Raw genomic sequence first — 66,022 nt, 5'->3', positions numbered from 1 at the left:
AAGCTTGGTCGCAGCAATGTACTGGGCCATTCGCACTACCCTCTGTAGAGCCTTACCGAGCAGTTGCCATACCAGGCGGTGATGCAACAGGTCAGGATGCTCTCGATGGTGCAGCTGTAGAACCTTTTTAGGATCCGGGGGCCCTTGCCAAATCTTTTCAGTCTCCTGAGGGGGAAAATGTTTTGTCGTGCCCTCTTCACGACTGTCTTGGTATGTTTGGACCATGATAGTTTGTTGGTGATATGGACACCAAGGAACTTGAAACTCTCGACCCGCTCCACTACAGCCCCGTCGATGTTAATGGGGGCCTTTTCGACCCTTCTTTTCCTGTAATCCACGATCAGCTCCTTTGTCTTGCTCACATTGAGGAAGAAGTTTTTGTGCTGGCACCACACTGCCAGTTCTCTGACTTCCTCCCTATAGGCCGTCTCATCGTTGTGTCGTCAGCAAACTTAATGATGGTGTTGGAGTCGTGTTTGGCCAGGCAGTCGTGGGAATACAGAAGGTGAAAGATTAGTGGAATCTGTGTGGGTAGCTGGACAGGTAGGATGACTGACAGTGAAGGTGAACAGGTGGTCACGTGTCAGGTGACAGAGGAATGGATGAGACTGAGGCAGGAATTGCTTTAACCATAAAGTGGTATATTTACTGAGTAGTCTGTGCTGCATAACAAAGGAAACAAAATAACATGTATCCAATCAAATCATAACAATCATTCATTATGAACATAATTAGGGAATTCAACAATCCAGTTCATTAAGAAGTCAATAGTAATCACCCGTGAGTCATTTAGGCTCGTAACTATTTATCATGAAAGAATACAAACAGTGAATGATCATTCAATCTATAATCCCCTTTAGTTTGATATCAAAGTCGATCAGTTAGCAAATAATGTTTCTCATTTCACCCTTTCAATTGTCTTCATGTGTACATGTAATTAATTTAATTACATATTAACCATATCGATTGCATAATTGGCCTATGGGGATCCGTAGGGCCGCGATCATTGACAATTCACATTACACCATATGTTTGAAGAGTGTGCTCCAAGCCGCGCTCCGCGGTAATAACTATAAACAATAACTGATGGCCCACTCTCCCGATCGCAACAGATAGTTCAGATGAAAGGTAACAGAGTCGGTGGACTTTTGTGTGGATTCATGGACGTACAGAACTTCTGGAGCAGACGGAGTTAAGGAAGAGAAAGCAGCGAGATCAGGTGATGGCGTTTTCCTCCTTTTATGTGGATGAGATCTGTCGGTCATTGCCACCTGACCTAATTAAAGTGCCCCTGGCCCAGCTGAGTAAGTGGCCATGAATTAAAGGATTATTCCACCAACTCCATGGGCCTTTTCTACAGCCACGCTGGAAATGTGTTAAATTCCACACTCCTCAAAAAGGCTCATTGCTCCCTGTCCTCCGTCATCTCATGGAGAGGAATTAGTCGAGCAACTGGCCGGATATATGTCCGGTTCTTTACCTGGATCTCCACTGATCTAATGCGACCATCGGTCCCAGGCATGGTCTTAGTGATACGTCCCACTGGCCAGGATGCTCGAGGCAGCTGAGGGTCCACCATCATTACTACTTGGCCAGTTTCCAGGCTGGCTATTTCTCTCCGCCATTTCCCTCTGTGCTGTAGGCTTGGTAGGTAATCCCGAATGAATCGGGCACAGAAATGGTCAGCCAAGATCTGGCTGTCGCCACCGGCGTCTGCCAACGAGGTTGGTATCAGCATACATGGCTTGAGGAAGTGATGCATCTCGGCGTCCCATCAAGAGCATATTCGGTGTAACCGGATTGGGGTCAGCGATGTCTGCAGAGAGATATCCCAAGGGTTTGGAGTTCAATATCCCTTCCACCTCTATCAGGACGGTCCGCAAGACAGTTTCAGTGACAGTTTGGTCCCCCTGGACGACTCGTAAGGCCGTCATTAGAGATTTGATCTCTCGCTCCCATGTTCCTCCAAAATGAGGAGCTCCTGGAGGGTTACATTTTAATAAGATTTGTTGGTCCATCAGCTGATCCTGGAGGCTGGGTTCCATGGCTTGGAAGGCTTCCTCCAACTTGGCTTCTCCTGCCTTGAAGTTTGTGCCTCTGTCAGCCAGGATCTCGTAGGGTTTCCCCCGTCGGGAGATAAACCGCCGTAGGGCCATAAGGAAGGCTTCAGTATCCAAACTCTCCAGTAGGTCCAGGTGGACACACCTAGTCGTCAAACACTTGAATAGAATGCCCCAGCGCTTTTCCACTCGACGACCTAGCTTGATCGTCAAGGGACCAAAGCAATCTACTCCTGTTGACCAGAAGGGTGGTTTGACGAGTCGCAAGCGAGCAGGGGGTAAATCTGCCACTTTGGGCACAGGTGGATATAGAAGTAACCTCATCTGAGGTCTGGTTTGTGGCGGCGATCAGATCTGGCAGTGTTTAGGATTGTGCTAGGTCAGGGAGAGCTGTTGTTGGTTCCGTAGAGATGCTGTAGCATTGGGCGGCCTTCCTTAACTCATGAGCTTCAGTTGGTTGCGGAGAGGCCGCATGCCTGGGGGCTGTCGGCCACTCGTTCTCTGGTTGGGACAAGAATGGTGGTCCCAAGCTCCACGATGGGGTTGAGCCAGTTCCTTAAGGGTTTTACCGCGAGTAACGTCATCAGCAGGATTGTTTATGCAATCAACATACCTCCAGTCCTGGACTTCTGTTAGGTCTTGGATTTCCGCAATGTGAGTTCCGACGAACACCTTATACCTGCAGGACTCCGATGTGAGCCAGGTCAATACAGTGGTCGAATCACTCCAGTAGATGACCCTTTGGATTGGCAAGGTGAGCTCGGCTCGCAAGGTAGAGGCCAACTGGGCTCCGGAAAGGGCAGCACTGAGTTCCAGCCTAGGCATTGACAACTGCTTCTTGGGTGCGACCCTGGACCTGGCCATGACAAAGGAGACATGGGTGTGTCCTGCCTTATCCTCCACTCTTAGATAGGAAACCGCCCCATAAGCTCACTCGGAAGCGTCACAGAACACATGCAGTTCCAGGCATGATCCCAGTTGGTCAGCACAGGGTGGTACATAACATCTTGGCATTTGGACTTCAGAGAGCTCTGATAACTCTGTTTCCCAACAGATCCATTGTTCCACTAGATCAGCCGGGTGGATCGGTTCATCCCAGTCCCTCTTGGTCTGCCACAGGTCCTGGACTAAGACTTTGGCCCGGGTTGTGTATGGCAGGATATACCCAAGGGGATCGTATTGACTGGCCAGGATCCGATAGATGTTGCGCAGAGTGGGGGTTTCGGTACTCAGGGCTGAGCGTTGCTTGTACCCAAGGGTATCCGGTATGCAGCTCCATCTCAGTCCTAGAGTGGGCTCTTGTGGGTTAGCGCCAGACTGCGATAGCCATAGTTCACTGCTACTGGACCTGGCTTGTGGCGGGAGGTGCTGGATAACCTCCGCTCTGTTACTCGCCCACTGTCGGACCTCAAATCCCCCTTTGGACAGGAGATTCCGTACTTTATCAAGGAGTGCTTTCGCTTCAGCCGTGGATGGGATGCTCTGTAAGCAGTTATCCACATAGAAGGCATTTTCCACTGAATCCCATACTTCTGGGTCACTGTCTGGGTGCTCCCGTGCGTGTATCTGCAGAGCGTATATGGCACAGCAAGGACTGCAGGTGGTGCCAAATGGGAGTACTTGCCATTCATAGATGGTGGGCTCTGCGTCTCGTTCCATATCTCGCCATATGAACCGGATCAGTGTGGTGTCGGAAGGCAGTAGACAAATCTGATGAAACATGGGTTTGATGTCTCCACTGAGGGCTGTAGAGTGCTGCCGGAACCGGAGAAGGACACCGACCAAGGAAGGACCTAAGGTTGGTCCGGGGAGTAGACAGTCATTCAGGCTTTGACCAGCAGCTTGGAATGAACAGTTGAAGACAAGTCGATACTTCCCACCGTGTTGCTGGATAACATGGGGAGGGAGATACCAGGATTCGCTGAGTGGGTTTCCCTCTTCATGAGCGGTCACTTTTGTGACATAGCCTGCCTTCAAGGTTATGAATCTCCCGGTAATGAACTTCAGCAAGCTCAGGATTCTTCACCAGGCGTCGCTCCGTTCCACACAGTAGTGGGAGTACAGCCCGTGTTGTGGTTGCCAGAGGAGGATGGTTGGGCACCCGTAGCAGTGGGGTCGTGTACCTCTGAACGCCATCCAGTTCAGCGGTGGTGGTGCGCTTCTCCAGGAGGTCTAATGCATAGGAGTCATGTTTCGAGCGGGTGACCTCCTGTAGCTTCCGGTTGGAGAAGGTGTCCATCTTCCAGAGCATCTCTACATTCCGAAGGAGGTCAGTGGCTGCACAGGGGGATGGAGCTGGATTGCTTCTGGTGAAGAGGACTTGCTGTGACTGTACAGTTTGGGTGGAGAGAAGTAGATGGGCTGGACCTTGCACAGCCCAACCCAACCCAAGGATTTATGGACAGCAATGGGCCCTCCTTCTGGTCCAGCTCGTATAGGCTCAGTCAGGGTGACGAGATGTGGGTGGTCTGACCCAATCAGGATAAGTGGCTCTGGCCAGGTGAGGAAGAGGCAATCCTCGTAGATGAGGATATTGTTTCTGTAGAACACTTACCGGGCAGGAGTGCTCTGTGAGATTCAAGCCATCTGCCGTGGAGGCATTAGTGATGTTTTAGGCCACGTCCCTGTTTCCTGAAGGTGAAATGCTAAAGGTCACAGCAGAGCCTTTCATTTGGATAACATCATGTCGCAACGTTCTGAGATTAAGTGTCTCGGGGGTCCCCTCCAGGTTTAGCTGACGGGTGGCCGCCGTGAAAATGATTGTTCTTTCTGACCCATCATCTAGAACGGCGAATGTATCAATGCTTCTCCCTTCATTTTGCAACACTCCTCGGTTCCTCCCCGGCTTCATTATTTAAGGACATGGTAGTGGGATTTTGCCTTTTCTGTCCCTCCTGGCATTCAAACTCCTTCCTTCCCCCGGTGGCTATGGCTGAGATTGTGGCCTGGTGAGCGATGCTCTTCGCCTTTGCCTTCACCTCCAACCATGCGGCCAGGTCTCTGGGAGCATAGGTGCTTCTCGAGCCCTCTTTCAGGATGCCCTTGTTCAAATAAAGTTCAATGAAACCTTCTCTGAGGTACACTGGAAGCTTGCTAAGAAGCCTGTCCACGTGGGAGCCACATTTCAGCTCGTTCCCGCCTTCTCCTTCAGCGGATTGGAGCATCGAGGTCAGGGATTGAACAGCCAGGGAGAACTCTTGGAAGGCAGCATGGTCTCCCATTTTAATTGGAGACGTGTTCAGGATGGTTAGTTAATTCTGGACTAGCTGGCGTGGCTCACCATATCTCGCCTTCAGGGCCTGGAGAGCGGCAGTGTATGGTGTTGCGGAGTGCATAAAGGATTGGGCCAGCCTGTATGCACTGGGAAACCGCAAATGATCCATTAGTACTTGGTATTTGTAGCGTTCTGACAGATGACTGTGAATACCCAGTAGGCTCTCCAATGCCATTTCCAAAAGGACACATTCACTCTCCTTTCCGCTCTCAAAGTATGGCAGTTTGGGTCTGGGAATTCCATAGGCTGAGGCTACTAGAAGTTTCATAATATTGGCTCCATCATCTGGTTGCGTGAAGGATAAACCCGGGACTTCTGATGAGCCCACTGTGGCCTCATTGGGCCGGTTGCCTGCTGTCCCAGACCCGCCATTGGTGGCAGCTGGAATTGGGTGAGAGCCCTCCCACCTGATGTTTGAGGACTGGCCTGGCCCTGGACGAGAGGAACGATTTGCCGTGGTTGGTAATTGGCGGAAAGGCCGGGGTCAACAGCCAACACGGAGCACGGGGGACAGGCCGCTCCACCAACGCCCTCTATGCCAGTGACAAGTTAGCATTCCTCCATCTGGACAAAGCATCACTCCTTCGCCTTTCCGCCAACTAAGTACACACCCCTGAGGGGCCCCAGTGTTAAGGATCAGCGTGGCAGACGTGTTGTTGTCTACTCTTACCACCTGGGGGCGGCCCGTCAGGAAGTCCAGGATCCAGTTGCAGAGGGAGGTGTTTAGTCCCAAAGTCCTTAGCTTAGTAGTGAGCTTGAGATTGCGTCATCTGTGGATCTGTTGGGGCGAAATGCGAATTGGAATGGGTCTAGGGTGTCCGAGAGGATGCTGTTGATGTGAGCTGTATGAACTGTAACTCAGGACAATCTTTGACATTGTTGCATTTTTATATATTTTTTCAGTATCGATAAAGATCCTTATGTTGTACCCCAGCAAAAGGTGCACTTTCCACATTTCATTTCCTTGAGTTTACATCAGTCATCACCTATTCACATTGTGCACTCAGGGGTTTGGAACTCAAAATATCTAGCACTTCCAGATTTCAAAGGAGATGACATGCCACAGATAAAGAAAGTTCTACAATGTAGTGTTCCCAAGTGCATTAGCATAGCTTGGTTTGAAATAGTACAAATGACAGTATCCTAGACTTTAAAGCAAAAATATGAATGGAATTTATATTTTTCAGAATCAATTAATTCAGCATTGAAAGAAAGTGATCCAAGACAGGTTCAAGTGGGTAGGTCAATTTTAGATGTGTGCGTTGGAGATTACTGCACTGTTGGAGCTAGAAGCACAAGCATTTCTCTACAGCGGCAATAACATCTGCTAAATATGTGTATGCGACCAATAACATTTGATGTAGGCAGTCGCTGAAGGCACATATTTGATATAACATAAATGCAGCCAACTCTTGCTCTGCTGGCAGGGGGAACATGTGTGAAATAATTATTAATGTATAATGAATGTACTACTTAACTATAATTCATGCACATCATGTTTGTTTGACAGTCTGATAATATCAATCTTGGCCATAGTCTTAAAAATCAGTTGTGGTGAGCGAGTGTCTATCCACAGGAGTACTGATTGTCCCCCACGTAATTCACACCAATGGCCTCTTATATTACATCCTCATTGCCAGGACAGTAGATATCTATTTAATAGCAGACAATCAAAACAAATCAAAATGCTGAGCTAAATTTGCATTGCATAATGGCTTCATGATTTGTTTACTGCATACTTTGCCAGATTCAGATTGCTTTAAAATACCAATTTTAATCAGTCAAATCTGAATGGTCGATGAATGGTCGACGTTAACTTGGAACAAAGGATTAAATATATTCAATTAATTCATATTTTGCAGATGTATGCCTGATAGGGCATTTGTGAACTGGCCAAATATGCATGGCTTGGGGGACCTCTACGCCTTGCAGTGTGGAATGCCCATGCAACAATATCCAAAACTTGATCCATGTGTTTGTCAGCGTATTTGGATACAAAGCATGAGGGAATTCTTTGTCAAAGCCATGCTTGGTCTTAAAAGGGTTAATTGAGAGCAACATCTTGAAGAACCGGAAATGCACAAATCTAAGTGAACATACAGGCAGCCCATATTGTTTCCATTTACAGTTCTGTTATTTAGAAATCGTTGGCCTTGAGGTCATTCTATTTCTAAAAGCTTCTAGTGATTATTTCACTCTGTGTCGCTCAGACAGCCAAAGATGTGGATAGAGAATAGAGGGTTCAGTGATATAAGAAAACAGGGCAGTGGGTTTAAGTGCTCAGACTGGTCTGGGGATTAAGGTAATCAATATATTAGCCCTGCGACCTCCACCAATTACCATCTTATGTGTCCCAGGCTTGGCTGAACAGCCTATTGCACAGGGGCAGCTAGTTTATTAGCTGTGATTGGATTTAATTTTAGAGTGCAACCCCCCCCCCCCCCCCCCCCCAAAAGAAAAACACGCTGATGCACATTTAACCACACAGCTTAACATGAGTGAGCTGAGGACCAGAGGCTTTGTAAAACTGAAGAGATGGACACTGCCTCCTAGTGGGAGTGAGATGACCGTAACATTTAATTGCTCTTTCAGACTTAACCCTACTGCCTGATGATGTTTAAGTATTATGTCATAAAGGAACTCCCGACTGAACATTTGCAAGAAAATAATTTATTCCTTGTAAACCTCAGTGTTCAAGCCTAGCCGAGGTCAGACTTGGGGAGAAACAGAGCAATGACTGGGCATAATTTAAAAAAATAAAATAAACACTTTTTATACGTTCAACATCAGTTGAAGGACCAATTGACTAAACTAATCTGTACAAAAAGTTTCCATATACAGTAGGTCATAACACACAAATTACCATTTTCAGATGACAGCAAACCACATCAGGCTCAAGCTATTCCTCCCTGCAGGGAATGAAAATGAGGTTAAATAAAAAATAAATACCAAAGAGTAGTGAAGAAATTGTTGACTGTTCTTAACGCCTATGTCCCAGGCAGTAGCCAATACTGTAACATTTACAAAACTTTAAACTACGTAAACAGTCTACTTACAAACAGGTGAGCAGTTTCCCCACCTGCTTGACATACTTCAGACAAGTCAGAGGAGAATGTTTGTCAAACGCGTCAACCAATGTCTTTGCAGTATATTCCTAGAAAACCATTAATCCTTTCTTGGCAAATGGGCTGAAGTTGAGTTTTCAGCAAATAAAAAGGAGAAAGATTTATCATGCAGAATTCTGTGGGAAAAAAATGTAACGTTGATCATTTCCAGAGCCTCATTTCTTGTATAACTTACACACACAGGTCAGAGACACACACACACAGGTCAGAGACACACACATACAGGTCAGAGACACACAAAATCCATCAGCGGTTTTTCCTTCCAAACAGATTTTTTTTTTTTTTACCGTGCAATTAAGTCAAAACAATAACATAAGTAGGGACAATAGTTAAACGAACAGGAGTTTCCAGTAGAGAGATGTGTTATAGTTGGATGCAGTAGACTCCCATGCTGGGAGCCTGTTTGGAATAGACTTCGTAGTAAGGTTACCATATTAGACCATGCTAGACCAGACAAAAGTGGCCATATTGTCCGAACTGTTGAGAAAGTAGATAGGTTCAGAAAAGATAGCCTATGGTTAGGGTCCAGGTTATAATTGTATGTGGTTGGAAAGCCCTGTACTTCAGTCCTTTCTAGCATAGCAGGCTACTAACTCCAACAACTGAGGCCCTGTCTCAAGGCACTGTGATCATGACAATTTGCAAAAGACTATTCTGAGCTTAAAGAGAAGGCATATCATATATTAACTTCTCTAAAATACTGCCTTTGCTTAACACTTTTGGAAAGTATTGTAGAAATTAGGGTGCTTTTATAGAAATGTAATTTTGCAGATGATACTCAACATTTGGGGTTGTTGAGGATGGTTTACATTGACAGTAGTTTATCCCTTGTTATTCTAACATAACATCTTGGTACAGCTCTGTTCTCATCCCAGTGATTTTTTTCTTCAACTTTGTGGTAAGATCAACAAGTAAATAGGAGATCACACAATCCACGTTCAAACATAATAGAACCAATACCACAAAACCCCATGAACACCCAATGGAACGTTCAATTTGGTCTGATATTCACAACTGAAAAATACCATTGACAAAACAGGGCTAGAGTCCATACCAACGTACAGATTGTAACGTCCTACCATAAAAAAAAATGGGTATCCGCACTCAGCGATCAGAATTTCCAACATGGAAATAAGGGTGAGCGCTCCTAGCAGAGATCCACATCCCAGATTTTAAATGAATAAAACCAACACCAGAATTAACCAAGACCAGAGACCAACTAACAGGTGGAGTAGAAGGGGGAACTGAAACATCCTACATAAGTCCAATTCTGTAAGGTTTCACTAGAGATTTACCAAAAGAAAAAATAACTGGTTTACATGTGATGTCCCCTAGTCTTTAAAAAAAAACTACAATAAATAGTCCCAATTCAACATCCTTTGGACCTGGCAAGGAAAAACAAAACAAGTCACAGACCTTCCAAGCAGATCTGGAGGTCAGCTTTAAAAAAAATAAAAAAGAGAATGACTTGTTGGAGGGAGCGTTCACTTTTTGAGTGGCTGGTAGATGGAGGCATTTGGGTCCAGGCCGGAGGGACTTGTGTCCATGAACTTGGAGGAGTAGTGGGGGGCCACGGGAGTCATGTTGCTGCTGTCAGCTGTGTAGGAGATGCTGGGCATGACAGCCATCACCTCAGCTATTTTCTGCTTCAGGTCCTTGATCTCCTGGTCCTTCTGCGGGATCTGACCTGAGACAGACACACACAAAATGTCAGACAAGACATTCATGTCATGCAACCTATTCTACATCAATCACATACAGTAGGAAATAGGTGTGACTGAGGCAGTACTACAGAGGGGCTAGACCTAAGCTAGACACTGACCTTGTGCGATCTCCAGCTGTCTCTTGGCATCACCCAGTGCTGAGAACAGGTCCAGTTTGATGCGGGTCTCTGCAGACAGGCTGTTCTCCAGGTGCTGGGTCTTTTCCTGCATGGCCGACAGCGCTGACATCAGCACTTCTGTGTCCTTCTCATTCTCCTTGTACTTCTGGAGCTCCTGAGAGAGGAGAAGAACACGTCACTATAAGTGACATTGTCTGTGTGCCAGTGTACAGCAGGTGTGAATGAGTCATTTTACAGAGTTACAGTTCATAGAAGGAAATCAGGCATTTTAAATAAATTAGGCCGCAATATATGGATTTCACATGACTGGGCAGGGACGCAGCCATGGGTGGGCATAGGTCCACCCACTTGGGAGCCAGGTCCACCCAAATCAGAATGAGTTTTCCCCCATAAAAAGGGCTTTATTGCAGACAAATTCTCCTCAGTATTTCTGGACCAGGACATGTCACACAATGTCAATATGGAATGCCCTTAGTCTTCTTAAATAATTAGGGCTAATATTGGGCTGTATATAGAGTCAACATTTTAGCTACCTTAACCAAACATGTTCTTGACGTACTGTTTTCAACAAAACATACCCATCTTAACTGAACCTCACCTGCACGGTCATCTCCAGCTCTCTGAGCTGGTCTTCTTTGAGCTTGATGTCCATGGTTAGTTTCTTACACTCTGTCTCCAGCTCCGTGATCCGCCTCCTCATTGTATCTGTGCACTCCCCCCTGAGGAACAGACAGAGAGAACTCAACTAAACACAGATGTATTTATGAAATAGTTGTGGATATCTCTGGAGCCTATACCTGGATGCTGCTGCTAGAGCGACGGCTCTGGCTGCGGTGGCATCCTCCAGCTTCTTGCGTTTCTTCTCATCTGCAAGCTGTTTCTCTGCGTTGGCGTGGGCCTCCTGCTCAACTTTCAGCCTCTTTTCCAGCTGGCCCATGGTCTGCTTGTCCTTCTGCTTGGCCTGGATAGTGTTATGGAGTCTGCACACACACAGGAGCCACAGACCATGCAGCACCATGCTAGCCAGCAGCCAGTGAGATTCCATTCCACCCCCAGTGTGTGCACGCGTACTCTATCAGTACTAAAAGGTAGTCATTTTCATCATGTAAGTTAACAGTGTGGAGATGGTGAGAGGGCAGGATGACAGTTTGGTAATCAAGTAAACTTTTCAATAATTTCTTTGCACTAATCCTTAGCCTAGCATCATTTGCCTAGCTTTGAGCATAGCCAACAGAGTTATGTGCACCAGTCTCCACCAACAGACCGAACGAGTGAAACAGGCTCTCTTGAGCGGCAATAGGAATTAGCTGGTCATTAGGGGCAGGCTGGGAGGGCCTACATGTCACCTTTAATTGCATCAGATAATTAACTACCCATAACCACCGAGTTTGTGTCTGTATGTAAATGCTAACTACCATATTAGGGTGGTCTTAAATAATGCTCCTTACCAAGGACACCCAGGAGTCCCCAGCTGGTCAGTGATTACTTAATTGGCCAATTAAAGCAGCCAGATGCATAAGTGCTCTCTCTGCTGCCGTGATATGAAGCCTGCACTGAGAGGAGAAGCAGACAGGATCCCATCTGTAAACTTCACTATTATGACCAGTTCTCACGCCAGAATGTTTTAACCCAGAGTTATTTGTATTTCAGACTAGCTCTTGTCCCTAGACAAGCATTTTGACATGGACATTCCAAGCTCAGTCCTGGGTTTTCAAGCAGTGATAACCTTTAGGTCTGAACTAGGTCCCCTGAGTTTTTCCTGACTGCATTACCCTGACTAGGAAAAACCTCACGTGCTATCGGAAGTTCGGAGTGGGAAATTTCACATCAATGACCAAGTTACCCGAGTTGCGACATTTCCCATTTAACCAGAAGATGACATTTTTTGTCAATTACAAACTTATCAATGTGGATAATGTAGAAGGTTTGACCATATTGTCAAAATTAAGCAAGCTACCTAACTTTATTAGCAACGCTAGCCCCACTGGTCCCAGCAGGTGATCAGATCCAGTGGTCAATTCCTGACCTTAAACCTGCCCACTCACTTGTTCTGCAGCAGCTCGTTCTCCTGGCGCAGCTGGCCCAGTTCAGAGCGGATGGAGCGCTCAGCGCTGCCAAGGGAGCCGATCTGACTGCGCAGGTCCTGCTCCACCTGTCTGCTGGCCTGAAGGTCTGCCTTCAGCTTCTTCACATCCTGCTCCAGCCTGCAGTGGTAGAGGGGGAAAGGAAAGAAAATGAGGAAGGGATGAATAGAGAAGGATGAGAGAGACAATTTGATGAAGATTTGGTGTATGCGTTATGCAGAAACCGTAGGTTTTGGATCATCCACAATTCCTTTCTCCAGGCTTTGGTAAAGGTTTATATTGGTTTCATCTGATCATAAGACTGTTTCAGTAGAGCCATCTTTGTACTCAACTCTTTTCTGTGGAGTACTGCTGCGTAGTGGTTTGTATTTGGCCTAAGTATTACTGCTGTCAAAGCCTCCTGCTGATAACAGATTCTCCTTCAGCCCTCCATTCTGGCTGTTGGCCTGTCCCTGACAGTTGTTTTAGCGTTTGTCTGTCGTCAGTTGTTTTCCTTAGCCAATCAGGTCAATGCCGATTTGATATAGTCAGTGTTTTGATATTCCAAATTGTTGATTAAACTGTAATCATTTAACTATGTGTCGTTCTGAAATTTGATGAAATGTCTCCTTTGCGCTTTAAAATTACTTACTTTTCTTTCATACTAGACACAGCTTTTGTCTTTACAAGTGTACAATCAATTCAACACTAACCAGTAAGAAACACCCTTCAGCCAAAAGTGTATACAGCAAAAAACACATTTGGACTAAGCCTATAGGCTACTGTCTAGGGTTGGGACGATACCAGTATGGCGATAATTGTTTCCTTGCCACGATACTAACAAAACAAAGCTGATTTAACTTTTAGGAAAACGGCCCTAATGTTGGAAACAAACATGTTATCCAGTCATATTTATTTTACAAGCTATAGAAGACAATATTTTATATACACAGCAGGTTATTGAAGGACCGAAGTGTTAGGTCTGCTTTGCGGTTCCCTTTTTGCCATGGAAAAAATATTGCAATACTGGTATCGTCACAGCCCTACTACTGTCCAAATAATGTAGGTAGGGAAGCCCCAAGTTTGAGGTTGGCAAAAGCAGGGCACATGTTCCCATGACAACTTGCCACAAACACCATCATTCACTTGCCTTTCTGCTGATTTCACCAACAACCTTACACCCCCACACCAATATGTCTGTACAGCACCATCACACAGCCAGTTGTACAACTAAAAAGTCAAAAGGGTCAGACAAACAACTCAAAGTTCTCATTTTCAGCCAGCATAATTGTGGCAAACCATAGATTGTAACAGTCCAACTTTCTCACACCCCAGTCCAATGATATCACAGCTGAAACAGCTCAACTTAACGCCTATCTATGTGCAGCATGGTCCGTTTGAGGTCAGGGACTGTGGTATCTGATAAGGGAAGCACTCATCATGCACCAGCAAGTTACTGATACTTTGGCCTGAAAATATGAGAACTGTGACATCCAGGCATCCAGGACCTACTTCTGTTAATACATTAGTGTTGTCACAATACCAGTATTGCAATACTAGGAAGTAAGGAAGCAAAGGAAACAAATACATTTAGCAATTTCATGAGGAAAATGTTGGGGGGAAAACATCCGTGTCACCCAGAATCACATTTGTTTATTTTGCAAGCTATAGCTCACAATATTTTAGAAAAGTATGTTTTAAAAGGACCAGAGTTTACGCTTCGTATTTCCTTTTTTGCCAAGAGTTTAGGATAAAAAGAAACAGAATAAGGCTAAGCACAGGCAACATCCTAAAAGAAAACCTGGTTCAGTCTGCTTTCCAGACACTGGGAGGCACATTCACCTTTCAGCAGAACAATAACCTAAAAAACAAAGAAAAATAGAGTGGTACTTAGTAATGTGGTGTATTTGCCCCAAACATAACACTTTGTATTCAGAACAAAAGGTTTAATTGCTTTGCCACATTTTTGCAGTATTACTTTAATGCCTTGTTGCAAACAGGATGCATGTTTTGGAGAAGGAAAACAATTCTGTAAAGGTTTCCTTCTTTTCACTGTCAATTGGGTTAGTATTGTGGAGTAACTCAAATTTTGAGCCAACCTTAGTTTCCTCCCATCACAGCCATTAAACTCGAACTGTTTTTAAAGTCACCGTTGGCTTCATGGTGAAATACCTGAACAGTTTCCTTCCTCTCCGGAAAATGAGTTAGGAAATCTTAATGACTGGGTGTATTGTTACGCCATCCAAAGTGTAATGACTAACTACACCATGTTCAAAGGGATATTCAAGGTCTGCATTTTTACCCATCTACCAATAGATTCCCTTCTTTGCAAGGCATTGGAAAACCTCCCTGATCTTTGTAGTTGAATCACACTGTTTGAAATGTACTGCTCGACTGAGGAACCTGACAGACAATTGTATGAGTGGGGTACAGAACTTAGGTAGTCATTCAAAAATCATGGTAAACACTATTACAGAGTCCGTGCAACTTATTGTGTGACCTGTTAAGCAAATGTTTACTACTGAACCCATTTAGGCTTGCCATAACAAATGGGTTGAATACATTGTCTTAAAACATCTGCTTTCATTTTTAATTAATTGGTCAAAACTTTAAAAAAACATCATGTCACTGACATTATGGGGTATTGGGTATAGGCCAGTGACAAAACAATCTCAATTTAATCCATTTTAAATTCAGGCTAACACCAATGTGGAAAGGGGTGTGAATAGTTTCGGAAGGCACTGTAACTGATTAATATATGATAACGACAACTTATACTGGCATAAATGCAAGGACAGAAATAATGTTTTATGTCACACGATTTTGGACAAATCCGTCAAGACACCAACCATGAGAATGGGTTAAACACAGGCTTTAAATCAACTGGTGAATTTTATTGAATATAGCTATGATCCCCCATTATATCTTAATGTAGTGAAAAAAAAAAAAAAAGGTAGATCAATGACTTAACAGCTGTAACAATTTGTCCAGTGTAGGAAATCCTCAATGGTACCCTAGTTTATAGAAAGACCATCTTACCGTACGAGCGCCTCAGGTTTGCTTAGCTGATTGTTAGGGATGCAGTTGTCTGTTGGGTCCCTGTGGGAGCCTACTGCTGGGCCCTTCCCCGCTGCACACTTCTGCTTCTTCCCCCAGGAAAAGGAGGAAGGGGCTGATGGGACGCTGCCGTTGGTGGCGCAGTGTCCGCAGGGCAAGGAGTTGACTGCCGCGTTTCCGCTGGAGTTCTTGTAGTTTTTTGAGGAGGTGTTCTCGTCCTTCAGCAGCAGGTTCTCTGTGCTGCCCACCAGCTCTGTGGTGAGTCTCTTGTTGTTCATATGGTTCTCCATGTACTCCATCTCCTGGAGTTTAGAGTCTACCGATGATGGCAGGATGCTGTTGTGTTGCTTTTTGGCCTCGCGGCCCTCTTTCCCTTTATCTCTGTACTCCAGCTCCGGCAGCATAGCTGCCATTTTTTTACTGGCGGGGGCGCCATTCTGTGAGACTGGGGTGGAGTCCATCTCAGATATCCCTTTAGCTAATGCAGCTGAATGGAAGGTGGAAGTAAGAAAGGAGAGAATGAAAGAGTGAGATTAAACACATATTTGACCAACATCACTTGGACTGTGTCTGGAGCATCAGTTGTGTGCGTCTCACCTTCCTCTGCCTCCCTTTCCTGTCTCTGGAGCATCTGTTGCTCTGGTGGCAGGGCCTGCAGCAGGAGCTGCATGTAGAACTCATTCTCCTTCTGCACCACCTCCTGCCTTCTTAAGCGCATCTTATAGCTGACGTAGCTGTTGAATCCAAAGCCCAGTGTCACCACTGGGTAGCCAATGCTACAGAGAGATGGATAGAGTTCAGGGGGGTAAGTAAGTTCAGACAACACATCACCAAGACAATGATTCACAAGTTGAAAAGCATAGGTGCTATGAAAAAAGCCTTGAGATGAATATCACTCCAGAAAGTAAAGCTGGAGGAATGACTTGCTCTAATATCCTGCATTACTACATAACAGCTCAATATACAGGCTCAAATCTAAATCCACTCAAATGTCTTAAAGAGTATTTAGACTATAAATGGTGGTATTTTCAACCAAACAGTGGTGTATGACCTTACAGATCTTGGGCAGAAATATTCCATAAGCCATCTTAGAATATGTATGCTTTTTAATAATGCTACAGACTGAAATCAGCATGCACTCTCTTTGTGGAAAGTAGTGTCTGAGCTTGGGGGATATACAAACATCATTACTTGTATATTATGCTTAACAAGCGGAAATAATATTGTTTTCTAAGAGTCAAATGGGGCAGAACTTCCCTCCTTGGCCTGTGGGTCTGAGGCGGAATCTTAGTCCAGCTTCCTCACAGATCCACACATATAGCCTAGACAAAGATCCTGCCAGGGCTTGGACAAAACACTTAACTTACCAATGTGAAGCGAATGGGCGACACAAGTCGACATGGAAGTTCTTCAGGTCTTTGAATCTGATGGCTGCCTCTATGTACACAAAGAGTATCCAAAGAGACACTGTGGGGAGACAGACCCCCCTCTCTGTGGAAGAAAAATAACTATTAGAACAGAAAAGACTACTGGTCATAACCACACATCTACATAAAAAAAAATATATATATATACAGTGGGGCAAAAAAGTATTTGGTCAGCCACCAATTGTGCAAGTTCTCCCACTTAAAAAGATGAGAGGCCTGTAGTTTATCATTGGTACACAACTATGACAGACAAAATAAGAAAAAAAAATCCAGAAAATCACATTGTAGGATTTTAAATTTATTTATTTGCAAAATATGGTGGACAATAAGTATTTGGTCAATAACAAAAGTTTATCTCAATACTTTGTTATATACCGTTTGTTGGCAATGACAGAGGTCAAACGTTTTCTGTAAGTCTTCACAAGGTTTTCACACACTGTTGCTGGTATTTTGGCCCATTCCTCCATGCAGATCTCCTCTAGAGCAGTGATGTTTTGGGGCTGTTGCTGGGCAACACAGACTTTCAACTCCCTCCAAAGATTTTCTATGGGGTTGAGATCTGGAGACTGGCTAGGCCACTCCAGGACCTTGAAATGCTTCTTATGAAGCCACTCCTTCGTTGCCCGGGCGGTGTGTTTGGGATCATTGTCATGCTGAAAGGCCCAGCCACGTTTCATCTTCAATGCCCTTGCTGATGGAAGGAGGTTTTCACTCAAAATCTCACGATACATGGCCCCATTCATTCTTTCCTTTACACGGATCAGTCGTCCTTGTCCCTTTGCAGAAAAACAGCCCCAAAGCATGATGTTTCCACCCCCATGCTTCACAGTAGGTATGGTGTTCTTTGGATGCAACTCAGCATTCTTTGTCCTCCAAACACGACGAGTTGAGTTTTTACCAAAAAGTAATATTTTGGTTTCATCTGACATTCTCCCAATCTTCTGGATCATCCAAATGCGCTCTAGCAAACTTCAGACGGGCCTGGACATGTACTGGCTTAAGCAGGGGGACACATCTCGCACTGCAGGATTTGAGTCCCTGGCGGCGTAGTGTGTTACTGATGGTAGGCTTTGTTACTTTGGTCCCAGCTCTCTGCAGGTCATTCACTAGGTCCCTCCGTGTGGTTCTGGGATTTTTGCTCACCGTTCTTGTGATAATTTTGACCCCACGGGGTGAGATCTTGCGTGGAGCCCCAGATCAAGGGAGATTATCAGTGGTCTTGTATGTCTTCCATTTCCCAATAATTGCTCCCACAGTTGATTTCTTCAAACCAAGCTGCTTACCTATTGCAGATTCAGTCTTCCCAGCCTGGTGCAGGTCTACAATTTTGTTTCTGGTGTCCTTTGACAGCTCTTTGGTCTTGGCCATAGTGGAGTTTGGAGCGTGACTGTTTGAGGTTGTGGACAGGTGTCTTTTATACTGATAACAAGTTCAAACAGGTGCCATTAATAAAAGGTAACGAGTGGAGGACAGAGGAGCCTCTTAAATAAGAAGTTACAGGTCTGTGAGAGCCAGAAATCTTGCTTGTTTGTAGGTGACCAAATACTTATTTTCCATCATAATTTGCAAATAAATTCATTAAAAATCCTACAATGTGATTTTCTGGATTTTTTTTTCTCAATTTGTCTGTCATAGTTGAAGTGTATCTATGATGAAAATTACAGGCCTCTCTCATCTTTTTAGGTGGGAAAACTTGCACAATTGGTGGCTGACTAAATACTTTTTTGACCCACTGTATATATGCAGATTTACTTCCTCTGAACATGAAACCAGAGGTTTACAGGGTGGTCAGTACAGCAGCCTCCCTCACCAGACCAAGAACACAAACATCATGACAGCAGCAGAGTAGATTAGCTTTTGAGTGACGAAATGAGACACACACAGCCACAAAAGGGCAGCTTTTCAGTAGTGATAAGGAGGGCGGGATAGCTGTAACATTCTCCATCAAGAAAATCAGAAGTTGCCGATCAAACAGAAGGGGGAACTAACAAAGAGTAACTGAAATCAACCAAAACAGGTGTGGTCCTGAAAGACACTCAAAGTTGACTAGCAACAACAACTGGGATCCAAGACATCCACCACGAGCACCCACTAAATTTGCCAAAGAAGAGGAAAACAAAATAAAAACCCACATCAAACTTAAAGACACAACAACCTAAGGTGTTAACCCTCCACATCTCTCAAGACAACTGGAACACTGGGCCAGCCAAATTCTTTCTGACTAACGAGATGACAAGCCAGCACAGGTGTAAAACATACTGCCTAACAAGGTGACACCAATCGGTGCACCCAACATGCAACCTCAAAAATATAAATGGAAAAACCAAAGCCTGTAACAAATCGCAGTATTATTTTTGGACAATAGAGGAAAAAAATAATCTAGCATGAAATATACTGAAAGAGTGCCTTAACCCTCCTGCTGGGTTCCGGTCAAATTAGACCTATTTACAAGTTCTCTCTGAAAGATGTAGTTCATTTAATCTGATTGTCACAAGGTTCCATGACTGTCCACACAAAATAGATTTTGATCATTTTCATAAAATTGTGGGTGTTTTATTTAACTTTTGTACACCTGTGGTGTTCCTGGTCAAAAATTACCGGTCATTAGAAATTACTTGGTTAGACGATAATTAGTGTATAAAAATGAGTTCAGGCACATGCCCATTCAGATGGACACACTTCCTCTCCCAGACCCCACATGCATGTTTGTTTGAGCACTCGCACACACACACACACACACACCTCACTCCCCTTCTTGGCTTCCATGGCAACCCCCACGGGAACCTTTCCCCAATAGAATCTTTCCCCCACAGGAACCACACCTGTTGGCATTCTCACAAACAAACAATCGCAACATTGTTTCAATAATATATAGAACTTTTCTAACAGCTCTGGTATATAAAGCTTTTTTGAGACCTTGCTCACAATTCATTCTGTGGCAGCACAATGACCAAACGATATATTGTATGTGAGGCTCTTGATCATATCACTGGTGAGGAGGAGAGGCCAGGAAACTGACAGTGAAGATGCATTAGACGAGGAAGTGTCAGCAGTTGAAGACAACACAGAATATGATCCAGACCAAGAAATAACCGATGTGGAGCAATCCAGTGATGAGGAAGAGGGCCCTGCTGAGGTTGTTACATTCCGGTCAAAGAATGGGAATTTGTCCTGGTCGTCATCCCCACCTGAGAGGAGAGGGCGGCTGAAAATGATATCAGGATGACCCCAGGGCCAACGAGATATGCAATATCCCGGGTTGAATACATAAAATCCTGCCAATATTTAAAAATGTGAAAAGGTTTCAAAACAAATGTCCTTGTTAAACTTTGACACAAAGTAGTCTGTGATAAATAGCACAATATGTTTAATTGGGTATTTGTTATAGTCAAAATAATCCATACATTATGCTTTTTTAAAACTCAAAAACGAGTTGTATGAGCTCAGGTCATTTTTTTTAAATTTCACCTTTATTTAACCAGGTAGGCTAGTTGAGAACAAGTCCTCATTTACAACCGCGACCTGGCCAAGATAAAGCAAAGCAGTGCGACAGAAACACAGAGTTACACATGGAATAAACAAACGCACAGTCAATAACACAATAGAAAAGTCTATATACGGGCCTCCCGGGTGGCGCAGTGGTCTAGGGCACTGCATCGCAGTGCTAGCTGCGCCACCAGAGTCTCTGGGTTCGCGCCCAGGCTCTGTCGCAGCCGGCCGCGACCGGGAGGTCCGTGGGGCGACGCACAATTGTCATAGCGTCGTCCGGGTTATGGAGGGTTTGGCCGGTAGGGATATCCTTGTCCTCATCGCGCTCCATCGACTCCTGTGGCGGGCCGGGCGCAGTGCGCGCTAACCAAGGGGGCCAGGTACACGGTGTTTCCTCCGACACATTGGTGCGGCTGGCTTCCGGGTTGGAGGCGCGCTGTGTTAAGAAGCAGTGCGGCTTGGTTGGGTTGTGCTTCGGAGGACGCATGGCTTTCGAGCTTCGTCTCTCCCGAGCCCGTACGGGAGTTGTAGCGATGAGACAAGATAGTAATTACTAGCGATTGGATACCACGAAAATTGGGGAGAAAATGGGAAAAATTTATATTTAAGAAAAAAAAGAAAAGTCTATATACAGTGTGTGCAAATGAGGTAGGATAAGGGAGTTAAGGCAATAAATAGGACGTAGTGGCGAAATAATTACAACTAAGCAATTAAACACTGGAGTGATAGATGTGCAGAAGATGAATGTGCCAGTAAAGATACTAGGGTGCAAAGGAGCAAAAAAATATAATAATAATAATAATAATAATATGGGGGTGAGGTAGTTCGATGGGCTATATATAGGTGCAATGATCTGTAAGCTGCTCTGCAAACTACAAATACCTAGGTGTCTGGCTAGACTGTAAACTCTCCTTCCAGACTCATATTAAACATCTCCAATCAAAAATCAAATCTAGAATCGGCTTTCTATTCCGCAACAAAGCCTCCTTCACTCACACCGCCAAACTTACCCTAGTAAAACTGACTATTCTACCGATCCTCGACTTCGGCGATGTCATCTACAAAAAAGCTTCCAACACACTATCACAGTGCCATCTGTTTTGTTACCAAATCATCTTATACCACCCACCACTGCGACCTGTATGCTCCAGTCTGCTCAGTTCACGATAACAACATCCACCCGTAGCACACGTTCCAGCAGGTATATCTCACTGATCATCCCCAAAGCCAAAGTCTAACCCAGCTGATTTGTACGGGTCCAGGTTTTGTAGCTCTTTCAGAACATCTGCTGTCTGGATTTGGGTGAAGGAGAAGCTGGGGAGGCTTGGGCGAATAGCTGCGGGGGAGGCGGAGCTGTTGGCTGGGGTTGGAGTAGCCAAGAGGAAGGCATGGCCAGCCGTTGAGAAATGCTTATTGAAATGTTCGATTATCATGGATTTATCAGTGGTGACCGTGTTACCTAGCCTCAGTGTAGTGGGCAGCTGGAAGGAGGTGCTCTTATTCTCCATGGACTTTACAGTGTCCCAAAACTTTGGGGATTTAGAGCTACAGGATGTGAATTTCTGCTTGAAAAAGCTAGCCTTTGCTTTCCTGACTGACTGCGACTGTTCCTGACTTCCCTGAACAGTTGCATATCGTGGGGACTATTCAATGCTATTGCAGTCCGCCACAGGATGTTTTTGTGCTGGTCAAGGGCAGTCAGGTCTGGAGTGAACCAAGGGCTATATCTGTTCTTAGTTCTGCATTTTTTGAACGGGGCATGCTTATCTAAGATGGTGAGGAAATTACTTTTAAAGAATGACCAGGCATCCTCGACTGACGGGATGAGGTCGATATCCTTCCAGGACACCCGGGCCAGGTCGATTAGAAAGGCCTGCTCGCAAAAGTGTTTTAGGGAGCGTTTGACAGTGATGAGGGGTGGTCGTTTGACTGCGGACCCATAGCGGAGACAGGCAATGAGGCAGTGATCGCTGAGATCCTGATTGAAAACAGAGGAGGTGTAATTGGAGGGCAAGTTGGTCAGGATAATGTCTATGAGGGTGCCCATGTTTTCAGATTTAGTGTTGTACCTGGTGGGTTCCTTGATGATTTGTGTGAGATTGAGGGCATCTAGCTTAGATTGTAGGACTGCCGGGGTGTTAAGCATATCCCAGTTTAGGTCACCTAACAGAACAAATTCTGAAGCTAAATGTGGGTGATCAATTCACAAATGGTGTCCAGGGCACAGCTGGGAGCAGAGGGGGGTCGATAGCAGGCGGCAACAGTGAGAGACTTATTTCTGGAGAGGTTCATTTTTAAAATTAGAAGTTCAAACTGTTTGGGTATAGACCTATCACAGTGCCATCCGTTTTGTCACCAAAGCCCCATATACTACCCACCACTGCAACTTGTATGCTCTCGTTGGCTGGCCCTTGCTTCATATTCGTTGCCAAACCCACTAGATACAGGTCATCTATAAGTCTTTGCTAGTTAAAGCCCCACCTTATCTCAGCTCACTGGTCACAACAGCAGCACCCACCCGTAGCACGCACTCCAGCAGGTATATTTCACTGGTTACCCCCAAAGCCAATTTCTCCTTTGGCCGCCTTTCCTTCCAGTTCTCTGCTGCCAATGACTGTAACGAATTGCAAATAAATAAATAAATAGCTGAAGTTGGAGACTTTTATTTCCCACATCAACTATCTGAGCAGCTAACCGATCGCTGCAGCTGTACATAGTCCATCTGTAAATAGCCCACCCAATCTACCTACCTCATCCCCATACTGTTTTTATTTTATTTACTTTTCTGCTCTTTTGCACACCAGTATCTCTACTTGCACATCATCATCTGCTCATTTATCACTCCAGTGTTAATCTGCTAAATTGTAATTATTCGCTCCTATGGCCTATTTATTGCCTACCTCCTCATGCCTTTTGCACACACTGTATATAGACTTAATTTTTTCTACTGTGTCATGGACTTGTTTATTGTGTTATTGGCTTTTTTATTGTTTACTCCATGTGTAACTCTGTGTTGTTGTCTGTGTCACACTGCTTTGCTTTATCTTGGCCAGATTGCAGTTGCAAATGAGAACTTGTTCTCAACTAGCCTACCTGGTTAAATAAAGGTGAAATAAATAAAATAAAATAAAAATAGACTGCATCCAATTTGCTGAGTAGAGTGTTGGAGGCTATTTTGTAAATGACATTGCCGAAGTCAAGGATCGGTAGGATAGTCAGTTTTACGAGGGTATGTTTGGCAGCATGAGTGAAGGAGGCTTTGTTGTGAAATAGGAAGCCGATTCTAGATTTAATTTTGGATTGGAGATGCTTAATATGAGTCTGTAAGGAGAGTTTACAGTCTAACCAGACACCTAGGTATTTGTAGTTGTCCACATATTCTAAGTCAGAACCGTTCAGAGTAGTGATACTGGACGGGCGGGCAGGTGTGGGCAGTGATCGTTTGAATCATGCATTTAGTTTTACTTGTATTTAAGAGCAGTTGGAGGCCACAGAAGGAGAGTTGTATGGCATTGAAGCTCGCCTGGAGGTTAGTTAACACAGTGTCCAAAGGGCCAGAAGTATACAGAATGGTGTAGTCTTCGTAGAGGTGAATCAGAGAATCACCAGCAGCAAGAGCGACATCATTGATGTAATACAGAGAAAAGAGTCGGCCCGAGAATTTAACCCTGTGGCACCCCCGTAGAGACTGCCAGAGGTCCGGACAACAGGCCCTTCAATTTGACACAGTGAACTCTGTCTGAGAAGTAGTTGGTTTACCAGGCGATGCAGTCATTTGAGAAACCAAGGCTGTTGAGTCTGCCAAGAAGAAGGCAGTGATTGACAGAGTCGAAAGCCTTGGCCAATTCGATGAATACGGCTGCACAGTATTGTCAATGAGGCCTAAAGGCCATGAATAGCAAATAGAAGTTCAAAACTTGTAATGTTCACAAGAACTTAAGTTGATAAAAAGATCTAACACAACATTAGGTGATTATATATGTATTATTATGGATATATAACCAGCTATAATGGGGTGGTCATTTTGGACCGGGAACACAGAATTAATTAACAGGAAACGAACAAAACAGGAGGGTTAATAAGCCAAGTCATATTCATATCAACTGGAGGCAATAGAACATTTGGTCTTCTATAACAATAAGACACCAGAGTGTCCGCTATAGACTTCAGCTATTGGCCCAGATCATCCACATTTTAAAAATGTTATTCTGACCGGACATTTTGCGCTGCTTTGGTGAGACTCTTAGCTCTGTCTACATTGTTCTCTTGCTTTGTGTAAATATAACATTTATTGAAATGAGCAAAAGCAAATAGGAATTGGCAATAGTCAGAATGTCAACCACACACTGCCCTGCATTGGCTGAGCTAATTCTGATTGGAGTAATTGTTTGATAGTGATTTTTTAACTTATCCCATTCGGACAATTGAAATCTATATTCTGGTTGTCCACCATTTTTTTAAACTTGCCCTGGACAAGCATTAATGTCAAAGCCTGATGGTGTGGTGTATGCAGCAGGCGCTTGGGGTCTCTGCACTACTGTGGCATTTGGTCTCGTCAGGAGTTCAATTTGACACCGAAGCCCAACATGACCTGGTCAACAGGGGCTACTGCTAAATCGCACTGACACCTGTTACAGACATCCACAATCGCTTACTGACGCTGCACGGGATTCTGAGAAGTAAGCCGGCTCGTAAACATAACACGCGGCATGGGAACGTGGAATAAATCTGGTAACGCATGCTTCACACCCATTGCAGAGAAACACACACCAGTGTGTGTTCAGAGGTTACGAGGAGAGCTCGTCAATGTAGGTAACTCAAGTTGAGTGTATTCGGAAAGTATTCAGACCCCTAAATTTTTTCCACATTTTGTTACGTTACAGCCTTATTCTAAAATGGATTAAATTGTTATTTTTCCCTCAATCTACACACAATACCCTATTATGACAAATCAAAAACAGGTTGACATTTTTGCACATTTATTCAATTTAAAAAAAAAAACTGAAATATTACATTTACATAAGTATTCAGACACTTTACTCGGTACTTTATTGAAGCACCTTTGACAGCAATTACAGCCTTGAGTCGTCTTGGGTATGATGCTACAAGCTTGGCACACCTGTATTTGGGGAGTTACTCCCATTCTCTGCAGATCCTCTCAAGCTAGGTCACTTCTCTCCAAAGATTTTCAATTGGGTTCAAGTCCAGGCTCTGGCTGGGTCACTCAAGGACATTGAGACTTCTCCTGAAGCCACTCCTGCGTTTTCTTGGCTATGTGCTTCGGGTCGTTGTCCTGTTGGAAGGTGAAACTTTGCCCCAGTCTGATGTCCTGAGCAGGTTTTCATCAAGGATCTTTCTGTACTTTAATACATTCATCTTTCCCATGATCCTGACTAATCTCCCAGTCCCTACTGATGAAAAACATCCCCACAGCATGATACTGCCACCACCATGCTTCACCATTGGAATGGTGCCAGGTTTCCTCCAGACTGATGCCTGGCATTCAGGCCAATCTTGTTTCTCATTGTGTCACGTTCCTGACCTGTTTTCTGTTAGTTTTATGTGTTAGTTGGTCAGGACGTGAGTTGGGTGGGCATTTCTATGTTTTCTGTTTCTATGTTCGTTTATTGGGTTGCCTGGTATGGCTCTTAATTAGAGGCAGGTGTTTGGCGTTCCTCTAATTAAGAGTCATATTTAGGTAGGCGTTTTCACAGTGTTCGTTGTGGGTGGATGTCTCCTGTGTTTGTGTATATGTTTGCACCATACGGGACTGTTTGCGGTTTGTTCGTTTTATGTAGTCTGTTCCTGTTCATTGCGTTCTTCACGTTATATGTAAGTTCGTCGTTCAGGTCTGTCTGCATCGTTTATTTGTTTTGTTTGTTTATGCAAGTTTAGTTTGGTTTTCCGTCGTGTTCAATAAATCATGTCATTTCACTACGCTGCGCCTTGGTTCGATCACTACTCCTCCTCTTCTGATGAAGAGGAGGAGGACTGCCGTAACACATTGTCAGAGTCCTTTAGATGCCTTTTGGCAAACTCCAAACAGGCTGTCATGTGCCTTTTACTGAGGAGTGGCTTCCATCTGGCCACTCTACCGTAAAGGCCTGATTGGTGTTGTGCTGCAGAGATGGTTGTCCTTCTGGAAGGTTCTCCCATTTCCACAGAGGAACATTGGAAGAGTGACCATCGGGTTCTTGGTCATCTCCCTGACCAGGGCCCTTTCCCCCGATTGCTCAATTTGGCCAGGCAGCCAGCTCTAAGTAGAGTCTTAGTTTTCTAAACTTCTTCCATTTAAGAATGATGGAGGCCACTGTGTTCTTGGGGACCTTCAAATGCTGCAGAAATGTTTGTACTCTTCCCCAGATCTGTGCCTCGACACAATCCTGTCTCGGAGCTCTAGGGACAATTCCTTCGACCTCATGGCTTGGTTTTTGTTCTGACATGCACTGTCAACTGTGGGACCTTCTATAGACAGGTGTGCCTTTCCAAATCATGTCCAATCAATTGAATTTACCGCAGGTGAACTCCAATCAAGTTGTAGAAACATCTCAATGGAAACAGGATGCACCTGAGCTCAATTTCGAGTCTCAGAGCAAAGGGTCTGAATACATATGTAAATATGGTATTCTTTATTGATTTTTGTATATACATTTTCAAATAAAATGTAGAAAAAGGGAAGGGGTCTGAATACTTTCCCGAATGCACGGTATGTTCTCTGTGTATACTATAGCTGGTGCCTCACTCCAGGAAATAGTATTGTGAGATTTGATCCTGTGAACCTCCTGTCACTAGTCCCATTTCTTTACAGCTAGGCTTAAATAGTTCAATACAGTGATCATAGTCTGTATACCCACACACTAATTCACTGTAATCGTTAAGTTCTTTCCCCTCATTAAAAGGCAGGTGAGTAAGAAGGCTTACCTGTGTGCCACACGTACTGCACCCACACGTAGGTACTGGCAGCGAAGAACAGCCATTGTACTGGGATGAAGAGCAGGCATATGGTGTCAGAGGTAAGCGCCACACACACAAAGAACAGAGAGAATGCCTGGAAGAGAGGAGATGTGAGGGGGGTAAGTAGGAGATCTGCCAAAAAGCAGAAAAACACATTGCTACCAACAATGAGAGATGTGGGTCACATATTATCCACATCAACATTTATTGCTTGATGATTAAATCACAAGTTAAACACAACAAATCTGCAAAAGACATCAAAGCCTCCACTTAAATTGACTACGCTACTTTATTTTTTTAAATATTTCTTTTACAATTCGCAAGTCTGAAAAAAAGTCGCCCGAGCCCTCCCGCTAGAATGAACAACATGCATCTTCTAGTGATCTATTGATAGGACAGGCACCTGTCAGTCAAAGTGAGTGATGACAAGGAAACACTGCTGGTTTGACAGTCTGCTGTCTCTCTCGCCTCCTGGTACTTGGGTGTTTTTTGTTGTGTACTCTGTGGTTGCAGTCAAATTTCTTTACACGGAGGGAGAGAATGACGCTCCATCGTCTATGTGAGTCAATTTTCTATCACTTGTTTCATATGTAGCCACGAAGTTCTGGCGTATAGGCTTACTGTGATTTGATTGACAAACAGCAAGCTTTTTCTACTTTGCTAGCTACTCCATGTGCTTGTGGAAAACACTGATTCGGGAGCAGGTGGTGGAAAAACAAGGCAGAGCTAGAGAAGGACTTAGGCTAGATGGAGCTTATAGAGAACAACATAGGCCTGCTCTTTAAACCACAAATCTAGTTAAATAAAAGGTTAACTAAATAAAATAAATAAAGATCAGTCAGGCCCACCCAGGAGACAGCCAGACACTCACCAGCCCCTGGTATCTGAAGGAGTCGTACACACTTCTGATGAAGAGCCAGAAAGGCCACAGGTACTCAAATCTGAACTCGAGCACAAAGTCTGCCAACAGCACCAGAGCCCACACCACAAGGAACTTCAGGTACAGGAAGGTACTGGATGAGAGAGAGAGAGACATTCATGAGTTTGTGTCCAACACCACAACCATTTTTCAATAAGACTGGATTGTGTCAAGGTGGGGCTTTAAAAAGCACCTGATCAAAAACTCAAGGATTAGCTACTCCACCTCTAACCTATTCCCAGACGTCAACTACCTTAAGCGCCTACTGACGCTAGTATTTTCTGTCTGGGGGAGTTTTGCTAAGAGCCCCGACACACATTCTGAACATTAAAATGCAGTGCTGGTGGTACGGTTTCGAAAAAATCAGGGCCAAGATCACAGGAAAGCAAGTCATGCACACAGAATTTCAATCACGGGTGACTTCATGTTTCATTTGCAGTCTGGGAAAGTATCAACAGCCAACCATACAATCTGATATTTCAACTGATTTTTGTTTAGAAACATTTTATAAAACCATCTCAATGATGACAATAGCCTTAACATATGAAACCGTTTCAAATGTAATATTCCCCTCCAGAAATGAGCCCAATAACATTCATGAAAAGTCAAATGTTTAGGTAGTGTACATGCTTCATATTGTAGGCATTTGTGCTATTTTAGCATAAAGCATCATCAACTGTAACCTGATGCAGCATTGTGGCTAGACTGGCTACATGGCTGAAGCATGGGGTTGATCATCTGCATTGTTTACCCCAATGGTTGAATCATTATCTAGAGCAGGCTAAATATTTTCTTGTTGCTTGTTTAAATCTCCTAAATAAAAACTCCCACTAGCCTAATAAAATTTGTAGATTTTTTGACTGTTTATAAATAGTGTAATTGTGTGAATTTAGGCCTACCATTTATGCACTCCAATGGCCATGAGGCGCTTCAGCGGTAACTTTTTTTCTTGTCAAGCCAGACACTCATAAAATCCCACCAATTTAGCAAATAATTTGGGTTGAGAAAAAAAAATCTAACAGCACCGGAATGCTGGGATCTCGCTCTTTTCAATAATTGCCATCAAAACGGTTGCCTTTTCCCCAAGATTGCATGTAATGTTGTGAAGTGACTGGGTTTATTAGAACACATTTATTTCCATGGAGAGCAGGAGTTGCACACTTGCCAGCTGACAGTTCATATTCCACTGATAACATAGGTCATTTATGGACAACCTTTTCTCAATAGGGGGGCGCCATTTCGACTTTGTAAAAAAACGTTCCCAAATTAAACTGCCTCGTACTCAAGTCTTGCTCGTACAATATGCATATTATTATTACTATTGGATAGAAAACACTCTCTAGTTTCTAAAACCGTTTGAATTATATCTGTGAGTAAAACAGAACTCATTTTGCAGCAAACTTCCTGTCAGGAAGTGAGAAATCTGAAATCGGGCACTCTGTTCCAGGGTCAGTTTATTAATTTGCATGTAATCTATGGGTCGACATGCACTGCATACGCCTTCCCCTAGATGTCAGTAAGCAGTGAGAATTGGAATGGGGTGTCTAGGTAGATCTGAGGCCGTACAAAAGCTCTTGGAACCGGGTGTTCAGTCTTTTCAACGTTCGTCATGACGCAAGACAGACCTCAGGATTGCATTCTGAAAAGCTCTCGTTATAGGCGTTAGATATATCCGGATCTGATTTTATTCGATATAGGTGTTAAAAACATCATAATGTAGTTATTTTAAACCGAGTTATATCAGTTTATATCAGTATATTGCGATTTTCGGTATTTTATTTGTGCTGCGTTATGGTGAGTTGGACACGTCTTCGCCACATGGCTAATGTTTGCTGCTAATTCCAAAGTTGAAGACGACAATCTACAACTGAGCAACGATTATTCTGGACAAAGGACAACTTGCACAAGATTCTGATGGAAGCTCATCAAATAGTAAGAACTATTTATGATGTTAATTCGTTGTTCTGTTGAAAAATGTTAAACTATTATTCCGCCATTAATTTCGGTGCGGTCTCGCTTTAACGCACGCTGTATGTCGTAGTAACGTTAATTTTAAAAATCTAACACAGCGGTTGCATTAAGAACTAATGTATCTTTCATTTGCTGTCCAACCTGTATTTTTTAGTCAAGTTTATGATTAGTTATTGATTAGATTAGGTGCCTCTCCCAAGATTTCACCTGACATTTTGTTTGCATTTTGGCTACTATTCATATTGTATAACCACGATTTGTGCCGCTAAATATGCACATTTTCGAACAAACCATATATGTATATTGTGTAATTTGATGTTATAGGACTGTCATCTGAAGAAGTTTGAGAAGGTTAGTGAATAATTTTATATCTTTTGCTGGTTTATTCGTTATCGCTACTGTTGGCTTGAATCAATGCTGTTGTGTGTATGGCTATTGTAGTAAGCTAATATAATGCTATATTGTGTTTTCGCTGTAAAACACTTAAATCTGAAATATTGGCTGGATTCACAAGATCTTTGTCTTTCATTTGCTGTACACTGTATATTTTTCATAAATGTTTTATGATGAGTATTTAGGTAATTCACGTTGCTCTCTGTAGTTATTCTAGTTGCTTTGGTGAGTTGTGATGGTGGCTGCAATGTAAAACTATGATTTATACCTGAAATATGCAAATTTTTCGAACAAAACATATGCTATACAATAAATATGTTATCAGACTGTCATCTGATGAAGTTGTTTCTTGGTTAGTGACTATTTATATCTTTATTTGGTCGAATTTGTGATAGCTACCTATGCAGTAAAAAAATGGTGGAGAAAAAAAAGTTGTCTTTTGCTATCGTGGTTAGCTAATAGAAATACATATTGTGTCTTCCCTGTAAAACATTTTAAAAATCAGAAATGATGGCTGGATTCACAAGATGTGTATCTTTCATCTGGTGTCTTGGACTTGTGATTTCATGATATTTAGATGCTAGTATTTACTTGTGGCGCTATGCTAGGCTATGCTAGTCAGCTTTTTTACTGATGAGGGTGCTCCCGGATCCTGGATGAGTACCAAGTAAAAGTTAACAGATTTGGGAATTAATCCATTTTTTAAAACAATTATATAGACTTCAGAATAGCATTATTACAATGACAAATGATGCGTAAATAATTGTCATGTCTTGACAAGCAAGCAGCTACACTGAACAAAAATATAAACACAACTTGTAAAGTACTGGTCCCATGTTTCATGAGCTGATATAAAAGATCCCAGAAATGTTCCATATGCACAAAAAGTGTATTTCTCTTAGATTTTGTGCACACATTTGTTTACATCCTTGTTAGTGAGCATTTCTGCTTTGTCAAGATGATCCATCCACCTGACAGGTGTGGCATATCAAGAAGCTGATTAAACAGAAGTATTGTTACATAGGTACACATTGTGCTGGGGACAATAAAAGGCCACTAAAATGTGCAGTTCTCTCACACAACGCCACAGATGTCTCAAGTTGAAGGCGCATGCAATTGGCATACTGACTGCAGGAATGTTCATCATAGCTGTTGTCAGAGAATAGAATGTTCAACATCATTTTTGAGAATTATGCAGTTCACACGCATCCAACCGTGGGCGAAACTAACTGCTGACAACCCTACGGAGAAGGGTTTGAGAGCTATTCCACCTCAACAGATTACTAGCTGCAGGTGTTACATGGAGAGGTGCTTGCTGTCACAGGTAAAAACAGGGCAGATGCATGCAGACTAAGCTTTTTTATGTAACTAGTGTAGGCCTAAAAAGGCAGAGGTAGCGGTCCTGCTGCTGGGTTGTTGCCCTCCTATGGCCTCCTCCACGTCTCCTGATGTACTGACCTGTCTCCTGGTAGCGCCTCCATGCTCTGGACACTACGCTGACAGACACAGCAAACCTTCTTGCCACAGTTTGCATTGATGTGCCATCCTGGATGAGCTGCACTACCTGAGCCACTTGTGTGGGTTGTAGACTCCGTCTCATGCTACCACTAGATTGAGAGCACCGCCAGCATTCAAAAGTGACCAAAACATCAGCCAGGAAGCATAGGAACTGAAAAGTGGTCTGTGGTCACCACCTGCAGAATCACTCCTGTTTTGGGGGGTGTCTTGCTAATTGCCTATAATTTCCACCTTTTGTCTATTCCATTTGCACAACAGCATGTGAAATTTATTGTCAATCAGTGTTGCTTCCTAAGTGGACAGTTTGATTTCACAGAAGTGTGATTGACTTGGAGTTACATTGTGTTGTTTAAGTGTTCCCTTTATTTTTTTGAGCAGTGTATATTTAAGTATTGATCCAATCAGAAATAACTTGATTCCAAAGCCTGGCCTCTGATCCACTCTGTTGGTGAAGTTCATCATAAACTTCCTTCACCATGGAGTTTAGTTCACTAACACCCCCCACCCTTCCCAATTTGTCAGTTTCCCACTGACGTATTAAAGGGTTACACCTGCAAATAAGGTGCTGTTTGAAAAGGGTCATATACATTGACCTTTTTTTTTTATAGGTAACATAACAGCTCCTGTCTGAAATTGGTATAACTGTTCCATACCCCAGCTAGGGGGCTGTCTTAGTAGGGTGAATTTAGCTAGCTACTGGAGACAATATGGGATACATAGTTAATCGAGATGCCTAATTGAAGCAGGGGAGTTAAAGACAGCCCTAGGCTATGGTTTGGGGCCTATCAATGGGTAGTAGCCTAACGTTACTCCAAAGATAATTTACACCTCTCCAGTTATCTATGCTAATATGTCCACAAATATACTAGTTAACTTACCTACTTGATATCTAGCCAATTTCACTTGACTGCGAGTGTCAGTGTGACATTTTACATTTATGAGAGACACAGTAGCTAGCTAACTAGATACTCGCACACAACCCAGCCATGCAATGAAGGAGTCTTACAAACCAACCCATCGCTTGGCTTCATATACCTGCCGTATATGCCCTCGGTGATTCGGTTCCGTTTTAACGGCCGTCGGAGTTTACTGCATTCCGCATTGCGCCGCTTCATCCTCCTCTCCTTCGCTGTAGCTTTTGATTTCCTACTGTAATCTTATCCAGTTTTCTTGCATGGCAAGACAAAGACAACAAATTAAGTCCCTGTGCAATATCGCTGTAATTATTTTTCTACTGGAAACATAAATAATTAAAACTCTCTTTAAGAACCTCCTCTTTTCTCTCAGCGCAAGCTTGCGCTATAATTTACGTCTGTCAGGTTATGAGACAGACAATTTATCCAATCACTTTATTTGCCAACGCTTCTTATTTTGATTGACGCAAAGATGAGCCATTTATATTGCTCGTGCCCACCAAAGACGAGCGAACGAGGAGGGGCCGTGTTCGAGAGGATCAAAACTGTAATGTATCGAGGGTAAATTGTGACTGACTGACCGATCTACAAATAATGAGTAGTTATTTATAATCAAATGTTTCTTGTAGATCAGGCAGTCGGCCGTCGCCTGTATTGTCGGCTGCAACGTCGAACTAGCCCAGGGAGTTCTATTAACCTGAGCAGCTGTACATGTGTGTCGTGAACAACATTTAGCGTGAGCAGCAATAGTGGAATTGGAATGAAAACATGCCACAATTGTACTAGATAATGCTCAACCAGGTTGGAATTTTATTATAAAAACTCAACAAAAGATAATTAGGCCTAACAGTTAATCGCATTGTGGATGTATTTGAATTCAGAATTGCATTGGGGGCATGCGTACAGCCTGACCTATGGATGGGGTATCAGCCTACTCAGTGACACCCACAGAACACAATTCTAAGGAATTTACACACATATTAGCACCATAGTTCTTATTGCAGGATTTTGACTCTGGGAAATCACCATCCCAGTCTATTGTGTGTATTGGACATTCAAAGTGCACTGTACAGCCTAAACAATGCATTGTGCACCAGTGGCGGTCAGAGATGTTTATTACAGCATATTGGATGACTGTCATTCATATTCCATTCACCCAGTTTGGTATAACAGCGATAGGTTTAGGCTACTACGTGAAACTCAAATTTTCACTATACCCGTCATGAAGTTGCTACAACCTAGCCTACAACGTTACAACGTGGGTGCACACAGGTCGAGAGAAAATTGAGGTGACAGACAGTGACACATGTACAGACAGTGGCACATTACATTTCACCTTTCACACTCTTGCCTGCATCTAGCTGATCTAGGGTGTAATCATTAGTCCAACAGTGGCAAAAGAGAGTTTATATTGGACACATTCGGGTATGTTTATCCCCGTTCCGTTTGCTTCCATTTAAGAAATGTTTTTAAACAGAATCTACGGAATGAATGTACCCCTGATCACGAGTAATTACAGTTCCTTTTCATAACAGCCACGATGTATTCCTTCTTGCATCTATGCGCTTTCCTCCTCTCACCTTTTCCCTTCACTTGTTGACTTAAATTTTTGAGACGAAAAAACCTTTCCAAGCCAAACCATATCAAAACCGCTACACACAGCCTACATCATTGTCACCATATTAGCTAAAGTGATGTCATAGTCAAAATAACGAATAGAACTAATGCGTTAGTAAACCCGCTAGAATCATAAAGTAACGTTACAGTGTACAGTCAGTAAGCAGTTTAGCACTTATACTGGTGGGCCATGTTGGCAATAAATTAGTAAAACCTAAAGCCTACCTTGACTTGGAAGAGTTCCAGTGTTGTGTTGGATAGTCATAGCCATCTATCTAACATAGACTTCCTCTGTTTGAGCAGGGTATTTGAGTAGGCAAAACTAGATAGCTGCATTTGCTAGCTAAGTAAGTGAAAAAAATAACAATCTCTCTCTCTTGCTTCTCCTTCATTTTGGAAGTAATGAATTTGTTAAACTGTTCAACTATTGTGTCTCTTTGAGTCAACTACTCACATGTTATCCACTGCAGTGCTAGCTAGCTGTAGCATATGCTTTCAGTACTAGATTAATTCTCTGATCCTTTGATTGGGTGGACAACATGAGCATGAACAATGAGCATCCTAGGCGTTGTATTGAAGTCAGTGTACCCAGAGGAGAACAGAAGCTAACCATCCTCCGGCTACCCTACAGAGTGCTGTTGGGGCGACTGTAGACCTTCATTGCAAAGCAGTGTGTTTTTTTTTGTGTTTGTTTGTTTATTAAGTTTTACACACACAGACAAGACAAAGCAATATAAATAATATACTCAACTAGAAAAAATACAAATAATACATTTAAAAAAAAATAGCTTTAAAGATACCATACTTTAGACAAGTTAAACACACCAGGCAGAAGGCTACAAAGGTTAAAGGGCAATCTATAGTATAGGGACAGAGCAAACACCTCACCATTGTTCCTGTAAACAGTCAAGGGATGGGGTGGAGAAATGCAACCACTCACAGACAGTCAAGGCCACAGACCGACCATCCACTGGACCAAAAATAAAAAGTTTACAATGCTTTAAAATAAAAAATGAATAATAATAATTTTATGTAGGCGTGAACAAAATTAAAAAATAAAAATAACTGGGAAAAACAAGCTCACACCTTAGTCTCTGCCCGGGCAAGATGAACAAGGCATCCGCAGGTCACAATCAATAAGCACATCAACCTTAATGCCCCCCACCCCCACCCCAGAAAAAACACAGAGAAATGCTCATCCAACCCCTAAGTCACAGGGGGGTCAAATACAGATTTATTTAGGTTTTAATAGGAATGCCATCAGAGGATGGACTGTTTAAAGTAAGACCGGAATGGAGCCCAAGCCTCATTAAACAGTTTGGGGTTCCCACGTGAATTTAATTTAATTTTTTCTAGTTTCAGGGAGCACAACACATCTCTCACCCAATATTTATAAGATAGGGGAGCTGCCATCTTCCAGTTCTGTAGTATTAGCCGTCTAGCTAAAAGAGTTGTATAAGCAACAGTGTCCGACTGGATTCTTGACAGGGGGGTACCTATGGGCAGTACTCCAAAAAGGGCTGTAAGGGGAGAGGGATCTATAACAGTGTCATATATATCAGAGAAACATTTAAATATTAATTCCCAGAAACCTGACAGTTTATGACAGCCCCAGAACATATGCAACAGTGTGGCTGGTTCAATTTTACATCTGACACAGGTAGGATCAAAATCAGAGAATATTTTTCCAAGTCTGGCCCCAGACCAGTGGATACGGTGAACCACCTTGAATTGAATGAGGCTGTGTCTAGTGCTAAAAGAGGACGAATGCACCCTGCGCAGCACAGATTCCCAGGTGTCTTCCCCAAGTTCCTCCCCCAAATCCTTTTCCCATCGAGTCTTTAAAGGCACCAAAGAAGGGTTCTGTAAGTCATGAATGATTGCATATACATCTGAAATTGCGCCCCTAGGAAGCTTGTTCAGCTCCAAGATGCTCTCTATAGCTGTATTTGCAGGCCTATGGGGAAATTCAGGTGTGTTAGCTCTGACAAAGTTCCTAGTCTGGAGATAGCGGAAAAAGTGGGATTGGGGGAGGTTGAACCTTTCCCGTAGCTGAGCAAAAGAGGCAAATGTATTATCAAAGAATAATTGGGCTAGTGAGGAGAGGCCTAGTGGGTGCCAGATGCCAAAAGCCCCATCATTCAAAGATGGAAGAAATAAAATGTTCTGATTGATTGGGCCTGATAGAGAAAAGCCTCGGAGGCCAAAGGCTAAACGGAACTGATTCCAAATTTTAAGAGACTGCTTTACAATTGGGTTGACACACCTTTTGCCTAGGGACACTGGGAGAGACGAGCACAACACAGAAGAAAGTGCAGCAGGTTTACACGATTCAGACTCCATCTGGACCCAGAGTGGTCTAGGGCCAGTAGGATCAGTCTGCAGCCAGTACAGAAGGGCTCTGAAATTTGCAGCCCAATAGTATGTCTGAAAATTTGGTAGAGCTAAACCCCCCAATGACTTAGGCTTCTTTAAATGTTTTCTACCAATCCGTGGTACCTTGCCATCCCAAGTAAAATGCATGAATGTTTGATCCAGTGAAATAAAAAAAGATTTTGGAATAAAAATGGGTAAACATTGAAATAAATATAGAAATTTGGGCAACACACTCATTTTAATGACATTAATCCTTCCGATAAGAGAAAGAGGTAGCGAAATCCAAAAAGTAAAAGATTGTTTCAAACTGTCTGCTAGAGCAACCAAGTTTTCCTGAAACAGATTTGAATATTTCCTTGTCACTTTTACTCCCAAGTAGGTGAATTGATCCCGGACAATCCTAAACTGAGAACTTGTAAAAGAGCACTTTAAAGCAGCCTTGTTTACAGGAAAAAGCTCACTCTTGCCTAGATTCAGCTTGTACCCTGAGATTGATCCAAACCTTTTAAGAACAATATGCCAGAAGTTTTTTGTCCAAAAAGAAGTAATCAATCCGGGAGTATGTTTGATGAACATGAGAATAAAAGGAATACTGTCTATCTGTAGGATGTAGGAAACGCCAGGCCTCAAACATGGCATATTTCTGAAGAAAGGCTTGAATAAGTAGGGCACATTTAGATGGGCCTGTAGTTGTTCGTGAGGACTTGTCAAGAACTGGGGACATTTTGCAGTTGAAATCCCCCCCTAAAATCAACAAATGAGAATCTAAATTGGGTATAGCAGACAAAAAGGAAGAAATGAAACTTGTGTCATCCCAATTGGGAGCATAAACACTAGCCAAAACAAGAGGGGTAGAAAACAGTTTACCGGTTACTATGACGTATCGTCCCTTAGGATCAGCGATAACCTCAGAAGCTACAAAGGGAGTAGCTTTATCAACCAAAATGGCAGCCCCTCTTGATTTACTATGAAAGTTAGAGTGGAACACTTGACCAACCCAGTCCCTAAGCATAGTGGTGGCTGCATCATGTTAAGGGTATGCTTGTAATCATTAAGGACTTGGGAGTTCTTCAGGATAAAAAAGAAACAGAACACAGGCAAAATTATAGAGGAAAACCTGGTTCAGTCTGCTTTCCACCAGAAACTGGGAGATTAATTCCCCTTTCAGCAGGACAGTAACCTAAAAAGCAAGGACAAATCTACACTAGTTTCTTACCAAGAAGACAGTGAATATTTCTGATTGGCCGAGTTACAGGTTTGACTTAAATCTGCTTGAAAATCTATGGCAAGAGTTGAAAACAGTTGTCTAGCAATGATCAACAACCAATTTGACAGCGCTTTAATAATTTAGAAAATAATAATGGGCAAATATTGTACAAACCAGGTGTGCAAAGCTCTTAGAGACTTACCCAGAAAGACTCACAGCTGTAATCGTTGCCAAATGTTATTCTAACATGTATTGACTCAGGGGTGTGAATAGTTATGTATGTTAGATATTTCTGTATTTCATTTTAAATGCATTTGCAAACATTTCTAAGAACATTTTTTCATTTTGTCATAATGGGGTATTGTGTGTAGCTGGGTGAGAAATAAAATCTGTTTAATCCATTTTGAATTCAGGCTGTAACACAACAAAATGTGGAATAAGTCTAGGGGTATGACTACTTTCTGAAGGCACTGTATGTATAAAGTGACAGTGATGTACTGGGCCATATGCATTACCCTCTGTAGTGCCAAGCAACTGCAATACCAAGCGGTAATGCAACCAGTCAAGATGTTCTCAATGGTGCAGCTGTAGAAGATTGATCTTTTACCAAATCTTCTGTATACCACCACTACTTTGTCACAACAAAACTGATTGTCTCAAATGCATTAAGAAGATAATAAATTAACTTTTAACAAGACACACCTGTTAATTGAAATGCATTCCAGGTGAGTACCTTATGATGCTGGTTGAGAGAATGCCAAGAGTGTGCAAAGCTGTCATCAAGGCAAAGGGTGGCTACTTTGAAGATTCTAAAATACAAAATATATTTTGATTTGTTTAACACTTTTTTGGTTACTACATGATTCCATATGTGTTATTTCGTAGTTTTGATGTCTTCACTATTATTCTAAAATGTATAAAATAGTAAAAATAAAGAAAAACCCTGGAATGAGTAGGTGTGTCCAAACTTTTGACTGGCACTGTATGTAAATGTGATATATATATATTTTTTTTTTATATATATTTGCAGAAATGTCTAAAAACCTGTTTTATCTTTGTCATTATGGGGTATTGTGTGTAGATTGATGAGGGAAAAAACAATTTAATCTATTTTAGAATAAGGCTGTAGCATAACAAAATGTGGAGAAGTTAATGGGTCTGATTACTTTCCGAATGCACTGTAGTTGACAGAAAACAATCTCTCATTCCTTTGTCACAAAATGTATTAATGCTTTGCCCTGAAATTATTGCTTTGGAAAACAAACATACATACACTGAAGAAAAATATAAACACAACATGTAATGTGTTGGACCCATGTTTCATGAGCTGAAATTAAAGATCCCAGAAATATTCCATATGCACAAAAAGCTTATTTCTCTCAAATTTTGTGCACAAATTTGTTACATCCTTGTTAGTGAGCATTTCTCCTTTGCCAAGATCATCCATCCATCTGACAGTTGTGACATATCAAGAAGTGGATTAAACAGCATTATCATTACAAAGGGACACCTTGTGCTGGGGACAATAAAAGGCCACTGTAAAATCTGCAGTTTGTCACACAACACAATGCAACAGATGTCTCAAGTTTTGAGGGAGCGTGCAATTGGCATGCTGCAATTGGCATGTTGCCAGATAATTGATTGTTCAGTTCTCTACCATAAGCTGCCTCCAACGTTGTTTTAGAGAATTTGGCAGTACATCCAACCAGCCTCGCAACCGCAGCCCACATATATGTCATTGTGTGGGGAACGGTTTTCTGATGTCAACATTGTGATCAGAGTGCCCCATTGTGGCGATGGGGTAATGGTATGGGCAGGCATAAGCTACAGACAATGAACACACAATTGCATTTTATCGATGGCAATTTGAATGCACAGAGATACCGTGATGAGATCCTGAGGCCCATTGTCATGCCATTCATCCGCCACCCGCCACCATAACCTCATGTTTCAGAATGGTAATGCATGGCCCCAATGTCACAGACTGTTCTCTCTGCTAACGCATGGCAGGCAGTAACGGAGCGCCAAGTCTAGGTCCAAGAGGCTTCTAAACAGCTTCTAACCCCAAGCCATAAGACTCCTGAACATCTAGTCAAATGGCTACCCAGATTATTTGCATTGCCCCCTCCCCCCTCTTCACACCACTGCCACTCCCTGTTGTCATCTATGCATAGTCACTTTAATTAACTCTACCTACATGTACATACTACCTCAACAAACCGGTGCCCCCACACATTGACTCTGTACCGGCACCCCCCTGTATATATTGTCTTTTTTTTTTTTTTACTCCTGCTCTTTAATTACTTGTTACTTTTATCTCTTATTCTTATCTGTATTTTTTTAAACTGCACTGTTGGTTAGGGGCTCGTAAGTAAGCATTTCACTGTAAGGTCTACCTACACCTGTTTTATTTGGCACGTGACTAATAAAATTTTATTTTATTTGATCTGTACACAATTCCTGGAAGCTGAAGATGTTCTTCCGTGGCCTACATACAGTACTCACCAGACATGTCACCCATTGATTATGTTTGGGAAGCTCTGGATCGATGTGTTCCACAGCGTGTTCCACTTCCCACCAATTCCCAGCAACTTCACACAGCCATTGAAGAGGCTAGTGGGACAACATTCCACCGGCCACAATCAACAGCTTGATAAACACTATGCGAAGGAGATGTGTCAAACTGCACGAGGCAAATGTTGGTCACACCAGATACTGACTGGTTTTCTGATCCACGCGCCTACCTTTAAAAAAAAAAAGGTATCTGTGTCCAACAGATGCATATCTGTATTCCCAGTCATGTGAAATCCATAGATTAGGGTCTCATTTATTTATTTTAACTGACTGATTTTCTTATCAGAACTGTAACTCCGTAAATTCTTTGAAATTGTTGCATGTTGCGTTTATATTTTTTTCAGTATAGATACTTCAACTGCTGCCATCTGACTGTTTTTATTTTATTTAGGGCATCGATGCCAGAATTCATAATCAAGGACAATATCCATCACAACTTTATTGAATGCCTAGTATTACACAGCAAGGTATTTTTGCAATCTTTACATAGTACCCTTGATCTCCATTTTGTATTGCTGTAAAAGGAGTCCATTATTCCACAAGGTAATGTTTTTACTCACTCTCTGCTCCATGTCAATTGCTATGGCTACCCAATGTGATGACCTGACATTATTACTACGCCTAACTCAGAACGCCACCAATTGAACTTTGCTATGTGTTGAACTCTTGAGAATTGTGTTCTGTGGGTGTCACTGAGTAGGCTGATACCCCATTTCATGGGTGCACAATCCATAGGTTTGGCTGTACACTGCATATAAGTATGCCCCCAATGCAATTCTGAACATACATCCAGTGTGATTTCAACAGATTTTTACATTTTCGGACAAATTAACTAATAATTGTCTTTTGTTGAATTTATATAACAACATTCCAACCTTGTTTAGCATGATCTAGTCCAATTGTGGAATGTTTCATCTAATTGTATCGGTTTTCTTTTTTTTTTAAGCGAACTGCAGATTCCACTATTGTTGCTTACTCCGTTGTTCACAACACACTGGTAGCTGCGGTGCACACCGTTCTATGGCCCGTGGCCTGTTACGTGAACTGGCAAAAGCAGGGAGGAGAGCCCTTCTCAAATGAGCAGCAGTAGGCTACTGGTGCTTTCAAAATGACTGGTGCCGCATTTAAAACATCTGGGAACAGTGATCTCAGACTCTGAAATCTTCAGTGCGTTCAAGACAACTGGGAGACAAGATGGCGCCGATAGACATGGCCGCTATGTTTCTGGCTCCTAAGCAACTTTGCAGTATTTTGTTTTTTTTGTGTTATTTCTTACATTATTAGCCCAGAACGTTTTTTTTGCAGTAGTACATACAGCATAACTTTTGGATTTTGACCCCAAAAAATCTGGGAACTGATTAAACAGCATTATCATTACAAAGGTACACCTTGTGCTGGATACAATAAAAGGCCACTCTAAAATGTGCAGTTTTGTCACACAACACAATGCCACAGATGTCTCAAGTTTTGAGGGAGTGTGCAATTGCCATGCTGACTGAAGGAATGTCCACCAGAGCTGTTGCCAGATAATTTAATGTTCATTTCTCTACCATAAGCCGCGTTTGTCATTTTAGATAATTTGGCAGTATGTCCAGCCGGCTCTTAACCGCAGAGCTCGTGTAACCAAGCCAGCCCAGGACCTACACATCCGGCTTCTTCACCTGCGGGATCGCCTGAAACCAGCCACCTGGACAGCTGATGAAACTGAGGACTATTTATGTCTGTAATAAACCCTCTTTGTGGGGAAAAACGAATTCTCATTGGCTGGGCCTGGCTCCCCAGTGGATGGGCTCATGTCCTCCCAGGCCCACCCATGGCTGCGCCCCTGCACAGTCATGTGAAATCCATAGATTTGGGCCTAATTTATTTATTTATTTATTTAAATTGACTGATTTCATTATAGGAACTGTAGCTCTGTAAAACCATTGAAATTGTTGCATGTTGCACTTATTTTTGTTTAGTATAATAAAAACTCTATTTACATGTTGCTTATGAGTGTATTTCACACTACTTTTGGATTATAATTGGATTTTAAGGCTAGTTTGAATGTCCTGCTTCATTTAATGTTTGTGTCATCATCGCAAATCAACTGCATTATACTAAAACACTTCAACTTCAACCAGTAAAATTGCTCTTTGGCTATCTTTTGCAGTGGTGGAAAAAGTACCCAATTGTCACACTTGAGTAAAAGTAAAGACACCTTAATAGAAAATGACTCTAGTGAAAGTCATCAAGTAAAATACAACTTCAGTAAAAGTCTAAAAGTATTTGGTTTTAAATATACTTAAGTATCAAAAGTACAAGTATTACTCATTTCAAATTCCTGATATTAAGCAAACCAGACGGTACAATTTTCAGACATAATTTACAAACAATGCATTTGTGTTCAGTGAGTCCCTGGATAAGAGGCAATAGAGATGTCTAGGGATGTTCTCTTGATAAGTGTGTGAAATGGACCATTTTCCTGTCCTGCTAAGCATTCAAAATGTAACGAGTACTTGGATGTCAGGGACAATGTATGGCGTAAAAAGTACATTATTTTCTATAGGAATGTAGTTAAGTAAAAGTAGTCAAAAATATAAATAGTAATGTAAAGATACCCCAAAAAAACTACTCTAGTACTTCAAAGTATTTTTTCTTAAGTACTTTACACCACTGAGCTTCTGCTACAGCCTATATCGATGAGCGTTAGCATACTAGCTAACAACTGCTGCATACAAAATAGTTATTTTGCAAAGATCACAGCCAAATATAATCTTAGCGACTGTTCAAGCAATAATCAAAACATCATTGCAAGCGTGTGAGAACCTAAAAAAAGTTGTTTTGTTTGGAAGTAACATTGTAATAATGTTGAATGTGTGCAGATGGTGATGGCTTTCTTACTGCGAGAGTCGCGTCATCTGTGCATGACGTTTGTGTCGTATACTGGAAAGCGGTCTATACTCTTAGATTTGTGGGGAGTAGTAAACAAGTGCACACTTTAGGATAAAGTATATATTATTCAGACTCAACCACTCACACTGGAGCAATTTGAACAACCTGGGCACAGGTTGTTCAAAACAAAACATTTAATCCAGATCAAAATTATTGTTGTGTTAATATCTGAGTCAAAGGCCAATACACATGCTATGGGTGCTAAATATGTTGCCTATGTTGAGTATCTAGCTCCTTATTTAGGACAAAAGCCACATTACATAGGGTTTATATATGAAACGTTTTTGATAAATGTAAACTACAGTAGGCTCCTGCAGACGATTTTCTACTGGGATTATGCCTACTAGCATATTTTTTCACTTACAAATGCGGTTTAAAGTAAACTGATATTATTTATCTAAAATAAAATCACCAATATGTAACGTCATCTACTTTACATGCACATCGATACAAAATAGGGATTTCCCAAACACCTGCAGCAGCGTCGACATTTTGACTTGTAAACATAAACAGATAAAACAGAGGGTAAAGTAGCTGCTCTTCCTTGCCCAATGGGACATTCCAGTTTCACGTAGAAGGGGTTGCGCGCAGACAATTCTGTTTTGGAACCATTTGGTCATTTTTGGTTAGAAGCGTCGATGGCTCCCCAATACGCACAGAGTCTCCGCTTTCGTCTGCTGCCTCTGCTCTTTTTTCTGCAGACGGGATTCATCGCAGTATTTCGTTATGTTGAAATTGAACAAAATGTACAAACTAAACAACATGCATTCACCAACTATTACGCAGGTGAGTTAAAGAACAATTGCAATGTGCTTTTTTGGAGAGGTGGTGTACAGAGGTATACTTCAAGATAATTATTAATATTGTTATTAGGAGACAAAAAGTTTCTTATTAAAGCATGCTCTGGGAATATATTAGTTAAATGTAATCAGCAATTCAAACAACAAAGCCATCTCTCCACTACAGCTGAGTGATGAGACTGGAGGATGGGGCTGGAGAAATATAACCACTCAAATTAATAGACAAACAATGGGTACAAGGACTGCTCATCCATGAGATCAAAATTATAGTTTTCACATTGTTTTGAGGCTATAGCCTACAGTGTTTGTTTACAGACAGTCAGAGAGAGAGAGAGAACAAAAAAATGAGTAGGGGCTGCCAACACTGGTTATGAGTGATAAGTGCTTAATCTGGTGGGGCCAGCAAGAGTTGCAGCTGGACTTGTTGGGGTGGATATGGCCTCCCAAATAACAGCTAGCTGCATTGTGCACAGTTTCAGTGATACACAATATTTGTGTGGGGTAACACAAAACAATTCAACTCTATCCTCTTACAGGCTTACAAGACTAGTGATACAATCTCTTTCCCAGCTGTGACATATTAGGTGTCCCCTCTTTCCTCACAGAATTTCAGGATGTTCATGTGATGGTGATTCTGGGTTTTGGCTTTCTGGCCACATTCCTGGTGCGGTACAGCTTCAGTGGAGCAGGATTTACCCTCCTAGTGGCAGCCATGGCTGTCCAGTGGGCAGTTATCCTGAACGGTGTTGAGTCTATGTATCACAGAAGAAAGATCGGGATAAATATGAGAAGGTACTGAGAAATAAGTTGAGGTGTATTGGATAGGCATTTTCTTCTTTCAGTATTTTGATTATAGCTAATATCTATATTTAGTTATCTGTTGGAAGCATATATCATACATTTTGAACCCCTTTTCCTGTGTTTGGACCAGCTTGGTTGTTGCAGAGATGTGCACAGCTTCCTCCCTCGTTGCCATAGGTGCTGTCCTTGGGAAGACCAATCCTGTCCATCTCCTTCTTATTGCCCTGTTGGAGATATCTGGATTTGTGCTAAATGGCTGGCTACTCCAGACATTCCTAAAGGTAAGCCGATAAAGTGATGAATCTGATGACGATGTGTTTTTAGACTGTATACTGATGATTGGGTGATCTGTTTACACACAGGTGCAGTTTCTGAATACCATCATGCTGCTCCACATCTTTGGGGCCTTCTTTGGACTGATGTTATCATGGGTCCTGTACAGACAGGGATCCGAGCAACAGCATGAGAAAGAGAAAATTGACCGCAAGACCGGTCTGTTCTCTGTAATGGGTACATGGAAATGCTAGTGCTCCACTAATAATGTGTTTGTTGTTCGACTATGCTGTTTGCAATAATACAAGTGTTAACTTCTGGTTGGTACATGCATCTATTGCTCTCCAGGGACTCTGTTCCTGTGGATGTTCTGGCCCAGTTTTAACTCTGTGCTGGTAGAGGTTGATCATCTTGACAGGGGGAGGAACCTGAGAGCTGTCTACAGCACCTACCTGGCCCTGGCAGTCAGTGCTGTCACAGCTGCTGGTTTCTCTGTCCTCACTAGTCCCCAAGGGAAACTCAACCTGGTAATGACCTGAAAACATGTTTGAATGGCCAGGGCCACCCATAGGTGGGAAGTTAAAGGGCAGCGCTAGCCATTAAAGTGGGATATTGATCAAGTAGAATAGAAGTACAATTTAAGAATTTCACATATTTTGCCATCTTGAGGGATAGAGTTGCCCTATCCGATCCACTAAAAATAATTGTGTGTGGATGTTTTCTCCTCTCAGTTTCATATTCAGAGATGTACTTTTGCTGGTGGTGTTGCTATTGGGGTTGCTATGTCAGCTGTTCATTTGCCGTGGGTAGCTATGGCGATTGGATTTGCTGCTGCACTGATATCAACCTTGGGATCCCGATACATTAAGGTACGTATAAACAAATTCATGAATTGCCCATGGGCTTTCACTATCTCATTTTACTGCTTTTTATCTTTCAGCCCCTCATGCTGTTTGCGTTTGAGTGTCATGACACCTGCGGAGTCCTTAGTGTCCATGGTCTGCCTGGAATCCTGGGGTGGATGGTTCAACTTCTCCTACAGATTGCTGACTCTGATGATCTCACAACGTACGCAGCATTAAAAGCACCTATGTTTACAGGATATGAAGAGAATGGAAGAGCATTGGGGACATATTTCAACAACAAAAAATATATATAAATTCTCCGCATTTGATAAGGCATTACATTATAACAATCACTCTACTTATATAAATCATTTAAGGTGAATACATAAGAACATTTTCAAATTTATGGGGGTTTCCTTTGAATGATGTTATGCATCTTTCAGGGCCGTCCGATTTGCTGTGTTCCACATTTGCACGCTCCTCATCACCCTGAGTCTGAGCATGATTCTGGGACTCATCACAGGTGACTTTCAACAGTACTGTACATATGTTATTGGACTCACTGGTGAATTGGAGTTTTAACCACAAACATGTTCCTTCCTGCTCAGGTTTTCTTCTGAAATGTGATTTCTGGAGGCCACCCCAGAACAAGAAATGCTTTGATGACCAGGCCTTCTGGGAGGTAAGTAATCAGTGATGACAGAAAGGCTCAGTTTGTATCAAACAATTGATAGGTTAAAAAATATATGCATGCAGTTGAAGCAATACATTTGTGCCTCTAAAGTTATGCTGTCTAACTTAAATCATTGTTTTTCAGTTTCCCCACCTAGCAGGGAAAAGGTGAGAGGTTGGAAAAGAAAAAAGGAACAAGTGTTGAGTGTCAGGAGAGCAATGAACCAATGCATCATTTCAACCATACAATATTCCCATGCATCTTCAGCTTATTACATTTTTCAAAATGTGTAGTATGTGAAAACTGCACTGGAATATGTGATTGTGATTATTTTGTGTTAGTCAAACTTTAAATATTAGCCAAGAGAAGAGAGAAACTGGCCTGTGAGAGCTGCGAATAAAGACTTGTCATCTCGTACGTGTGTGTTGTACATTTTGTGTTTAATGCTGCCATGGTTTCTCAGGATCAGAAAAGTGACCTCATGGTTAGGTTATTATACAAGTACTGTAAATGTATAAGCATTACAGTCAAATACATAGTCAAAGAATAGAGACGCATTGAAACCTTGAAGAATCAAACCACACTAAAACTTGCTTGATTTAAGAACCTTCAAATGATGGTTCAGTATAACTACCCAATTAGAGACTCCACATCTTGACAAGTTATTGTAAAACTTTTGTTTGCCCACATTCAAGGTTAAATTATTTTCAGTAAATGTACAGTAAGTAAGTCTACTTCCAACATTAACACTCTGAGAGATATATACATATGTCCTGTCTTTTCCTCCTCAGATGTTTGTACCTTAGTAATGAAAATTTCCTCATCAAATGGAGCAAAATATATCATTAGAGTGCACAAATGGGTATTGTAAATAATCTGTTTTTGAAGGTTTCCATTATAAATAATGTAAGATGGCAAATTGTAACAGAATAGCTCCATACTTTGAGTGAAAAGAAAATAACATTGCATTAAGAGATGATAAATTGCAAATTGTGCTTTTTATATTGTAGAAGGTGCATTTGTACAACAACCAATTTACTAATAAATTAAACACATGTTAATCTAAAAGCAAAAAAAAAAAGTTATCATACAAAATTAATATTTTGTATCGCTTGAAAAACGGAAAGTAGGTGTTTTGATTGAACAAAGTGTAAACTGTCTCAGAAAAAGAGAACAGATCATATGACATGGAGAGAAATCATTATTGCCACAAGTCTTCGGTGCGTCCAAATTTAAACACCAAGCCCCTGCAAGAAAAGACTGGGGGTCTATTTAGAGAAAATAACTAGCATAGACAAGGTATTGTAATGTAGTTCTATTTAAAAAGGTATTATAGTTCATTTTAGACTCTAATACATTTAAGTGACGGATTCACTACTAGGCCAGAAATACATTCCAAGGGAATATCTGAGAATATCTATAGTACATATAACTTAACAGAAAATGACATCTAATTAAGGTAAAACATGATGAACATTTTGAAGAATACTTACCCAAAGAAAATGAATGCATTTTGAAAGAAAACCGCAATACCAGGATACACAACAGGTTTCTCTGTGAACAGATTTAAAAAAACATTTATTTTGTTTTACTTTACTATCATTCTTTACAATTTTTTGCACAGTGACCACTCAATGTCCATGAGCTATTAGTTTGGGGTACATAACCATAATCACATGCTGAGTGGGAATGCTGGACTTACTGGGCACTACGAAGCCTCCAAACAGGATCCACATGGAAGCAATAAGAGATCCAAACGCCAGCATGAAGCCAATGAAGAGCCACACACGCGCTCCTGCAATCAGTGATACAATGAGGTGGAAGGGACTCATTAGGGTCTGAAGCTCCATCTTTTATTTCAAATCAAAGTTTATTTGTCACATGCGACGAATACAACAGGTGTAGTAGACCTTACAGTGAAATTCTTACTTACAGGCTCTAACCAATAGTACAAAAAAGGTATTAGGTGAACAATAGGTTGGCAAAAAAATAAAACAACAGTAAAAAGACAGGCTATATACAGTAGCGAGGCTACATACAGACACTGGTTAGTCAGGCTGAGTGAGGTAGTATGTACATGTAGATATGGTTAAAGTCACTATGCATATATGATGAACAGAGAGTAGCAGTAGCGTAAAAGAGGGGTTGGCAGGTTGTGGTTGGGACACAATGCAGATAGCCCGGTTAGCCACTGTGCGGGAGCACTGGTTGGTTGGCCCAATTGAGGTAGTATGTACATGAATGTATAGTTAAAGTGACTATGCATATTAGAGGTTGACCGATTATGATTTTTCAACGCCGATACCGATTATTGGAGGGCCGAAAAAAGCCTATACCGATTTTTTGGGGTAATAATGACAATTACAACAACACTGAATGAACACTTATTTTAACTTAATATAATACATCAATAAAATCAATTTAGCCTCAAATAAATAATGAAACATGTTCAATTTGGTTTAAATAATGCAAAAACACAGTGTTGGAGAAGAAAGTAAAAGTGCAATATGTGCCATGTAAGAAAGCTAACGTTTAAGTTCCTTGCTCAGAACATGAGAACATATGAAAGCTGGTGGTTCCTTTTAACATGAGTCTTCAATATTCCCAGGTAAGAAGTTTTAGGTTGTAGTTATTATAGGAATTATAGGACTATTTCTCTCAAAACGATTTGTATTTCATATACCTTTGACTATTGGATGTTCTTATAGGCACTTTAGTATTGCCAGTGTAACAGTATAGCTTCCATCCCTCTCCTCGCTGCTACCTGGGCTCGAACCAGGAACACATCGACAACAGCCACCCTCGAAGCAGCGTTACCCATGCAGAGCAAGGGGAACAACTACTCCAAGTCTCAGAGCGAGTGACGTTTAAAACACTATTAGCGCGCAGCCCGCTAACTAGCTAGCCATTTCACATCGGTTACACCAGCCTAATCTCGAGAGTTGATAGGCTTGAATTCATAAACAGCAGAGCTTCTGGCAAAACGCAGGAAAGTGCTGTTTGAATGAATGCTTATGAGCCTGCTGCTGCCTACCATCGCTCAGTCAGACTGCTCTATCAAATCATAGACTTAATTATAACATAATAACACACACAAATACGAGCCATAGGTCATTAATATGGTCGAATCCGGAAACCATCATCTCGAAAACAAAACATTTATTCTTTCAGTGAAATATGGGACCGTTCCGTATTTTATCTAACGGCTGGCATCCATCAGTCTAAATATTCCTGTTACATTGCACAACCTTCAATGTTATGTCATAATGAGCCAGGCGCCCCAAACTGCATATACCCTGACTCTGCGTGCAATGAACGCAAGAGAAGTGACACAGTTTCACCTGGTTAATATTGACTGCTAACCTGGATTTCTTTTAGCTAAATATGCAGGTTTAAAAATATATACTTCTGTGTATTGATTTTAAGAAAGGCATTGATGTTAATAATTAGGTACACCTTGGAGCAACGACAGTCCTTTTTCGCGAATGCGCACTGCATATGATAAACTAGTAATATCATCAACCATGTGTAGTTATAACTAGTGATTATGATTGATTGATTGTTTTTTTATAAGATAAGTTTAATGCTAGCTAGCAACTTACTTTGGCTTCTACTGCATTCGCGTAACAGGCGGGCTCCTCATGCGGCAGGTGGTTAGAGCATTGGACTAGTTTAACCGTGAGGTTGCAAGATTGAATCCCTGAGCTGACAAGGTAAAAATCTGTCGTTCTGCCCCTGAACAAGGCAGTTAACCCATCGTTCCTAGGCCGTCAATGAAAATAAGAATGTGTTCTTAACTGACTTGCCTAGTCAAATAAAGGTGTAAAAAAATATATATATAAATAAAATAAAAAAAATATTACCGATTTCCGATGGTTATGAAAACTTGAAATTGGCCCTAATTAATCGTCCATTCCGATTAATCGGTCGACCTCTAATGCATATATGATAAACAGAGCGTAGCAGCAGTGTACAAAGAGGGGTTGGGGGTGGGGCACACAACGCAAATATTCCGGGTAGCCATTTGATTACCTGTTCAGGAGTCTTATGGCTTGGGGGGTAAAAACTGTTGAGAAGCCTTTTCGTCCTACACTTGGGACTCCGGTACCACTTGCCATGCAGTAGTAGAGAGAACAGTCTATGACTGGGGTGGCTGGGGTCTTTAACAATTTTTAGGGCCTTCCTCTGACACCGCCTGGTGTAGAGGTCCTGGATGGCAGGCAGCATAGCCCCAGTGATGTACTGGGCCGTACGCACTACCCTCTGTAGTGTCTTGCGGTCAGAGGCCGAGCAGATGCCGTACCAGGCAGTGATGCAATCAGTCAGGATGCTCTCGATGTGGCAGCTGTAGAACCTTTTGAGAATCTCAGGACCCATGCCAAATCTTTTTAGTTTCCTGAGGGGGAATAGGCTTTGTCGTGCCCTCTTCACAACTGTCTTGGTGTGTTTGGACCATTCTAGTTTGTTGTTGATGTGGACACCAAGGAACTTGAAGCTCTCAACCTGCTCCACTACAGCCCCGTCGATGAGAATGGGGCGTGCTCGGCCCTCCTTTTCCTGTAGTCCACAATAATCTCCTTAGTCTTGGTGACATTGAGGGATAGGTTGTTATTCTGGCACCACCCGGCCAGGTCTCTGACTTCCTCCCTATAGGCTGTCTCGTCGTTGATCAGGCCTACTACTCTTGTGTCGTCTGCAAACTTAACGATGGTGTTGGAGTTGTGCCTGGCCATGCAGTTGTGGGTGAACAGGGAGTACAGGAGAGGACTGAGCACGCCCCCCTGCGGGGCTCCAGTGTTGAGGACCAGCGTTTGCTGCTACCTACCCTCACCTGGGGGCAGCCCGTCAGGAAGTCCAGGATCCAGTTGCAGAGGGAGGTGTTTAGTCTCAGGATCCTTAACTTAGTGATGAGCTTTGAGGGTACTATGGTGTTGAACGCTGAACTGTAGTCAATGAATAGCATTCTCACGTAAGTGTTCCTTTTGTCCAGGTGGGAAAGGGCAGTGTGGAGTGCAATAGAGATTGCATCATCTGTGGATCTGTTTGGGCGGTATGCAAATTGGAGTGGGTCTAGGGTTTCTGGGATAATGGTGTTGATGTGAGCCATGACCAGCCTTTCAAAGCATTTCATGGCTATAGACGTGAGTGCTACAGGTCTGTAGTCATTTAGGCCGGTTGCCTTTGCATTCTTGGGCACAGGGACTATGGTGGTCTGCTTGAAACATGTTGGTATTACAGACTCAATCAGGGACATGTTGAAAATGTCAGTGAAGACACCTGCCAGTTGGTCAGCAAATGCCCGGAGCACACGTCCTGGTAATCTGTCTGGCCCCGCAACCTTGTGCATGTTGACCTGTTTAAAGGTCTTACTCACGTCGGCTACGGAGAGCGTGATCACACAGTCGCCTGGAACAGCTGATGCTCTCATGCATGCCTCAGTGTTGCTTGCCTCAAAGCGAGCATAGAAGTGATTTAGCTCGTCTGGTAGGCTCGTGTCACTGGGCAGCTCGCGGCTGTGCTTCCCTTTGTAGTCTGTAATAGTTTGCAAGCCCTGCCACATCTGACGAGCGTATGATTCAGTCTTAGCCCTGTATTGACGCTTTGCCTGTTTGATGGTTCGTCGCAGGGCATAGCAGGATTTCTTGTCAGCTTCCGGGTTAGAGTCCTGCACCTTGAAAGCGGCAGCTCTACCCATTAGCTCAGTGCGAATATTGCCTGTAATCCATGGCTTCTGGTTGGGGTATGTATGTACAGTCACTGTGGGGACGACGTCCTCGATGCACTTATTGATAAAGCCAGTGACTGATGTGGTGTACTCCTCAATGCCATCGGAAGAATCCAGGAACATGTTCCAGTCTGTGATAGCAAAACAGTTCTGTAGTTTAGCATCTGTTTCATCTGACCACTTTTTTTATAGACGGAGTCACTGGTGCTTCCTGCTTTAATATTTGCTTGTAAGCAGGAATCAGGAGGATAGAGTTGTGGTCGGATTTACCAAATGGAGGACGAGGGAGAACGTTGTACGTGTCTCTGTGTGTGGAGTACAGATGATCTAGAAATGTTTTCCCTCTGGTTGCACATTTAACATGTTGATGGAAATTTGGTAGAAATGATTTAATTTTCCCTGCATTAAAGTCTCCGGCCACTAGGAGCACCGCCTCTGGGTGAGTGGTTTCCTGTTTGCTTATTTCCTTATACAGCTGACTGAGTGTGGTCTTAGTGCCAGCATCTGTCTGTGGTCGTAAATAAACAGCCACCAAAAGGATAGCTGAAAACTCTCTAGGCAAGTAGTGTGGCCTGCAATTTATCACAATATACTCTACTTCAGGCGAGCAAAATCTAGAGACTTCCTTAGATTTCGTGCACCAGCTGTTGTTTACAAATATGCACAGAACACCCCCCCCCCCCCCTCGTCTTACCGGAGTGTGCGGTTCTATCTTGCCGGTGCAGCGTGTATCCCGCTAGCTGAATATCCACGTGGTCATTCAGCCACGATTCCGTGAAACATGGGATATTCCAGTTTTTGATGTCCCATTGGTAGGATATTTGTGATCGCACCTCGTCTAGTTTATTGTCCAATGATTGCACGTTGGCGAGTAGTATTGACGGTAAAAGGAAGCTTTCCCACTCGCCTTTTTCGGGTACCGACCAGGCATCCGGCTCTTTGCGTCGCTTCCTCTTGCAAATAACGGGGATGTCGGCCCTGTGGGGTGTTTGGAGAATGTCTTGTGTGTCTTGTTTGTTGAAGAAAAAAAATATTTGTCTAATCCGAGGTGAGTGATCGCTGTCCTAATATACAGAAGCTCTTTTTTTGCAGTAAGATACAGTTGCAGAAACATTATGTACAAAATAAGTTACAAATAACGCAAAAAAACAAACACATAATAGCACAATTGGTTGGGCGCCCGTAAAACTGCTGCCATTTCAACTGTATGTGGGTGTGTGTATATATCGTTTTTTATTTTACCTTTATTTAACTAGGCAAGTCAGATTAGAACAAATTCTTATTTTCAATGACGGCCTAGGAACAGTGGGTTAACTGCCTTGTTCAGCGGCAGAACGACAGATTTTTACCTTGTCTGCTCAGGGATTCGATTTTGCAACCTTTCGGTTACTAGTACAACTCTCTAACCACTAGGCTCCCTGCCACCCCAATCTCTCTCTGTGTGTGTGCGTATTGTAAGAGCAAAAAGTCACAGCTTCTGGGCCCCCAAAATCCAAATTAAAGGAGATGTTTACCCAAAATCCAGAAACTCCCAAGTGATTCCATACATTTAAACTAGTTCAGTGGAGTTTGCCCTCTCCCCATAGTGCTGTAATGAAAAAGCTGCAAAAATGGGTCATGTGACTCGTGACGTTGCTGGATGCAGACCTCGCTCTGCTCCGTTGCCAGTGAATTCATGATTCAGAAATCCGCAAAGTGTGGACAAATTATAGAGCACATAAGCACAGTGTAGAGCACTTAAGCCTACACTAGATGACCAAAAGTATGTGGACGCCAGCTCGTCAAACATCTCATTCCAAAATCATGGGCATTAATATGGAGTTGGTCCCCCTTTGCTGCTATAACAGCCTCCACTCTTCTGGGAAAGCTTTCCACTAGATGTTGGAACATTGCTGCGGGGACTTGCTTCCAATTCAGGCACAAGAGCATTAGTGCGGTCGGGCACTGATGTTGGGGGATTAGGTCGGGCTAGCAGTCGCCGTTCCAATTCATCCCAAAGGTGTTCGATTGGGTTGAGGTCAGGGCTCTGTGCAGACCAATCAAGTTCTTCCACACCGATCTCGACAAACCATTTCTGTATGGACCTTGCTTTGTGCACGGGGGTATTGTCATGCTGAAACTGTTGCCACAAAGTTGGAAGCACAGAATCGTCTACAATGCCATTGTATGCTGTAGCATTAAGATTTCCCTTCACTGGAATTAAGGGGCCTAGCCTGAATCATGAAAAACAGCCCCAGACCATTATTCCTCCTCCACCAAACTTTACAGTTGGCACTATGGTTTGGGGCAGGTAGCGTTCTCCTGGCATCCGCCAAAACCAGATTCATCCGTCGGACTTCCAGATGGTGAAGCGTGATTCATCACTCCAGAGAACGCGTTTCCACAGCTCCAGAGTCCAATTGCTTATTGCTTATGGCATTGCTTATGGTGATCTCAGGCTTGTGTGCGGCTACTCGGTCATGGAAACCTATTTTGTGAAGCTCCTGACAAACAGTTGAAGTTGCTTCTAGAGGCAGTTTGGAACTACGTAGTGAGTGTTGCAACGGAGGAAAGACAATTTCTACACGCTACGCAGCCCCCGTTCTGTGAGCTTGTGTGGCCTACCACTTTGCGGCTGAGCCGTTGTTGCTGCTAGACATTTCCACTTCACAATAACAGTACTTAAAGTTGACCAGGCAGCTCTAGTAGGGCAGAAATTTGAAGAACTGACTTGTTGGAAAGGTGTATGACGGTGCCACATTGAAAGTCACTGAGCTCTTCAGTAAGGCCATTCTACTGCCAATGTTTCCTATGGAGATTGAATGGCTGGGAGTCCGCATACACTATATATACAAAAGTATGCCTACATGATGATGCAATGGTAAAAACACAATAAGAACCCCTCGAACGTCAAATCAGGCTAGGCTACATAATTCTGCATGCTTGCTTTGCCGCTTTCTCTTCTCAAACATGCCTTTGTATTTTGCCACTGCACCAGATCCAGCCCATGGAAATACAGCCACAGCTGTATCTTTCAGTGTCCTTCAGTTTATTGTCCCCATCATTTCAGATTGCATATCCCGTTCATATGCATCGTCGCTGAAGTGCTTGTTACACACGCAGCGGTGCAATGTGGGCTACAGGAGTATATACATAGTATTTACTATTTAAAATTGCTGCTAACAATCCTCTGCATCTCTCTGTATCTTTATCAGAAAACAGTGACATTTGGTACCTTCTTCTCAGCTCCTTCTCACTCCCCAAAATGTTCTATCCGTGACATCAAGCTCCATATAAGGGCATATCTTGAAGCTTCTACGCAGCAGGGTCTAACCCCATAGGGTGCTCATAGGCAGTTGTTACCCATCTCCACTGCTGTGGCAGTCGGCTACATACAAGGATCGCTAATATTTTAGGTGGAAAAGTACACATTTCCTGACAAAACTGATGCTATTTTTGTCAAAAATAGCTCATCCGGCCGTACTCTTTCAATAAAACAAAGAATTGTCCACAGAGTGAGGCCTGCATTCAGCAACGTCAGCAACCGAACACACAGGTTCAGCTCTGAGCTGCTCGATTTATCTACATCATTCTGCATTTAGGACTGAATCTTAAATTCAAGGAATGGAATGCAGTTAGGAAAAGGAATGGAGTTAGAATGGAATAATCCTGTCATACACATACCTGTCTGTCCAATGCAACCTTCACTGTAGCTGTCCCCTCTCACTTGGCCATTCGAAACAGCATTAATCCTAGAGAAATACCAAAGACAAAAGTTGAAAGAGCTCAATTTATTTTCAAGGAGAATTTCAACAGACTGAATTCCTGAATTAAAATGAGACTGACCACAACTCCATTGGACACATTCACAATACAGCATGACTTACATGAGAAAGGCCACAGTAGCGATGACACCACAGGCGTGATAGGCGTGATGGAAAGTCACCTCATCTGGATAGTTCACAGCTGCATCAATGATTATCCACCAACCAGTGAAATACTGTAGGAATATGGATTAGGATTTAGGAATATGCCTTCTTTCTCACTTCACAGTGATGTACAGTTGTCAAATGTGATAGTAAAGTAAAACATACCAGGACTCCAGCAGCTATAGATGCCATGGTGTTTCGCCTCTCTCCCCAGTCCACATTGCACTCGCATTCTCCGCACTGGATGCTGTCCAAAAACCCTGACATGGTTCTGAGCTGTGAAGGGAAAAGGAGCTGAGTTAGAGCAAGAGACCCAGGCAGTGATGGAGTTAACTATTACAGCTAGGTAGCTAATTACAGTTCATGTATAATACCTGCCCAATGAATACATTTACTTATCAAACCCACTACTGGTAAAATGTTGCCCAGATACTAGTTCATGAGATGGCATAAGTGCCAAGTACCTACTCCATGCATACGGAATAGTATACCGCATTGCTTCATGACACATGTGGTGTATCAACACGTAAAATGGACGAGGTAGCTATTTAGCTACATTTATAACAAGAATCCAACAATTCAGTACTGTGAAACGAATGTTTAGTTGGCAAGCATCTGCTATTTGCTATGCCGACTCAGTTTACCTGAGCTTTAAGTGCTAAGGATTCACCTATTTAGTGCCCCATAAATGCTTTTTACACCTATCCATATTGTGTCAAATTAGGTCAAGCTGCGTAAACACAAAGCTGTTACGATGCTCTAAAGCGCATAAGATCTCAAACACAAATAATCTAATCAACAACCACCAGAACAAACGTAGTTTTCTTGAATCAAATGAATTATGATAATATACACGTGTATCAATCGATAGCTAAATATTGTTTCAAATAAATCGATACTGCGCCATCTCCATGTGTGAGTTTGATCGCAGTCTATTGTTCAAAGCATTGGGTGCACCAGCACTTCCTTGAACGATCCTTTGTGTTGTTCGCAACACAAGACCCAATATCCCAAAATACAACAATATCTTAACAGCAATAACAAACAAACATTAGAAATTAAACTGTCACCTAATATTCATAGGTAATAAATTACCTTTTCTTTTGTTATGTTCGTTATGGACCCACCCAGACGCCGTTTATTACTTTGCTTCCGAGTGAGCTCAATCATACGCCTGCTCAGTTCACTTTCCACGCCTCTTTGATGTTAGAGGTGCCAATGTCAGCGTCAGTTGCGCATTTTTGTCGATCTGCTCTGCACTATACCGCAGTGTACTGTACTCACCGGTAGGGCATCTCGATCGGTTGAAATACTACAATACGAGCGCTTACTTCAAAAAGCGCACGCCCCAGTGGGCAGAGCAATTATGTTGCACTGGGACACGTTTTAATATGATAAAAAGCCTCTCATTTTACTATGTGTCCGGTGTCGTTCTGTGTAGTATTGCACTTAATTTCCTCTTTGACTTTCTTATTTTTTATTTCACCTTTATTTAACCAGGTAGGCTAGTTGAGAACAACTTCTCATTTGCAACTGTGACCAGGGGCCTGTTGCACAAAAGTAGAATTAAGACATCCGGGATAAATGACTCAGCTGAGCTCAATGAAGCCAAAACATGTGCGTCCAGGCTTAATTGGTTGCACAAAGACCAAGCCAGGATGAGCAGACACGGATTCATTAAGCCAGGTGAAACCAATCCTGGATAGGTGCGCGCTCACGGCTCACTCAAATAGACCCCGCCACAGATCACAGATTAACTGATTTACCATGGCAACTAGAGCCGCGTACTTTTCCCCGTCGGAAGCACAAATCCTCATGGAGGCATACGAGGAGGTAAAAGATATAATTAAGAAGAAAGGCAACACCGCCACAGTGATAAAGCAAAGAGAAAAAGCGTGGCAAAGTATTGCAGACCGCCTGAATGCGTAAGTAGTACACAATTACACAGTCACCGCTCCGCTGAAACATCACAATTACAATTCAAATATTTAATTCACATCTCCAAAAATGCAGTTGTACTGTAATTATGAAACGGTTAAATTTTTAATTGAAATGCACTGCAGATATGAGTGAAATTGTGTAAAGTAACTCCATCACACTGTATAAAGCTATGATAAATGTTTTGATATTTTTACTGAAAACAAGACAAAAATACCAAGTAATTTTTTGCAGTGTGACTCCATTAAATGTGTGTGTGGTGTGTGTGTGTTGTGTGTGTGTGTGTGTAGAATAAAACATGAACGGGCCAAAACGGACATGGCAGCAGGTCAAAATCAAATACAAGAACATTCTGCAGAATGGTATGGTCCCTGACTAATATTTAACAAAGCACAAGCATATATTGTACCCAGAAGGTGCCTGCTCACACATTGTCTGTACTGTTTTAGCAGTGAAAAAGAATACCCACAGACAAGGCACGGGTGGTGGGTCACCAAAGGCTGACCTTACCCCAGCAGAGGACATGGCCTTGGAGCTAAATAAAGGCAGGCCCGTCTTAGAGGGGATCCCTGGGGGGAAAGAGACGAGCATAGGTTCCTCCCAAGATGCCACCCGCTTCATTCAAGGTATGTCCTTCCATCTCTACATGGGATACAACCACATTCATATTGAATCAATTTGGACTGTCTGACTTTGGTTTACCTATTGCCTTGCAGTGTCTGGCAGCACTGTGTTCCTGTTAGAGCCACCAGCACAAGCACCAGACGATGCTGATCCAGTGAGTACTCCATCAAAGGCATACTGTAGGCCTGGCATGTCTTGTCTACTAGCTTCAATATGAATCCGATTAAATGTGATAGGGTGAAGGCCCCAGTGCAGCAGCAACAGCACATGATGGAGACGATGATGAGGAGGAGACCATCTCTCTGGATTCCAGAAGGCATGAGGTATCATGTTAAGACTGTGAAAGTACTATTTACTCTACAATGGTGAGGAGTCCTCATCAAAATCAAAAAATCTAATTTCTTTTACAGGACCCAGATGCTATACAGTGGGAAAACCAGCCTGGCAACATAGTGCGTATTAATAAAAGGACACCACATCCTGCCAAATTCCAGCTGCGCTAATTGTATTGTGTTCACAGAGCTCACAAGCTATCAGAAAGTTGTATGGCAACCACCTCCGGCGCCAAATAGAACTGGCAGACATAGACATTCAGTACAAGAAGAAAGATGGAAAATCTTGCACTGGAGTCCGAAATAAAAAAGAGGACAATTAGGAAACTGGACCTTGAAATAAAAAAACTTGAGAGGGAGGTGAGATATGCCTTCAATGTACACTGTATGCTAACTGTAACACAAATGTATTAATCATTATTTTTCTTTCCTCCCCCAGCTCCAAGAAGATGACACAGCTCAAAATAAAAATTAGGTATATTCTCGTAAAGTCAAGTGAGCCATGACATATGAGCTCTTATTGTGAGCACACAGGACGGTGGCATCTTTCTAAGGTTTTTTTTATTTTCCCAGCAATCAGTACAACCAAGTCATCGTTATAAGGCATCGCCCTCTTTTGCCCACCCCCCCAGCACCAGGTGTGGCCACTAGCCTATATGAAGGCCCAAAATTGTGTGTTCCTTTCTGCTCTGACAATGGCATGCCCATTCGTGCGAGATGTGGTGGATGAAGAAGCACTTGTGCTGAGGAGAGCCTTCAGGCGAGAAAGGGTCTTCAGGGACCGGTTGGACCCACTGGCCTTCCCTGATGACCATCTATATGAAAGATACAGGTTTTCTGCAGATGGCATCAGGTATCTATGTAGACTACTGGGTCCCAGGATTAAGCACCGCACTGCACGGAGCCATGCACTGAGTGTGGAGCAAATGGTTTGTGTGGCCTTGCGCTTTTTTGCTAGTGGAGCCTTCCTGTACTCAGTGGGGGATGCAGAACAGCTGAACAAGGCCACAATTTGCCGCACAATAAGGAGTGTGTGTCTGGCTATCAAAGCATTAGCAGATGTCTTCATCTCCTTCCCTGGCCACAGAAGACTCTGTGACACCAAAGAGGAGTTCTATAGGATTGCAGGTAAGAGGATCTACAAATTACAGGACAACTGTTAACACATAGTAGGATACTCATTACTTTGTGTGACAGGTTTCCCCAATGTCATTGGTGCAGTGGACTGCACACACATAAGGATAAAAGCCCCCTCAGGTGCCCATGAGGCCGATTTTGTGAATAGGAAATCCTTTCACAGCATTAATGTTCAGGTGAACATAACTTTTTGATATTGTCCATTGACGAACACTCTGCATTGCCAGTGATGTGCATTGATTGGTGTAATATTCCTCATCTTATGATTTCAGATGGTCTGCAATGCTGACTGTGTGATCAGCAATGTTGTGGCAAAATGGCCTGGCTCAGTCCATGACTCCAGAATCTTTCGGGCCTCTGAAATCTATCAGTGCCTATCACAAGGTAAGCCACACAACCCCTATTTATAACCATCATGGCTGTGTCAAGAATATCACTGTGTTTATGAGGTAGTAATGATGAGATTTTGTGTTGACAGGTGAATTCTCTGGTGTGTTGCTGGGAGACAGGGGGTATGGCTGCCAGCCTTTTCTCCTGACACCTTTCACAGACCCCCAGGAAGCACAGCAGGCCTACAACCATGCCCATGCCAGGACCAGGGCCAGAGTTGAAATGACCTTTGGCCTCCTGAAGGCACGCTTTCACTGCCTTCACAAATTAAGGGTCAGCCCTGTTAGGGCATGTGATATTACTGTGGCTTGTGCTGTCCTCCACAATGTGGCCTGCCTGAGGAAGGAGAGGGCCCCCAGAGTGCCACCAGCCATGGACTGGGACAATCCGGCAATCTTCCCTGATGACGACAGTGGTCGGCTGCTGAGGGACCAATATGTGTTGAATTATTTTAGTTAGTATGTGTGCTTTCAATTTTGGTTAAATATGTCCTGCGGTGGCAGAGGAATTTGGTTTTTTTTGGGTTCGTTTTTTTTAAGAATTTGGCCTCTTATGATGTTTGTGCGGTATACTGTGTGTAATACAAGGCTGCAGGGAGACTACTGCATCCATTCATTTGTCTGTTCAGTTGATGTGTATGGATTTGTCCTGCATTTATTTTAGTGTGCAGACATGCAGGGTGTGTTATATACAGACCTTTGAATGTGTATGTATCATTTTGTATAATATGCTTGGATTCTGCTTTCCATCTTGTAGAAGTCACTGTGACTTCAGTTTCGAAAGGAGCTGATGGTTTACCTGCTTTGTTTTGTCCTTATTCAATAAAGGAACATAATGTTACACATTGTGTTTTTATATTCATATGGAATGTGTATTTGTTTATATGACAGAGGACTAGGGCCACACTGAAGAAAAAGGATAAAGTCATGAATTTATGAGGCTGGTTCTTTCTGCAGAAAAGCTACATATTGTTTTGATACTTATGACAATGTGATACTTAATATTCTGGCACATCAGCATGTCTTTGTTTATGAAACCATACTGAAGTACAATTTCACGAAATGCCCCACATCTGTCATTTTAACAACTGTCCTCCTTTAAAACAACTGGTTACAATATTATTACTTGTTTTTTTCCCCTCTGTGGCCCTAATATTCTATCATTTTATATATAGCCTTATAGTCTATGGGAAACTGTAAATTATCTAATGATAGCAACATCATCTAAAAATTATTTTTTATCCTAAATCATTGAAATTAATGATCACAAACGTTTAAATAATGACAGTGGGTCTAGTTATATGTGATAACAATGTATAGTGCAGTGAAATAACTATTGGTTTCCATTTGTGGTGACTGCTGACTGACATTAGGGATGAGATTAAATAGATCCTGGAATTTAGCCTGGTCTGGAGCAGGCTAGCTCCACAGAATAAATCTCCATGGTAATTTATACCATAACATATCCTCCTGCCCCCTATCCATCTTTAGTGCAACCGGATTACGGATCAATTGAGCCAGGATCACCAAGATATCCTGGCTTAATCCCTTATCCTAGTTTTGTGCAACAGGCCCCTGGCCAAGATAAAGCATAGCAATTCGACACATACAACAACACAGAGTTACACATGGAATAAACAAAACATACAGTCAATAATACAGTAGAAAAATAAGTATATATACAATGTGAACAAATGAGGTGAGATAAGGGAGGTAAAGGCAAAAAAAGGCCATGGTGGCGAGGTAAATACAATATAGCAAGTAAACACTGGAATGGTAGATTTGCAGTGGAAGAATGTGCAAAGTAGAAATAGAAATAATGGGGTGCAACGGAGCAAAATCAATAAATAAGTAAATACTGTAGGGGAAGGGGTAGTTGTTTGGGCTGAACTATAGATATGTAATTATGCTATGTACAGGTGCAGTAATCTGTGAGCTGCTTTGACAGCTGGTGCTTAAAGCTAGTGAGGGAGATAAGTGTTTTCAGCTTCAGAGATTTTTGCAGTTCGTTCCAGTCATTGGCAGCAGAAAACTGTAAGGAAAGACAACCAAAGGAGGAATTGGCTTTGGGGGTGATCAGTGAGATATAGTGGGGAGAAGAAGTATTTGATACACTGCCGATTTTGCAGGTTTTCCTACTTACAAAGCATGTAGAGGTCTGTAATTTTTTTATCATAGGTACACTTTAACTGTGAGAGACGGAATCTAAAACAAAAATCCAGAAAATCACATTGTATGATTTTTAAGTAATTAATTTGCATTTTATTGCATGACATAAGTATTCAGGAAGTCCAGGACCCGGTTGCACAGGGAGAGGTTCAGACCCAGGGCCCCCGAGCTTAATGATGAGCTTGGAGGGTACTATGGTGTGGAATGCTAAGCTACAGTTGAAGTCAGAAGTTTACATACACCTTAGCCAAATACATTTAAACTCAGTTTTTCACAATTCCTGACATTTAAGCATAGTAAAAATTCCCTGTCTTAGGTCAGTTAGGATCACCACTTTATTTTAAGAATGTGAAATGTCAGAATAATAGAATGATTTATTTCAGCTTTTATTTCTTTCATCACATTCCCAGTGGGACAGAAGTTGACATACACTCAATTAGTATTTGGTTGCATTCCTTTTAAATTGTTTAACCTGGGTCAAACGTTTCGAGTAGCCTTCCACAAGCTTCCCACAATAAGTTGGGTGAATTTAGGCCCATTCCTCCTGACAGAGCTGGTGTAACTGAGTCAGGTTTGTAGGCCTCCTTGCTCGCACGCGCTTTTTCAGTTCTACCCACAAATTTTCTATAGAATTGAGGTCAGGGCTTTGTGATGGCCACTCCAATACCTTAACTTTGTTGTCCTTAAGACATTTTGCCGGAACTTTGGAAGTATGCTTGTGGTCATTGTCCATTTGGAAGACCCATTTGCGATCAAGCTTTAAGTTCCTGACTGATGTCTTGAGATGTTGCTTCAATATATACACATAATTTTCCTCCCTCATGATGCCATCTATTTTGTGAAGTGCACCAGTCCCTCCTGCAGCAAATCACCCCCACAACATGATGCTGCCACCCCCGTGTTTCACGGTTGGGATGGTGTTCTTCGGCTTGCAAGCATCCCCCTTTTTCCTCCAAACATAACGAGGGTCATTATGGTACATTATCGTTCATCTCTAGGAGACAAAACGCATCTCCTTCCTGAGCGGTATGATGGCTTGCGTACTATTGTTTATACAGATGAACGTGGTACCTTCAGGCGTTTGGAAATAGCTCCCAACGATGAACCAGACTTGTGGAGGTCTACAATGTTTCTTCTGAGGTCTTGGCTGATTTCTTTTGATTTCCCCATGATGTCAAGCAAAGAGGCACTGAGTTTGAAAAAGCCATGACATCATTTTCTGGAATTTTACAAGCTGTTTAAAGGCACAGTCAACTTCATGTATGTTAACTTCTGACCTTCTGGAATTGTGATACAGTGAATTATAAGTGAAATAATCTGTCTGTAAACAATTGTTGGAAATATTGTGTCATGCAAAAAGTAGATGTCCTAACCGACTTGCCAAAACTATAGTTTGTTATCAAGAAATTTGTGGAGTGGTTGAAAAACTAGATTTAATGACTCCAACCTAAGTGTATGTAAACTTCCGACTTCAACTGTTTAGTCAATAAACAGCATTCTTACATAGGTATTCCTGTTGTTCAGATGGGATAGGGCAGTTTGCAGGGCGATGGATCTAGTAGGGCGGTAAGCAAATTGATGTAGGTCTAGTTGTGTCAGGTAAGGTAGAGGTGATATCATCCTGATATTAGATGATTCTGATGACAGAAGTGAGTGCTACGGGGCAAAAGTCATGTAGTTCAGTTACCTTTGTTTTCTTGGGTACAGGAACAATGGTGGACATCTTAAAGCAAGTGGGGACAACAGATTGGGATAGGGAGAGATTGAATATGTCCGTAAACACTCCAGCCACCTGGTCTGTGCATGCTCTGAGGACACGGCTAGGGATGCTGTCTAGGCTGGCAGCGTTGCAAGGATTAACACGCTTAAATGTCTTACTCACATCAGCCACGGAGAAGGAGAGCCCACAGTCCTTGGTAGCGGGCCGCGTCGGTGGCACTGTGTTATCCTCAAAGTGGGCGAAGAAGGTGTTTAGCTTGTCCGGAAGCAAGACGTCGGTGTCCGTGACGTGGCTGATTTTCCCTTTGTAGTCCGTGATTGTCTGTAGACCCTGCCCCATTGCGAGCTGTCTGGGACTCGTGGTTTGCCTGTTTACTACTCAAAATTATTTTACTTATTAAGTCAAAGACAAAATTAACTGCAATACACTAGTCTCAAAACATTAGCATAACAAGGCTACACAGAACGACGGCGGACAGTGGTGTAAAGTACTTAAGTAAAATTACTTTAAAGTACTACTTAAGTTGTTTTTTGGGTATCTGTACTTTACTTCACTATTTATATTTTTTATAACTTTTACTTCACTACATTCCTAAAGGAAAAAAAGTACTTTTACCTTTTTATTTTCCCTGACACCCAAAGTACTTGTTACATTTTGAATCCTTAGCAGTGCAGGAAAATGGTCCAATTTACCCACAGTTTACAATTGGCTCATTCATCCCCCTCCTCTCCCCTGTAACTATTCCCCAGGTCGTTGCTGCAAATGAGAACGTGTTCTCAGTCAACTTACCTGGTAAAATAACGGTAAAATAAATAAATAAAATAAATTATCAAGAGAATATCCCTGCTCATCCCTACTGCCTCTGATTTTGCGGACTCAATAAACACAAATGCTTCATTTGTAAATTATGTCAGCGTTCGAGTGTGCCCCTGACTATCCGTAAATAAATAAATAAAATAATAATTGTGCCATC

General features: G+C 42.5%; 3 protein-coding genes across 8 annotated transcripts; 1 reads left to right on the top strand and 2 right to left on the bottom strand.

Annotated features, from left to right (window-relative positions):
- Positions 1-7,984: 7,984 nt before the first annotated feature.
- LOC129811572 (macoilin-2-like) lies at positions 7,985-33,422 on the bottom strand. Of its 4 annotated transcripts, none has more exons than XM_055862984.1 (11): positions 33,108-33,422; positions 28,164-28,305; positions 27,260-27,386; positions 16,790-16,913; positions 16,020-16,198; positions 15,405-15,909; positions 12,348-12,506; positions 11,100-11,282; positions 10,901-11,021; positions 10,282-10,456; positions 7,985-10,146 (listed from the first exon to the last, which is right to left on the bottom strand). In XM_055862984.1, the coding sequence occupies exons 1-11, from the start codon at positions 33,206-33,208 to the stop codon at positions 9,944-9,946; spliced, it is 2,019 nt and encodes a 672-aa protein (XP_055718959.1). In that variant the 5' UTR covers positions 33,209-33,422; the 3' UTR covers positions 7,985-9,943. The 4 variants fall into 4 exon arrangements, with proteins under 4 accessions (XP_055718959.1, XP_055718960.1, XP_055718961.1 ...); XM_055862985.1 differs by having other exon boundaries at positions 15,405-15,900; XM_055862986.1 differs by having other exon boundaries at positions 33,129-33,421.
- Positions 33,423-44,212: 10,790 nt separating this feature from the next.
- On the top strand, positions 44,213-47,524 carry rhd (Rh blood group, D antigen). Its single transcript, XM_055862979.1, has 10 exons — positions 44,213-44,501; positions 45,121-45,307; positions 45,447-45,597; positions 45,679-45,826; positions 45,938-46,116; positions 46,321-46,458; positions 46,530-46,657; positions 46,878-46,957; positions 47,043-47,116; positions 47,252-47,524. The coding sequence occupies exons 1-10, from the start codon at positions 44,354-44,356 to the stop codon at positions 47,276-47,278; spliced, it is 1,260 nt and encodes a 419-aa protein (XP_055718954.1). The 5' UTR covers positions 44,213-44,353; the 3' UTR covers positions 47,279-47,524.
- Positions 47,525-47,528: 4 nt separating this feature from the next.
- Positions 47,529-57,954, bottom strand: LOC129811571 (transmembrane protein 50A). 3 transcript variants are annotated; one of them, XM_055862981.1, is made up of 7 exons: positions 57,836-57,954; positions 56,906-57,016; positions 56,699-56,811; positions 56,496-56,563; positions 48,810-48,902; positions 48,601-48,661; positions 47,529-48,367 (listed from the first exon to the last, which is right to left on the bottom strand). In XM_055862981.1, the coding sequence occupies exons 1-7, from the start codon at positions 57,908-57,910 to the stop codon at positions 48,340-48,342; spliced, it is 549 nt and encodes a 182-aa protein (XP_055718956.1). In that variant the 5' UTR covers positions 57,911-57,954; the 3' UTR covers positions 47,529-48,339. The 3 variants fall into 3 exon arrangements, with proteins under 3 accessions (XP_055718956.1, XP_055718955.1, XP_055718957.1); XM_055862980.1 differs by having other exon boundaries at positions 47,529-48,354; positions 57,836-57,953; XM_055862982.1 differs by having other exon boundaries at positions 47,529-48,354; positions 57,811-57,873.
- Positions 57,955-66,022: the final 8,068 nt, after the last annotated feature.

Source organism: Salvelinus fontinalis, chromosome 15, assembly GCF_029448725.1.
Source record: "Salvelinus fontinalis isolate EN_2023a chromosome 15, ASM2944872v1, whole genome shotgun sequence".
Classification (NCBI taxonomy): domain Eukaryota; kingdom Metazoa; phylum Chordata; class Actinopteri; order Salmoniformes; family Salmonidae; genus Salvelinus; species Salvelinus fontinalis.
Note: the sequence above shows the minus strand (reverse complement) of the source record. Positions and strands in the feature narration are given on the sequence as shown.

Coding starts and splice junctions, on each gene's coding strand:
- LOC129811571 (XM_055862980.1), bottom strand. CDS start 57,910: ATGATTGAGCTCACTCGGAAGCAAAGTAATAAACGGCGTCTGGGTGGG. Junction 57,017..57,835: donor CGAACATAACAAAAGAAAAG/GTAATTTATTAC, acceptor TTCCCTTCACAG/CTCAGAACCATGTCAGGGTT. Junction 48,903..56,495: donor AGGTTGCATTGGACAGACAG/GTATGTGTATGA, acceptor CACTGATTGCAG/GAGCGCGTGTGTGGCTCTTC.
- LOC129811572 (XM_055862984.1), bottom strand. CDS start 33,208: ATGAAGCGGCGCAATGCGGAATGCAGTAAACTCCGACGGCCGTTAAAA. Junction 16,199..16,789: donor CGCCCATTCGCTTCACATTG/GTAAGTTAAGTG, acceptor ATCTCTCTGTAG/CATTGGCTACCCAGTGGTGA. Junction 10,457..10,900: donor AGCTGGAGATGACCGTGCAG/GTGAGGTTCAGT, acceptor CTCCTCTCTCAG/GAGCTCCAGAAGTACAAGGA.
- rhd (XM_055862979.1), top strand. CDS start 44,354: ATGGCTCCCCAATACGCACAGAGTCTCCGCTTTCGTCTGCTGCCTCTG. Junction 44,502..45,120: donor ATTCACCAACTATTACGCAG/GTGAGTTAAAGA, acceptor CTTTCCTCACAG/AATTTCAGGATGTTCATGTG. Junction 45,308..45,446: donor ATCGGGATAAATATGAGAAG/GTACTGAGAAAT, acceptor TGTTTGGACCAG/CTTGGTTGTTGCAGAGATGT.